At 37.7% G+C, this 72,089-nt stretch overlaps 2 protein-coding genes and 1 long non-coding RNA gene across 3 annotated transcripts; 1 reads left to right on the top strand and 2 right to left on the bottom strand.

The window, feature by feature from the left end:
- Nucleotides 1-13,544: 13,544 nt before the first annotated feature.
- On the bottom strand, nt 13,545-15,429 carry LOC135783581 (uncharacterized). The gene is made up of 4 exons (XR_010545693.1): nt 15,095-15,429; nt 14,711-14,759; nt 14,303-14,361; nt 13,545-14,033 (listed from the first exon to the last, which is right to left on the bottom strand). It is a non-coding gene; the product is annotated as an uncharacterized lncRNA (long non-coding RNA).
- Nucleotides 15,430-19,487: 4,058 nt separating this feature from the next.
- Nucleotides 19,488-21,305, bottom strand: LOC135736246 (general transcription factor II-I repeat domain-containing protein 2-like). Its single transcript, XM_073813354.1, is given in 1 exon segment — nt 19,488-21,305. A coding segment is annotated over 1 exon segment (1,818 nt).
- A 7,371-nt stretch (nt 21,306-28,676) lies between these two features.
- slc12a10.1 (solute carrier family 12 member 10, tandem duplicate 1) lies at nt 28,677-71,443 on the top strand. Its single transcript, XM_065255008.2, has 26 exons — nt 28,677-29,061; nt 29,150-29,293; nt 29,379-29,454; nt 29,765-29,860; nt 30,192-30,331; nt 30,442-30,552; nt 39,106-39,217; nt 40,141-40,271; nt 40,486-40,570; nt 42,471-42,628; nt 45,256-45,363; nt 45,454-45,577; nt 54,588-54,689; nt 54,937-55,092; nt 55,196-55,295; nt 55,372-55,483; nt 55,872-56,006; nt 56,480-56,586; nt 56,678-56,760; nt 60,494-60,559; nt 60,676-60,780; nt 60,896-61,007; nt 68,325-68,411; nt 70,512-70,647; nt 71,003-71,070; nt 71,271-71,443. The coding sequence occupies exons 1-26, from the start codon at nt 28,705-28,707 to the stop codon at nt 71,407-71,409; spliced, it is 3,150 nt and encodes a 1,049-aa protein (XP_065111080.2). The 5' UTR covers nt 28,677-28,704; the 3' UTR covers nt 71,410-71,443.
- The last annotated feature ends 646 nt before the right edge of the window (nt 71,444-72,089 follow it).

The following is a 72,089-nucleotide window of genomic DNA, read 5'->3' as shown; positions in this document are numbered from 1 at the left end:
TAAGCCACGCTTAAAAAAAAACGCCCTTTCCCAGAGAACGCATCATATGACGTAACGACAGGTAAACACAGGCGCTCCCGCTATCGTCTCAGTGTGGGTTATGTAGTCTGAGAGGCGAAGACAGAGAATAGAGATTGTCGTTAATTTGAGTTGTCACAATGGTGAATTCTTGTGTTTGTTTTGGATGCAACAACTCCAACTTGTCTGGCAATCGGGTCCACCGATTTCCAAACAAGAAACACAAAGATTTCCGTGTGTGGATACAATTTCGCTGCCTCCTCCGTGACGAGACACACGGTGGTATGTGAAAAGCACTTCACACCGGACAGCTACAACCAAGGAGATCTTATGGAATTTCGCATGGGATTTCAATGAAAAGAGTGGGTTAGGTTGGCAAATGGAGCTGTGCCATCGGTGCATGCAAGTCCACCTGCAAAATCTGGCGGGAGCAGAGAATCTGCGCCTCGAAAACGGGAGCTTTGCACAGTAAGTCAAATGTATTTTTCTTGACGTTATAATGGATTAGTCTTTGCATGACTTTGAGAATTTAATGTTAGCACCATTAAGGCACGAAAGCCCGCCTTAGCTTACTCTTGTTAAACCCCGTGAGGCTGCAAATGAGCCTCGTTTGACATTTATTTTATTGAGCTAGTAAGACAACTTTCCAGACTGCGACCTTTTTACAGGAATGTGGGAGTTAAAATTGTATGTGGTTGCATTCGCATATTACTACTCGGCCAAATACACGCATTTAACTTGTTTTAGCGCCCGACAAAGACTTATTTGATCGATGAATAATGTAGATGAACTGCTGCGCATGTGACAGGGCGCGAAAGAATGAGACACAGGTCGCGCGCGCACTTTTCACCGTCTCCAAACCGCATCCAAGTAATTTACAATATTAGTTTTCTTAGTTATATCTGAGTTGCCTTGGTTTTCTTTGACTAATTGAAGCTGGTATCAACTCCACTGGCCAGTCCTGAACAAAGTGATGATGAATGTTCATTTTCTGATATCATCATCCATTCTGGTGATATGTCATGGAGTCCAGGAGAGATGTTGAGTGAGCCCTCTGAGGAGGAACCAGAAGAGCTGGAATCTCTCAGTGCCCCAAAGTAAAAACCTTTTTATTAATGGAAAATGTTTCTGATTGTGTATCAAAAAATGTCATAGTCAGAATTGATGTGTGTTTTCCTTTTCTTGTTTTCAGTGCTGCTGACAAGTTCATTGTTTGCCAGAGGCAGTTGCTGTCCTTGTTCACGGTTTGCCCTGTATGCTGTGGGGAAACCAAGGGACACATAATGCACCCGGAAGGAACATTTATAAAAGTCAAGCAGGTAAAGTCTTATTTGTCAACTGTCTATGTATGAGGAGCTGAATTATAGTCTGTAAATGCACAGTATGTATATTAATTATGTGTGTCTTAACTATACAGTTTTTTTACTGGCTCATCTTAAAGCTGCTTGAGTATTGAATCTTCTCTCATCTTTCAGGCCTGCAGAACTTGTGGTTATGAGCGTTACTGGCAAAACCAAGAGAAGGTGCATCGAAACATGCCTGCCTGCAACCTTTTACTCAGTGGTGCCCAGTGCCGCTGCTAGCCATTTTGGTGCCCTAAGCATAATTCCTTTAAAATGCCCCCAGTTAAACTTTTTATTACCAAACATATAACTTAATAGCAGAAAGTAAAATCTTCACAGCTTTAGTCAACAAACACTATACATTTGAAAGTGGAAACTTTTATAGAATAGCAAAATAGAAAAAAATTACCAAACTTAAATAGAATAGCAAAATAAAAAAATATCAATATAATCCAGACAATTATATAATAATCCAGTTTTTCCCAAGTACAATGTCAATTTAAATAAATTACATTAAATAAACATCAATAAGTAAACAAGAATGCTCAATATTCTTAAATAAAACAAAGATTTAGAGAACTAAGTGTCACAGTAATGTTTGCTGCATATCATATGGTGACATGTTATATTTTTATATATTTAACAGTCAGGAATTGTTAGCCTACCATGTGCACTGACTGCTGCTAGCGTTAATTTATACTGAGAAAGTATTAACCACCATCACGTCAAAATAAACCACAAAATAAACTACTGCTCAATATCTAAAGAAACGTAGTAAAGAAAAGTAGGGGTGGGCCGATCCATTGGATCGGATATCGGGTCGATCCGGGCCTTTTTTGCTGGATCGGGTATCGGAAAAACAGGGCCGATCCAAATCCGATACTGTGCGTTACTTGTGGTTGTTACTGTCATGCTACAGAAAAGTCAAACTATTATAAAAGCACCATAAATGTTATTATACACTATATTCAAAATCTTCCTAATATATTCAACAGCCTTATGCCAAAAACAAATTCACATATGAAGATATTTAAGGTCACAAAAACTGAATGGTTTGGTCCTCGCCGAGTTAATACACTGGAGTAGCGTGAATTAAATATGTCATACACACACACACAAAAGCCGTATTTTAAACATCTGATTAAAGTCTTTCATGTTGTGACAGTTTGTGCAATTAAGTAAAAATGTACTTAAACTATTTATTTGCTCAGTCGTATGTCCACTCAAAAACAATTATTAAATATTTAAGAACACTTACATTCTTTTAACTTGTATCTCATTTTTTTAAAAATTCACTTGACATGATATTCTCCTGATTTTGTGCAACATGTTTTGTGGGTATATGTGTGCGTATATAAATTTTTGTGTTTATACACACACCATTCTAAATGAATCAAGAAAAATACTAGTATTGGATCGGGATCGGTATCGGTCGATACTCAGAATACAGGTATCGAAATCGTATCGGTAATAGAAAAAGTGGATCGGCCCAGCCCTAAAAGAAAGTAACAGCTGCCGTCAGTTATTTGTAAAATGCATATGCATAGGTAATGTTTTACAGTAAAATCTCAATTTAGCTTGCACTGAAGTTATAAATTATAACAACATAGTCTGCTAACATTAATGTCAGCACAGCAAGTTCGAGGCGCATTACGATTAGCAGCAGCTGCAGCCCATGCACATTTCCCTTTATTAAGGAATGATTAAACATGATGGACTTACCTGCAAGTGATGCACGGGCATCATCCCGCAGTTTCATCTTTTTTCCGATCATGACTTCTGCTGTCTTTTCGGGGCAATTTCCAATAGTTTACTGTCTGGCCGTTTCTCAATCCGAAGGCTGCCTGCAGCCTACGCGAGGTCGCATATGCAGGCTGCATACGTCATCAAGCCTGGTTTATTTCAGTTAACTGAACATTACATAAGCAAGTCATAAGCATATTACAACAATTTACGATTAACTAAGAATAATAGTCAATTTTATCATCGTTAATATTACGAAATAAGAACGTTTTGATGACGTATGCAGCCTGGAAATGCGACCTCTGGAGGCTGCAGCCTTCGGATTGAGAAACGGTCTCTGTCAAATTTCGTCAGGCGCCCGCGCGATCAACCTGCACGGACCATCAAAGGCTGGGGGGCATACTTTCTAAACTAGAGCAATTCAATTATCTCGTTCCCCCTTTTTTGTAACATATACATGGATAAAAACTGACTAATAATATTTCTATAGGCTAATGAAATTCTATCAGCATTATAATTTTTTTTCATTAGGCTATAATTTTGGTGCCCTCTCAGCACCTGGTGCCCTACGCACAGCGCGTGATGCGCGTTATGGGAGCGGCGGGGCTGGTGGTGCCATCCACTTCTCAGGTTGCATGGCTACTCAGACAATCAGTATGCTGAAGCTGTTTGGACTGCAGTCAGGGGCGGACTGGCCATCGGGAATTTCGGGAGCAATCCTGAACGGCCGGTCCATTTCAGGCCATTTTTTTTTTACGATGCGCTACTGTACCGGCCTAACCGGCCGCTCAGCTACAGCAAAACGCTGTCTGTGTGTTTGTGTGTGTGTTTCAGGCCGGGCCAAACCAATACTTCCAATCTTGAGGGAGAATAAGAGCGGCCCCTCCCAACTTGGACTGATCCTCGTTTTTCCTGACATCCGATTGGCTCAAAGGCGCCGATCAAAAGAGTTAACTTTTGGTCAAGTTTGGTTTTGTGTGTGAATTTAATATAGACAGATGGTAAAAATTGCGAAAACAAGTAAAGAAGAGAAAGAAATTGGTGCGGCCGAAAAAATTAAAATGTTGGCACAAGAGGCAGCTAAATGCGCCAAATTAACAGACCTTTTTCGCAGTCAAAATGGTGCTTTGGCAGGAGATGCAATGAGGAAGGACCAGCAGCATGGACAGGACAGGTGCACGATTAATGATGCATTTATTATACACTGAAATCATTTATATTTGCATTTAAATATAGGCATATATAAGGGACAATGTAGAGTGAGGCGGTTGTTATAGCGAATACAAGCCCGACAGGCTGATCAGGACCCCACGCAAAGCTTAAAACAGCCTGACGGGGTTGTATTCGCTTTAAGAACCGCCTCGCTTTACATTATCCCGCTTATTACATTGCTACCTACCAAATAAATCAATAATTTGAAACAAAATATGTAGTGCTGAAAAGGGGCTTAGCTACATAATGTCTAGACCCTTTTACAGCCCACTTGGTCAAATAGCCTGCGCGTGCATTTTGGCAACAGAAGTGGTGTTGTTCCCAAGTGGTTCTGACATGTTAGCAACTCAGAAAGTTTATCAAAACGGTTTCCCAGCATCAAAATGTCTGGTTGTTGCGTTTGGTTGCACTAATAATATACTAATACCTATATATCTATCTGGTCACTTTATATTTGGCCATCTGCTAACGTCTTCTATCCACTTCACTATAGTACATGGATCTGGTAGCTGTGTTGAAAAAGTTGATAAAGTCAACTTTTTAAAATAACTTTCGGTAACAATTTATTTTACGACCCGCAAAGTACCGCGTAATTAAACCAAATTTAAAGTGTACCTATTTGTAACAACAGGGTACCTCTACAGTACGTACTTGTAGGTATAAGGGAATAATATTTAAATTTTGGGGTAATAAGGGGGTAAGAATATGAAGAATTATAAATTATTTATACTCTAAGTATTTTATAACAACAAGTACCTATTGTAATATTACGTGGTATGTATGACTTAGTCAAGTCTATGGGGAAATTATGTTTTATTTATTTTTTTATTGTGAATTTTTCATATTGACTACTGAACATCACTTTTATTTTAGTAGCCTATATTACTTGCTTTTATTAATAAAAGTCCAGCTGATTTAATGTGGTTATCTTTTTTTAAGGTAAGTACAATAAAAATAGCAACTTATTCCCTATTTACACAAGTATTTTAGCCAAATATAATTTATGCAATGGCAAACCAAAATGAAACAACAGCAGATATCAGCTCCCGCTAAAGCAAAAGACGACTACATGCGTAGGCTACTGCGCAGGTGTAGAGCGCGTGGCCGTCTGCAGGAGGTTTGCTGGAACGCGATCCTGAGGAGAAATTTCTTTAAGAGGTTTTAAAAACGCTCTACACTGTGGAGTACGACTGCGAGTGATGTTAGCAGGATCCACATGCTGGATAAGGTGACTGGTTTTGTTGATACATGACTAACGCATTTCGAACAATGTTTTTTCAAGAAAGTTGCCAGCTAACGGTAGCAGGTTAGCCTAAATTTATTAACGTAACTGGCTCAGAAAACTCTGTTTCTGTCAAGGCACAGTGAAGAAACATTTACTGAAGGCTTTTATTTATGTTTTTTATATGTAATGCAGAACAGAATTTGTGAGACGACATCAACTCATCATCCGAGTGGACAAGAACACCAACAGAGGAAGCCAAGCCGCAAAAACGATGAAAAATTGTCATGACTTTTTATTTTAAATAAAAGTTATGTGATAATAAACATTAAGTGTTGGCTTAATTATAGTGTTTTAAAGATGTTTTGAAATAAGTTGTTTTAAAATAAAAATAACAATATTCTGTATGTTTATGGAATTTACCCTATAACATTTATAACAAGAGGTGAACAAAGCACCACTTTAATTTACAGCCCGCAAATATGAGAGTTACCTGGTACATACACAGAACAATCGGGGAATAAGTCCCACTTTAATTTACAGCACGCAAATATAAGAGTTACTTGGTACATACACAGAACAAGCGGGGAATAAGCCCCACAATTTACAGCCTGCAAATATAAGAGTTACCTGGTAACTCATATATACAGATCAAAGAGGTACAAGTTGCTATTATTTTTATTGTGTGTTATATTTTATTTGCCGACGTGGCTTGTAGACATCAACTGTAGGCTATACAAAACACTTCATCAGGTAAGTAGCAAATATGAAAAAAAAAAAACATATTACACATAGACCATATTACCCATAGACGTAAGTCATACATACCACGTAATATTACAATAGGTACCCTGTAGTTATGAAATACTTAGAGAATAATTTTCCATATATTCTTACTCCCTTATTACCCCAAACTTAAAATATTGTTCCCTTATAACTACAAGTACGTACTGTAGAGGTACTTGTCAGGAAAAACTTCGGAGTCAAGTGCAAGTTAACAAAGTTTATTGAGAAAAAATAGAGAATTAGGGAGCTGGAGTGCAAAGTCACTGGTAAGATCCACACACGGCATACACCCTCGACTCACTCTGGATGTAATCACTACTGTGGGAATGAAGCACGCCCAACAGTAGGGGAGAGTGAGTCTGCACCACAAGATAGTCCAGAACAGATCTGAAGAGAGAGCCACCCACGCACTCCGTCGAGAACACCAGCACAGTCACCACACGCAACAGAGGGATGAATCACGCCGCCCTGAAGGTGGATGACCGGCGGAGATGGAAGGTGGTAAATCCAATGTTCCCAGACAGAGTAATCCACTGTGGAATCCTGATGTAGATGAAGCCACCCGGAAGTAACTGGTAACCGCCTAATAACGAAGCGAACCAGCTGTTCCGAGAGACAAACAGTCAATAGAGTCAATGTAATCCACAATGGTGAAATAGTATAATCCACTCACGGGTGATGATGCAAGCCGAGGGGAAACAGAGACAGCTGGTGTACCACCTAATAACGAAGCGAACCAGCTGTTCCGAGAGACAAACAAAGTCAATAAGTTCCAGTAATCCACAAGCGAGCGGTCCGGGCGAAGACGAGCCTCTGGATGCCGTAATCCAAACCTGGGGTAACTAGAGAAGGAAACAAGGAAGCGTCCGACAAGACAAGGCAGAGTAGCAAGACTGTGATCAAACAAATGAGCGCGCAACAAAAGACAGGACTACGTGCAATATAAAGGAAAAGGTAAACGAGACACCACAGGTGAACAATTACCGAAACAAGAGGGCGGAGTTAGTGAACACACGAGGAACCGGCACCACAGGTAAACAAACACACACACACATACCCCACACACAGCCATCGATCACCCAGCAGTCATGACAGTACTCTGTTGTTACAAATAGGTACGCTGTAAATTCGGTTTAATTACGCGGTACTTTGCGGGTCGTAAAATAAAGTGTTACCTAACTTTCTCTGTCTGTGTTGCTTCACTGCTGATTCTTGCCATACTTCCACTGCCAACATGCATATGCATAGGTTGCCACGTCAGCATTGTGTACAAACAGTAAAATGGTCTAAGGAATCCCTGTATGTCTGTATATTAGCTGTTAAGGTCAGTGATGGAGAGGGACAGGTTGATGATGATCCCTGCAGTCATATTGATGAGGAGGAGGAGCAGGAGGAAGGAAAGCAGAGCAATTGGAGGAGGAGAATGGAACCAATACAAAAACAGTGATAGGTACAGGGGCAGTGTGCAGGGCTGGGTAGGCAATCATATTTCCCTGCTGGAAAAACCAGCATAGACCAGCATAATTCCCATTCTCTATTTCAGCAGGGTAGGCATATCAACCAATCAAAGCTTTATTAAGGACACACACAAATAGAAAAATACAGCACAATATTACATATTTATATATAGGATAAAATGCAATAGTTCCACATACTAGATAATAACCTGACTGAAGCACAGATTGAATTAAAAAAGGAATTATTCTTAGTCATATTTATTACTTATGTTCTTCTCATGCATATGTAGCTGTACAATCAGTAAGCAGAGCAGGATCCAGCAGAGGGGAAGCTAAGCCAGGGAGAGTTGTAAGTGAGTACACACACACACACACACACACACACACACACACACACACACACACACACACACACACACACACACACACACACACACACACACACACACACACACACACAGTAATATTTAAATAAAAAATGATAGTGTTATTACAGACATTGATATTTACTACGCAAATTATTAGTCCAAAGTGCATCCACTCTATGATGTTTTTTTAATACCAAGGAAGTGCAAATCATGCCTTTGTTTGTACTTTGACATAATAATTTTCATTTACATCTGTAGGAGATGCTAGGATGGACAGTCCAGGGTTCTGTGCACAATATTGCACGTACTCCTCCATGGACAACGAGACCAAAAAAATAATCTGCATGGTCAACATTGATAAACGGGAAACGCAGAGGAACTCGGTGATAATGGAAAAGGAAGGCTTTATTCCCAGCTTTGAAACTCTCTGTCATGAGCTCCAGGTTTCAGAATTTTGCACAGATGCACATGCCCAAATATCTGCCCTCTTCAGTAAGTATTACTAGCTTATTCCAGTAATAATACTATCTTATACTAGCTTATTCAGTAACTATTATTAGCCTATTCCATAAACCATGCATGAAGTATCTTTTTATTTTATTTCATCCAATAGACAAAGGGAAATACAAAGATAGTGGCGTCATGCACACACTGGACATATGGCATGGTGCGAAATGCTTAGGCAAAAAAATGTATACGGTTAGTGTAAAACTTAGTATGTCATTAAATGTCAATCTATACAAATAGACAATGGCTTCATTCCCTGAAATTCCACACAACTTCAGTTTATTTTGTACTTTGTCCAGGCAGGGCAGCAGAAGGACTGTACTATTTTACAGAGCTGGAACAAGGACATATGCAACCACTTTTGGTATTGCTGCAAGGTAGCAGACACCTATGAGGATTTCTTTGTAAGTATTTTTTTATATCCATATTCGTATACATGTTTTATGTAGATGGTTTGTTTGAAGTAATACAATCAGTACTTATATTCTCAATACATTACACTCATTACTGTTCTGGTTTCATTTACAAATATCACTAAATTTTTTTAAATGTTTTGCTACAGGACAAATGGGTAGGACTCCTGCACCATGTTACAGGAGAACATGCGTGGGCCCTTGGAGCATGTGACCATGGTCCCTTGCTGGAGCAGAGAGACAAGGAGTGGTTTGAAAAAGGTTCTAAGGCACATCAGACTCTGACGCGCATTATTCTGGATACACGATGGCTGAAAAATGTGCACAAGTTCTTACCTTTCAGGTTTGTGCAATTGTAGACAATGCTTACTTTTACCTATGCAGATAGTACAGTGAGAATTGACTGCATTACTGTGTCCTGAAATCCCATATGAATAATGCTGAAAAACGTTCCTTTCCCTCATTTATGTCAACCGGTCCACTTCTAAACTGGAGTCGTTCCATAATCACATACTTATGTATGCTAGCAAGCACTTCAGTTTTTCCCCTCCTGTATACGCAGCAAGCACCATGCTTGCTGGCCTGGACTACAATCACCACGTTAACAGACCAGTTAGGAGAAAAGCTGATGGCTCCATACAGTATGTTGTATAACTGACTTCTAAATGAATTAAATTATTTTGCAGTTGTGGATGAATATGAACAGCAAACAAAACAGTGTTTAAATACTACATACCTTAGCCCTGCAAGTAAAGAAACATCTGCTCAAGCTTTTCTTGATTAAAATTCACATGTACCCTTACCTTTCTGTATTATGCAGTTTCGAAATTAAAAAAAATGTTTTTGCTAAACTTAATTTTGTCTGCATTGTATTTAGTGAGTGATAATTTCTAATTTCTAATACAATGTTTCTTGTTTTGCAGGTATGGAAAGGTTTACAACAAAAGGTCAAGAAGGTGGAGGTTATACACGCTGAAGGAGGAGAAAGACTACAGCTACATTGCCGATTTGCAGGGTGCTATCCTTATGAAAAGGTTATCGAGTTCTGAGGGAGTACAACAGAGAAGACCCCCAAAGCCAGGTGATCCACGTCTGCTCGGTGTTCTGAGTGGTGTCCCAGCCCCATCTACACAAGAGATGTTGCAAACACAGATGAGCAGAGGGACAGGTAAGCTTACTTATTTAGTTTGGATGTCATGAAGTGTTTCATGAAATCCAAACATTTGTATGATAGCATATTGTTTAGCCAGTTGTATAATGGTGTCACATATGTCGGCAACATGTCTGTCTTTGAAATGTGTATTTATTTACTCATATGTATAGTAATTATTACATTTCTTCCTAAAGGGCAATCGCTTCAAAACCAGTAGATCGAAACAGCACACATGGACAACTTGGTCAATCGTCCAACCTTCTAGATCTACATTCCTGCAGAGTTCAACTGAAAGTTGAATCCAACTTACATAACTGCATACCTGGTTTAGCGTGTGTATATTAGTGTGTGTGTGTGTGTGTGTGTGTGTGTGTGTGTGTGTGTGTGTGTGTGTGTGTGTGTGTGTGTGTGTATATTAGTGTGTGTGTGTGTGTGTGTGTGTGTGTGTGTGTGTGTGTGTGTGTGTGTGTGTGTGTGTGTGTGTGTGATATACTCTATTTTTCTATTTAGAAGTGCAAGATTCTTTATAATAAATCAACATTGATAAATACATTTTGGAATTATCTTTCTGCGTGTAAATACATATTGTTTTCTTTGATATGTGACAATAACTAAACTGTACTTCATTACAATAACTTACAAGTAAACAACAAAATTATTCTTTATTAAAATAACATCCAATTATACATACAATAATATGGTAAAGTGAATTTGATTCATTACAATAAATCAACATTGGTTAACATTTATTGTATTTTTGTTATTATCTTTATGCATGTACATGCCTATAGTTTTCATTGATATGTGAGAATAACAAAACTGCTTCATTACAATAACTTACAAGTAAACAATGAAAGTCTTCTTTGGTACAATAACTTACAAGTAAAAAATAATATGGAAAAGTGCACTTGTATTAGGAAATAAAAGTAATTTTTGAAACTATGTATTACACAAGAATTTCTGTAGGGTTTTCAATAATAACAAATAACACTAACTTAGCCTTACAGTCTTTGAGGGACATAACCCTTGTACTGTCCATGGGGATCAGGGAAACGATCTCTTATTTTCCAAACGAAGCAGCTAGGAATGACTACCCTTTGGCCCTCACCCAGTGACCCGTATTGCCACACAACAAACTGACGGTAAGCAGAATAACGGAACTGTCTATTGCTCTCCCAGACAAGTCTCCAAATTCTGATGACTCTGTTCTAAACTTAGTCTTTGAATTCTGGTCTTCGAAGCAAAACATCAAAACATTTAGATATTTTTAATGATTTTTTTTTATAAATGAATCTGGGTCCACTGTGCATGACAAGTAAAATGTATATATAATAAAACAATAATTGTACACGCTCTAAGATAGTTACTGTTGACGTTTTATACACACCTGCTCATCTGCTATTCGTCTACTTTGGAGATTTTGAACTCTTCGTGCGTCGTCCTGTGTGATGGATAACCGTCCTTCTATCTTTCTCTGACCGCCCCGTTGTCTGCAGCCCCTGCCTCTGCCCCTTCGCGATATCGGACCCCTAGTACGGACACCCCGGCCTCTGTTCGCCGGTATGCTCACGTCAGACGACGTGCTTGGCTCTTCGTCGGAGCTATGAAATGTTTCGTCTAAACCCTGCCATGCAAACGAAAATGTTCGTCATCTAGTTATGCTTTTAAACGGTAGTTTATGTTCGTTATTGTAGTAATGTTTTTTTAGTAATGTGTTTGTAAGTTTTCTTACACGTGAATAAGCCATGGCACATTCGTATTCAAACAGCGTCTGGTCTGTGTGCGCGTTCATGTGTTTGGAGGAGGCGTGACTTTGGATGATGATTTGAGTTGAGGGTGGGGTCGTGAAATCGGTGCTAACATGTAGTGATGTTACGTCTGACACCGAAGCTTCGATGCTTGCACTCAAAAAAATATTTAGGCCTAATTCATAAGATTTATGTATTTTGATTACATGTAACATTTCCATCCATTTGGATTACATACTTCTAATCTAAAAAAAACAAATAAACTTTATATGATAGATATTTTTTAGATATATGTAAATGAAACCAGTAAAATTTATGTAATAGTTTTACTTAATCCAATGTGTTTTAAATGCATTAAAAAAATTGAATATGTATTCTTTATTAATAAACCCAATTCACTTAAAATGCATTACATTTAAATATCTTACTAATAAACCATTTATACATTTATATATTCCTCCTCCATTCACCCTAAATCACAATATGCTATAATAAAAAAACAGAATAGCCAGACCACTTGGTTTTACATTTTATCAATTTATTTAATACTTCAAGGCATTACTCATAAGACAGCAAAAAAAGAGCAGCTAACAACTAGCATGACAGCCATGGCTTATACACCTCGTATTGTGTGCAAAAATAAATAAATAAGTGTGTTTCAGACATTTCAGCCACAATCAACCTCATTCCACAAATAAGTGCAAACATTTTGAGCAAACAGGCTGCAGAAATACAAAAAAACCCTGTAAAACTCGAGGTAGACATAAATCAGTGACAACAACATTACTTTAACATTTTCAGAAATCTGTGACATGATGTAATAATAATAATTTAGAATGATTGGGTGGTAAGAAAAAAAAATGGCACATGGCTTAGTGTTTTGAGTGGCTGTGTGCCATTAACAATTTTCATGCATCTCTAATTACATGTTAGATATACATCAATTACATTTTTCAAAAACTTTTAACTTTTAAAATTGTTAAAGCAATATTCCAATTTAATAAAACAAAAATCCCGATAATTTTCTAACCCCATATGTTTATGTTTTTCTTTGTTCAGTCAAGAAGAAATAAAGTTTGAGTTAAAGATTCCAGGATTTTTCTCAATTTAAGACTTTATTCGACCTCAAGTTTACGGTTTCAATGCAGATTTAAAAGGGCTCTAAATTATCCCAAATAAGGCATAAGGGTCTTATCTAGCTAAACGATTGTCATTTTCAAAAATAAAAATAAAAGAGGACTTTTAAATCACAACGTTTTGCACTAGCTGTGTGACACACTAGCATGACATAACTGAAACTACCGTTCCAGTGTTTACAAGCGAGGAGAAAGAGGAGCGTTCAGATGTTGTTGAATGTGAAATGATACTAATTAATGTCTTTGGGTCCGTTTATTATTTAAAATGGTCAACAAATGTGCGTTTCACATTTGTGATGTGTAAACATTTATTACGTAGTACACAATGTCGCACTGTGTGTCACATGGATAATGCAAGACAAGTTGTTGTGTTTTAAAAGTTTTCTTGCCAAATATGATAATCTTTTGGATAGATTAAACCCTTATGCCTCGGTTGGGATCGTTTAGAGCCCTTTAAAGCTGCTTTGAAACATAACTGTTGAGGTCCAATAAGGTCTATTAAATTAAGAAAAATCCTGGAATGTTTTTCTCAAAAAACATAATTTCTTCCCGACTGAACAAAAAAGACAAGCATCTTGGATGACAGACAGTTAATTATCAGTATTTTTGTTTAATGAAAGTGCAATATTCCTTTAATGTTAAAAAGTTCACTTGTAAATGTACAAAAATGTACCCACTTTGAGGGGGATGCATCAGCGTGTCTGTCAGGTATTCACTGAAGCATCTTTCAGTGATTGCTTGGTTGTATCAAGTCCAGTTCCATTAGGATTTTTTGAAAGGTCAAAGGTGCACCTGAGGTTCTTCTGGTAGTTCAGTTTAAGTGCATAAATGAGTCCAAAAAGTAATTTCACACCCATGTGTGACACCAAGTAGGTTTTCCAAAACTTCCACTGTCTGTGCAATTCCCAACTCACCAATTTCACAATTCTGGAGAAGAACAACAAAAAATCAGTCCCAAATTTTCAAAAATGTGCAGGCAAATTGTTTTACAAACTCTGATATTTAAAATATGTAGACTGATTAAAATGTGTAAAATAATAGAACATTAGTCACAAAACCATCAAAAGACCTGAAAACAGATAATCACCTTGTTTAAACATCTAGTTATCCATAAGATATTTATATACACACACATACCCATACACATACATATAAATAGATAGATATAAAAATAGAGTAGGTTGACATACACTTACCACATATTCTTTAATGTGTCTCTCCATGCCTTCTTTGAGGTAGATACAGATGTCTTCAACTAGAACAAGACAAAAAAAACCCACAATATTTAATGATTTTCTTTAACAATATTTTATGTAGATAATAGTTTTTATAGAGACAGATAAAGATTTTGTAAGACGAAGAGTATGTATTTTTCTGTTTCAGAAATATTGTGTCCCAGCATGTGTGTTCACTAACGGTGAAATGTTTGGAATGAAGTCTCTTATGCTTATCATGACTGCATTTATTGGGAAAAAAACACCTGTTTCCAATATTGACAATAAATCATCATATTAAAATGATTTCTAAATGATCATGTGACACTGCAATGATGAAAATCCAGCTTTGCATCAGAAATCAATATCTTTGTAGCATAACTTACATACCCTGTCTAGCAGGTTGTCCCACCGTATAGACGATGAAATGATGCTGTATCTGTAAAAAAAAAGTTTTAGTTAGACACACAATGCACTCAACAACATAGTATAATTGTAACATTCTTTTGTTAATAAAGTCACAGAGATTATATGATTATTTTATTCTGATAAGTCTTCAGTAGCCTATGACTTTATTTATTTCTTAGGTTTCAAACATTAAACCACAAAAAATAACCAATAAAAGCAACAGACACTGCAGGGTAACTTATTCCAACAGACCATCTGTGTAGTGAGGTGTATTTTACTCTGAAACATGCAACGCGTCACACATGTAATTAAACAACAGACAATTATATTTTAGATAATCACATCAAACTTGTTAACTTTACTCACCTACAATTTGGCGATCGTAAACTAGTGAGATGACGATCCAGTCCAATGCAAAATGGCGAAGTCCATGTGCTGTAGCGTCTGTTTTTGATTTTGGCGCCACCTCCTGACTGGAGTGTGAATAGACGTCATTTCCGCTTCTGCTAAAGTCAGTTTCCTGACACTTGTATGTAAATCAATCTCATAGAATTTATCCGGTTTGTTTCACGGCTAGATTTATGTAATTCATATTCATACATTTTAACTGATTAAATCTAATAGTTTTTAAATTGAAAAGATTTATATATATTCTAATAAATCGGATTACATATATTTTAAAAAACGAGTATTTAAATAAAATCTAAATGATCCAAATACTTAAAAGTAAATATTGCCAGGAATCGTTTTTTTGAGTGTGCTTCGGACTCGAAAAGTCCTCGCAATGAACCACTGTTACGGAGCTTGTATCGTTACGTCACTGGTCACGTGAAATACGATGTCTGAAGCAAACACACTGGTTCATTTCTCTAGTAAACCACACGACATGCTTTGGCAGCCCAATCCGGCGTTGACAGGTTTGAAACTTGGCGGCTTTATTTTTCACGCAAGTGAAGCCAAACCATAGAAAAGCTTTCTAAAAAATTTTGTGTACTCCAGCATCATCTGTTTCATGCGAGAGAATATTCTCCAAAGCTGGTGAATTTGTAAAAAAAAAAATCGCCCACATCACCAAATGTATAGCCTAACGTTAGGCTATATTATAAAATTATTAAAAATATAAATTGTATGTATTATAATTAATATAAAATTATATTTCTGAATAAAAACCACAACATTCAATGAATACTCCACATTATCCAAGCCCTGTCCAGTTGCCCTCTGCCACATTATAAATACATTTTTAAATGCATAAATGCCCAGTTAGTAAGTTGTAGAGTGCTGTATCCTACAGCTAAATATTCACACACAAACACATCTCAGGCTCAATGTTTTATTGAGGGTTTGAAACATGAACACAATGTCAAAGCTCTGACAGCCAAAATGGGGCGGGTACATTAGCCTACTCGCATTGTCAGCTTTGTTGCATTACATTTACTTCACCAGCAGATGGTGGTGTGCATTTTCTGTTTGAATGAAGCGTCGAGTAATGAACCATTTTCGGCACAATTGTATCAGAAAGCAAGAATGCTTCGAAACGCTTCATTTGGCCATCACTACTAACATGCTAAAGTTAGCATTGTATCAAATCAGTTACCCTACCTTTAAGTTTAACACACGACCCTCTGTGTCCGGTGTACTGCCCAGACTGACTTAAATAACCTAGGCCCTGCTCACTAATTGATGAGCCCTACCAAATTCAGGGATCACTGTTGCAACATTTTACATGCATAAACATAAGAGGCACAGTAGACAGTAAATTAAAGTACAATCTTTAACTACCCAAAATTAAAATGTACTGCTATAAACAGCATCAAACAAGCATTGTCCATAAACCCAGACAAAAGGCAGTATTCATTTTCCCCTTCACAACAAAATGGTTTGACCCAAATGAATAAATATGCAAGACAGTTGTCCCGCCCTCCCTAAGGCGGAGTCACAAAACCAGGAAGTAGTGAGTATGCCACATGCTATACAATAGTCACTGTTTATATACTCTGTTTGAAATAAATTGTGTTTTAACTCCAAATAGCTTCAGTGTATTTCATTATACATTATTGGGAACTATTGCAGGTACTCAGCTTAGCATTAATCAATAATATGTGCACCTATTAATGAACAACACATAGCATATGTGCTCAGATAGAATTTAAGATAAGCACATAAAACACAACCCAGAGAACTAGTGATGGCCAAACGAGGCTTTCTGAACCACTGAGGCTTTACAGCCCATTGGTTCGCCAAAAGGTTCATTTACCCGAAGCCTCATGAAACAATGTGCTCTTTAGTGACACCTGCTGTGCAAAGCAATGAATCGCACACAAATCTATTCATTTTGAGCAACCAAATTGTCATGGTGTGGGCTTTTGAATAAAGTATATTAAATAAATTATTTTACTCTGCTTGTGTTGCGTGTTAACCTATATACACACAACTCACACATACACAACTTTGTGTTCAACTATTCAGTAGTTCTTTGGGTTAGTGATAACAGTGAATGCACCAAATGAGTGTAAAGAAATTATTGTGAGTGCACTGCATAGTTCCCATGCTGGTTTGATGCTGTTTTTTTCAGCAGGGTGATGAGACCTCCTGCAGCGGACTTCGAGTTGCGCTGCAAGAACGACAGGCTGATGAGGGTGAGTCGAGAAATCATTGAAAGGGTTTGCTTTCAAAACGCTCTCGCGGTTGATGTCATCCGCTTGTCGGTTCCTATGTTATAGAATGAAGTCGATCACACGTGTAAATTATCCTTATTAGTGATGTACCAATGTTCAGATATACTCTACTGAAAATATTTAAAATTATCTTTAATGAGCATCATTATAGCCTGTTGATTTCTGGTGTTTTGTCTGAATGCTAGGGTATGGCTACTGCCATACCCTGCAATACGCAAATGCCGCCCCTGTTTAAGGTCAATATGAAAAAAATATTTGCTTATCACAGTTAGGGATATTTTTGGTATATTAAATGTCTACCAAATTCTGGTTAAATTTAGTGTTAGTTTATATTTCAGTTCAGTTCTTTATTTTGACTGAGGTGCCATGTAGGATGATAAAAAGGAATAAAGGACCAAAGGATTAAAGTGTTGTTATGGAAACGTCAGATGAGGAATGAAAGACCTTAGCTAACTTTGGCCAAGACGATAATAAACGTAAATTGCAAGCAAATGTTGGGAATGTCCTCAGAAATTACGCAAGCTAACATTATGCAGGGGACAAAATGCGGATTTTAACATATGTTAATTTTGTCAAATTTCACTTCCCACAAAAGTGCATTTAACACAATCACACGCAACAGTGCTTTTAGTTCTACTTGCAACTCCCTGTTTGTCAAGTGTTGAAAATCACAGTATTTTTTTCAAGAATCTGTTTATTTACTTCACTACATTCTAAACCATTTTGTATCCATCATGTTTCATTTAAGCTGTAATTTAATACTTAATTACATTAAACAATACTGAAATACTTTTACCTAAAGAAAAAGTAATAAAAATTGTACTTGAGAATTTAAAATAAAGTTCTAAATGTTTAATGCACTTAAGTATTAAGAGTCATTAGCAACTTGTATTTACTACATGTAGTGGAGTGTAAATCAGAAACTAGTAAAGTAAATGTTTGCCAAAGAAAAACACTGATAAAGTACATATACTTTACAGCAGGGGTGTCAAACTCATTTACAGAAGGGGCCGAAACATAAAACACAGCATAAGTAGCGGGCCAAACAGGATGAACATTTATAAAACTGACTATTTTTTAATCAAAGATATGAATTTAAACAGCCAGAACACTGTACATTTTCTCAATACAATATTAATATTAAAATAATAATAAAAATACTAATATCATTTAGTTTCTCTGAAACAATACATTTAGGCAAGTTGAGAACAATTCAGCTATGAAGAAGCTGGTAATTTTGCAAAAACTGTATTATGATGTCAGAAAAGTGCAAAAAGCAACAAACATGTTAATTTAAAGTAAACAGCCAGAATACTGTAATTAACCTCAATGAAATATTACAATGCATATTTTATCATTTTTTAACAATACATTCCAACAAGTTAAGAACATCTCTTAGGTATGAAAATGATGGTAACATTTTACAAAAAATAAACTATTGTCATTTTAGGAAAAAGTGCAAAACATCAAATATATTAAAAGTAAACAGCCAAAATACTGTAATTTACCTCAATGAAATATTACAATGCATATTTTATCATTTTTTAACAATACATTCCAACAAGTTATGGACATCTCTTATGTATGAAAATGATTGTAACATTTTACAAAAAATAAACTATTGTCATTTTAGGAAAAAGTGCAAAACATCAAATATATTAAAAGTAAACAGCCAAAATACTGTAATTTACCTCAATGAAATATTACAATGCATATTTTATCATTTTTTAACAATACATTCCAACAAGTTAAGAACATCTCCTAGGTATAAAAATGATGGTAAAATTTTTACAAAAAATAAACTCTTGTCATTTCAGAAAAAGTGCAAAAACATCAAATATCTGAATTTAAAGTAAACAGCCAGGATACTGTAGGTTTAATAAAGTCTCAATAAAATATAAAAATAATAATAAATAAAAAGAGTAAAATCGTTTGTTTTTTTCTCTAAAATAATACATTTTAGCAAGTTGACAACATTTCATCTATAAACAAGCTAGTGAAGTCTTGCAAAACACAAACTGTATTTTAGAAAATAGTGCAAAAAACAACAAACACCAAAACCATATATTTGGTTTTCTCTCTTATGCCATTTTGTCCTTGTGGGATGTTTGGCATCTTTTTTTTGCCACAAGTTTAGTCATGTTTGGTGTTAGTTTCTGAGCTGTGGAAACTCTCAAGGTGGAGTGGAGGTGTTCATCACTGAGACGACTTCTGTGTGCTGTTTTGTTCATCTTCATCAGAGAAAAAAGTTGCTCACAAAGGTATGTACTACCAAACATGCAGAGCATTCGAGCGGCATGTAGGCGAAGTTGAGGCATTGTTTCAGGGATGAATTGGGGAAACTTTGTGGGCCCCACAGAATCATACTTTGCCTTGAGCTTGCTATTACACTGGAGTTCTACCAGCTCCATCTGAATGTTTACAGGTCCTTTTTCGACATCAACTGCAAATGGATTACTAAACAGTTGTAAATTACATTTCTGCAATTTAAAGTCGCCAAAGCGTTGTGTGAACTCAATGCGAAGTGTGCTCAGTTTATCAACAAAATGTGCTGTGGGGAACACAGCAGTGGAGTGTTTGTTTGTGACTGTTTGGCAACATGGAAAGTGACACAAGTTTCCTTGCTGCATCTGAATCTCCCACAGGCGCAGCTTGGTTTGAAAAGATTTCACTGCATCATACATGTCTGTGACCACACGGTCCCGCCCCTGCAGCTGGAGGTTTAGTGCAGTAAGATGCTTAGTCAAGTCACACAGAAATGCCAACTCATGCAACCACTTCACATCCTGGATAAAGGTGGAGTCTCTTCCTTTACTTTTCATGAACTGACAGATTTCCTCACGTAACTCAAAAAATCTGTTAAGCACTTTTTCTCGACTTAGCCATCGCACCTCTGTGTGATAGGGCACATCACCAAGTTCAGAATTAATTTCTTGCAGAAAAGACTGAAACTGCCGGTGATTTAAACCTTTGGCTCTTATAAAGTTAACAGTCTGTGTCACAACACTCATTACATTCTCCATTTTAAGGGCTTTACCACACAGTGCTTCTTGGTGTATAATGCAGTGATAAACTGTCAGCTCACCTGTGCAGTTCTCTCTCTTCATCTTCTCCCGCATCCTTCCCACTAATCCACACTTTTCCCCACACATTGTGGGTGCCCCATCAGTCGTCAGTCCCGTAAGTTTGTCCCAGGGCAATTTCATGTCATTTACACACTTAGAAACTTCCTCAAATATGTCTTTCCCTGTGGTTGTTCCATGCATTGACTTTATACCCAAAAGTTCCTCTGTAACGCATAAACTGGAGTCCACTCCACGGATAAAGATTGCCAGCTGTGCAGTGTCTGTCAAGTCCGTACTTTCTTCCACAGCAAGGGAATATGCAATGAAGTCTTTTCCTCATTCAATCAACTGTTCTTGTAAATCAGTGGCAAGTTCACACATCCGATCAGCAACGGTATTTCTGCTTAGGCTTACATTTAAAAATGCTTGCTTTTTGTCTGGACACAAGACGTCGCACACTTTAATCATGCAGCGCTTCAAAAACTCTCCTTCGGTAAATGGCCGGGCTGATTTAGCGATCTCTTCCGCCACTATAAAACTCGCTTTCACAACAGCTTCACTTTGTGATTTTGCTTTTCTAAACATAGTCTGCTGTGACACCAGACTCTTTTTAAGCTCTTCTACTTTCTGTAGCTTCTGCTTTGTGTCCATGTTTTTGTACTTGTCCTGATGTTTTGTCTCATAGTGCCGTGTTAAGTTATATTCTTTGAATACTGCCACATTACCTCCGCAAACGAGGCACACAGGTTTACCTTCAATCTCAACAAACATATACTCTGTCTCCCACCGGTTTTGAAAGCCCCTGTTTTCAAAGTCCACTTTTCGTTTGGCCATTTCTTTGGCACAGAACCATGCATTTATTTGCTTACCGCTGACGAGTAGACGCAAGGAGGAGAGGTTGGCGCTTGCGATCTGTTGCTTGGTGATTAGAGGTCATGAACCATGGTAGCGGTTGCACTGCATTATGGGATTTGTAGTATTAGCGCTATGTGCCGCCGGGCCATTAGTAGCGGTTGCACTGCATTATGGGATTTGTAGTTTTAGCGCTATGTGCTGGCGGGCCATTAGCAATGCACATATGAAATTAACTCGCGGGCCACATATAATTTTAGCGCGGGCCGGAAGTGGCCCGCGGGCCTTGAGTTTGACATGTCTGCTTTACAGGTTAAAATCAGTACATGATGTGTTTGTGGGGGGGGTGAAGAGGTCTGCATGGTGTTGCATGAATTCGAGCAGACAAAGAATTCAGTAGTCAACATCGTACTGCAACAATGACCGCACCAAACAAAGTTTAAACAACCAACATTTATTGAATTCCAATCATATAGTACCTCTTAACCTATAGGCAGTTTCAGGCCAAAACTATTTAAGGCTAGATTAAACTAGAAAAATGCCTTAACCAAGGAACTGCAAAAGTGTGCTTGCTCTGTTGTGGTCACTAACGTGATTTGTGAAATGTAAAATTTTAGAATGTTTTTTTATCTTATGCATCCTCACATTGGAGTCCCAAGTTTATGTACAAAGTTTGGTTTCAATACGTGAGCATTCCTGCGACATACACACACACACACACACACACACACACACACACACACACACACACACACACAAATGTATACAGTCTTGTAACCAGGGGTGTTTCCAGCATTGAAGGACATCCGGGGCTTAGCCCAGACCATTTTATGTAAATACAGCAGTGGGGAACCTTCAGGGCCTTCTACGCCTTCAGAGAAGGCCTAAAAAAATTTATAAAAAGATTTTTTTATAATAATAATACAAATAAATAATATAGTATTCAATAAAAATATGTTTTTAAATTTTTAAATTTCTATTTAATTCAATTTAATACAATACATGTAATATATTTTCTCTCATCTGTGTTCTAACGTAAAGCTTACTGTCAGGTTCATGTCATGAAAACATCTAATCCAATCAGAATCGTCTGTCTCTATTAAGGCCCGGTTATCTGGCTCATTCATTGGTTAGGACTTCATGAATCCCAGGGAAGGCCAAGCTATGTGTTTTGGTGTGGAGAGTGACGGGCAAATCGACCAATCACGTTTTGATTTCAAGTGGGCGGGTAAAAAACAAAGCATTGTAAGCCTTCATGAAGTCCTAAGCATGCAACAAACTGGATGCGAGCTGCCGTAAAACACCAAAGACGAAGATCATAGACCGTTAATATTAATACAGTCTAATGGCCCGAATCTCTGCGGTGAGAGTGGTTGAGGTAAATGGCGGAAAACGTGATTGACGTTGTGGCTAGCTTGATAGGGCTGAGGTAAAAACGAAATTACTTAAGCGCGTACTCGTGAAGAGCACAGCCGGGAGAAGCGCGTGCATATGACGCGAACACGAGAAAAATAATGGGTTTAATTATACTTTTACTTCCTGACAGTTTCACTTGTTACGTGAGGATAGTAATGACTGACAGACGACGCCGAATAACATACAATATAATTTCCTAACTAAATCTGAGAGAATGCGAAAACATTCAAATATTTTTTTCCCCCGCTATAACCGATGGGCAGGGCGGAGATACATTTTGGTAGCACTCGGGGCTTGGGCTAGAGATTTTGCGAGCCCTGGATATCTTATAACAACAGTTATAAGCCACAAGGAGGTGCACTGAGAACGCAGGGTGCTATATTTCCCCTTATGAAAAAGATTAACAAGGTATCCTACAGCTAAATATATATTTCCAAAAAATAAAAAATAAATTAAAGAACATAATTTAAGCTTGTTAAATGCAAATTTACAGAGCCCCTGTCATTACAGAGCAGCAGAGTCTGTATTTGTGTTTATCAGTTAGATTAAAGTAATTTTAAACTTTAAAACTGCATTTAAAGGCAGACAATGCCCATTCTGTAATTTAACTTTGCGTGCTCAGAATTTTTACACGTTCACTGTATGATTTAACGAAATACGAATAGCCTAGTATTATGGATGGAGAGGCATTTCCACTTCATTGCATATTTTGAAGGCCCAGCTGAAGTACCCACGGTTCGCCACTGAAATACAGGGATCACTAGCCTAGATCACCAGCTCTAGCTAGCCTAGAACCAATTATAATGGCTGTGCTGCACATGTTCAGTGTTTTCACACACTAGTTTTGTACATAGTATACCAAAAATTCTTCTTTAGTACTTAAGATAATCTTAAAAACATAGGTGTCCTTATCTGTGTTTTTTTGAGATGTCATGAATATGAACAGAAATGCATTTAACATAAGTAAACTTGTACTAATCTTTCATACAAAGGTGGGTTCAAATTTATTTCAAGTGGTACCTAAATAAATTTTTAAATTACATTTTAGCATATTTCATATGAACAAAAAAATGTAGGCTACATTACGTACAACATTAGTACATGAATATAGAGCACTTTAAGTAGATTATGGAATTGTACTTTTTAACTTAAGCTTACTCTACACATACAGTATTGCAGAACATTTAATGATGAAAGGGCAATAATAATGAAATGCATCTCTATTACATTAATTTCAGGAAGCCTCTAGTTCCTTCCTACACCTTCTGGTTGCAAAGCTTTGGGAGTTTTTGACTGAATCAATAATAATTTAGCACGGATTTGGCTTTATTCCCCAATATTAGCTCTCAGTGTCTTTGATCAAAGGCAATGTGATTTCGTCCAGGAATTGTGAAATCAAAATGCTTAAAAATTGGTTATATTTACCGCATTCATCGGATCTTGCTCATCCAACTTCCACTCCTTTAAATCCATGTTAGTAACGAACGTGCTTGCAGCCGGATAATATAATTTATCCAGAAACAACTTCGCATTTCTTTATGATTGTCTGTTAGGATGCATAAATGTGTGTGTGCGACTTCACGAGGCAATGCAAGAAATGACAAGTGGATAAGATCAGAGCGATTTGAAATCAGCCTCCTCCGCAAGATTTCTTGCGGTACTCTTAAAAAACTTGAAGCAGCTGAACTCGACAGAACTGCCCCGCATATGCCTGTGCCTCGTCTATTAATTGTATGTAGCAGGACAATTCATCTCTTACTTCTCACTGTGAGAAATAGCTACAAGGTGTGGTGTGTGAACTGACTGAAATGAGCCCAGGTCATTATTCGAGGCTTGACTCAAAACATTCAAATCGGCTGCAACGCCCCTGCTTGTAACAACTGTTTCTCTAAAATTTACGATAAAAGAAAATATTTCACTCAGTGATTGACAGCATAATGCAATTGATTGTGTTCCCGTTCAACAGTAGCTATGCATACGATTTAGATATATAGATTTCTTATCTGAAGATTATGTAAATGGCATACGCAGTCTTCTGGCAAACTGTGTTTTTAAATGTGTCATAAATTTCTCAAAGTCATGACTGTTTAAATACACTTGGCATCACATGCATGAGTTAAGGTAAAGTGACACTTTTTCGCGTCAATTCACAATCATTTAAACCATGCACCTGTCATAGAGCCGACGCCAAACGATCGCTTTCGCTTGCCTACGCGTCTTTACAAACTAATACGTTTACAATGTATTACATTGATGAAAAAGGGAATTAAACTTGTCATGCCATATATCACTGAAATAAAAGAAAGGGTTTACCGTTAGATGCATGAATCATATCATTCCTACCTGTATGTAAAACTGCACGTTCTCCAGAGAGCTCGCGTTGATTCAAGCGTTCAGAATATAACATCCATTTGCAGTTTTGTGCACAAACATATATGAGAAATATTAATATTCCATCGGATTTAGTATCAAATAATACTCAATATATATCGTTTTCCAATAATCACAGTCAGTTTCTGTCTAGTCACGTGTGAAGGCCGTTTGAACGTAAAGGCTGCCTTCTAGTGGTGAAGGCGCATTGCATTTTTTTCTTATTTACATAGGGTTCAATTGGATATTTTAAAGTAAAAATAACATAATATAGACATGTTACTGCAATGTTTTTTTATCTTGGGCATCTTCACATTGGAGTCCCGAGTTCATATAAAAAATTGGTTTAGATTTGTTAAAAGAGTTCCTGAGATATGAACTACTTCCTGTTTGGCGACTACGCCACAGGTATCTTTTGGGCTGTGATGGGCAAACGCTTCCAAAAATCCTTCTAGTAACTTTTGTGAGGCTTGGTCCAAGGATCGTGTTTGTCCAGTTTTCGTGAACTTCTGACAAAATTTATGACCTGAGAATCTTTTTTAAGGTTTTCTGTTCAATCCAATATGGCGGAAAAACGACATGGATTTGTGACATCAGGTTTTCAAGCAACTTAGACCGGCACTGCCCGAACATTTTAAAGTTTGAACGGTGTCTCTGTGTCAAACGGCCTAGTCACAGGAGCTGGCCAGAAATTAGGTCGGAATAATAATAATAAGAAAACTTATGAAGAACAATAAGTGTGCTTTTGCAAGCACACTTAATGAACTAAATTCAAGAAAAAATTGCTTACCCCATTGGCAGATTTTTTGCTTGTTTTACTCACAAAATAACTTAAATTTGATATTTTTTTATATTTTTTCAAATCTTTAGATATTTTTACTAAAAACAAGACACACATACTAAGAATTTTTTTCTTGAAAATATGACTTTCATACTTAGTATTTTTGTCCTGTTTTCAGTAGAAATATCTAAAAATTCTTAAATCAAGATGTTTTTTCTTGATTAGCAAAATGACGTAAGAAAATAAGTCTCGTTTTTAGATAAAAATATACAATTTAAGTGGATTTGTGCTTAAATCAAGCAAAAAATCTGCCAATGGGGTAAAAAAAATTTGCTTAAATGAACTGTTCAAGAAAAAAATAAATCTTATTTTTATATTTTTTTCTCACCCCATTGTCAGATATTTTTGCTTGTTTTAATCACAAATTCACTTAAATTTTATATTTTTTGTTTAAAAACTAGACTTATTTTCTTGGGTCGTTTTGCTCATCAAGAAAAAGCATTTTAATTTAAGAATTTTTAGATATTTCTACTGAAAACAAGACAAAAATACTAAGTTAGAAAGTAATTTTTGCAGTGTAAGTCGCACACGTATTGTTTGATTTTTCAGAACATTTTAACCAAATGCTTTCAAAAAGTGGTGGGGACAAAATCAGCCATTTCAAAAAGTGGTGGGGACATGTCCCCAGCGTCCCCAGTGTAAATGACACCTATGCTTTGAAGGCTATTTAAAGGAGGTTAATTGTGTAACAACTTGCCCTGTATGCAAACACAGGGGAAAGCAATAAAACTCTTCCTAGAAATAATCACTGAAATAGCTTCAAAGCCTATTTAACAGGATGTGCAACACATATAGAAATGGATGTCAGTAAACTATGTAAGTAAACATGAAGTAACAATTTACAGTATGTCTACAGCATTCATAAATCTTAGGATATACATTTTAAAAACCCAAAGTTGTATGTTAACAAACAATAAACAAATGTGTTTCTATTAAATAACAAAACAAAAGACTAAGGAATGCTGTTAAAATATATCGCTCATTGTTAGTTCATGCTGATGCATTAACTTTTGTTAATGAATGAGACATTGTAAAATGTTACCGAAATTCTACCTCCTCTGTTTCATTAAGTAACTGTGGGCATAGCAAAAAGCTAAAATAACACTGATGTCCAAGTTTTAATAAAGCCCTTTTAACACAAATTATAATAATAATAATTCTACAAAACATTAATTTTGGATTGTAAATTCAATGTTCTTTTTAATTCTAGGAAAAGTTTATTTGAGGTAACCTTGATTGAACCTTAGTCAGTTAATAATAATAAGAGTTTATGAAACTCTAGTTTAAAGGTGTGTAAAGCTGTTTTGTGGTTTTATAACCATGCAAGGAGGAAGACATCCTATCATCTTGTTCCTTTAAAGTTTTCTTGAAACCGTGCAGTCATGAATTAATTTTTTAAAAGATCATAAAAACTTGGTTTAGGACCCTGGCCTCTATGTGCAAAGTTTTACAATACTTGCAAAAGGTTTTGGGACTATATATATATATATATATATATATATATATATATATATATATATATATATATATATATATATATATATATATATATATATATATATATTTATGAAAAACAAGTATATAATTAAAAACAACTTTTACATGTCTTCAGTCATTTACTGTGATACTTATTTCTAAGACAATGTTTGAACCTGCCTGTAAAAACAAAGCTTGTATTTTTTTATGATTTCACAGTAAATGATTGACCAGAACCAATTGACACATACCTATATCAAGATGATCAAGGAGGGGGAGCACACATAACATCTTCTATGTCATCTTTTCGCAGAAATCTTTCTTCCTTGAGGTTCAGAAAAAGTAGCTCAGTCCTTGTGTATGGGAGGAGTTGAAGTGTAGTTTGTGGTATAAATGAATGCAAAGAGAAAAACAAGCATCCAGATTGGGAATAAATGTATTTTAAAATCTTTCTTTTTGTTTACTTTTAGTGTCTCTTTTTTTAAACTCTGTAAGTTTCAGATGTCAAGAAGACCATCTAATTTACATTCCAAGTGCATACATTAAGTAAGTATTTTTATCTAAACATTAAGGGGTAAACTTTATAATACAGTTGTGAACAAATGTCTGACATTTAACATTTCTTTTAAACTACAGAAAAATACTTAAAAATCAATATTATCAGATATAAATTGATCTATAACAATTGCATGACTTATTCTTAGTAGCAGACATATGTTGCATTACTTTAAGCTGGTATGGACTTAATTTTGTTTTTAAGCCGAATCCGTTTTATCTTTTGATTTTTATAAAAATGTGACCTAGTCTGTGAAGACCCAGCTAAAGTAATTTTTAGTGATTTACAACAAAAAATAATGCTACTTAATGTTAAGATCATTCTGCGACAATATAATGTAATATTACTTAGTAAGGCCATGTCAAAATCCTAATCTCATAATTAAATTGTCTTGGTTTCACAGACAGGGTCACAAATATTCTTATGTGTGTGTATATAATTCCACAGATTTTTCCGAAAACCTTAAGCGGAAAAAAACAAAAAATTGTCTGGCTCTTCTGATAAAGGAACTCACTATATTAAAGCAGTAAGCCATTATTTATAGCTGTGCTTCATTTCTTGTGCTGTTTATTTTTTCAAGTTTTTTCTTTGTTTATGGTAAGATGGTTTTGCTGTTTTTGAGTAGGGATAGACTAACCATAAGGTGCAGGGTTTGAAACTTTTGTTAAAGAATTATCTTTCTTCACAGAGAAAGTTGTTATCAAGATCTTTACGACGTGAAAATGGGTCAACGCTTCTCCAAACACAGACTGACAGCCGTAGACAGCCCTCCATCACGTTGCTTTTCAGTAAGTGAAGAAGTGCCACCCTACTTCTCATCTTACAGCTCCACCACTGAGTCAGGTATCATCATGGATTCGCCAGGTGATAGGACACGAAGGACATCGGAAGTTAAGGACTCAAGCCCAGACAGCAGGCGGCCTTCGGAAGTTAAGGACTCAAGGCAAGACAGTAGACGACCTTCCATATACAGCACTATGGATGCTATGCCACACTTTGAGTTTTATGCCAATGCCACTGCCACAGGCCGCATCAGGCGCAGTAGGCCATCACTGGAAACTCTTCGTAAGGCTTTGGACGTAAGCTATTTTTGAGAACATAATTTTGGATGACTTAATATGTACTTGCATTGTTGTTTAATATGTACCTATTAATTACTTGGTTTAGAATGAAGAATCGGCCGGTAACATTAGTGACTCAGGTACAGGCAGTCTTGCAGTGATGAAAAAAATTGAAAATGGTTCAGAGGAAAATGGTCCAGTAGAAAAGACCCATCAACCTGTGCGTTTTGGATGGGTCACCGGGGTTATGGTGAGACACATGGTCAAACAAGTATACCACGACAACTGCAGAACAACATGCAAATATGATAACATATATTGTTTCTGTATTTCAGATTCGCTGTATGTTGAATATTTGGGGAGTCATTTTGTTTCTACGCTTGTCCTGGATCACATCTCAAGCTGGAATCAGTAAGTAAAAACATTTTGAAAATGTATATAACCGTCTTATAAAGTGGTTAGTTTTTTTGTAATGTTTTTTCACTTGTTTACTATAGTGAGAAAAGATTGTCTTTGCCAAGCAAATTTTATGTGCTAAGTTCATGTCGCTAAAGAAATAATCATATTTAACCATTCAAAGTTACAAACTGCTCTAACGAGTGCCCCTATCTTGCATGTTAACAATCAATAGTTCTTCATCTCTGTGCTTATTCATCATTGTGGCGTATATTTCACCATATATATACTAACATTATGCACTATTATTTTAATTTCCTTTTAGTTCTTACATGGGTAATCATTCTCATGTCAGTCCTTGTAACCTCAGTAACTGCATTGTCCATATCTGCCATTTCTACCAATGGTAGAGTCTCCTCTGGTGAGTCACTTGGCAAAAGAATGTCATTGAGCCAACCATTTCTCTTGATTATGATAACTAGTTACATTCACTTAGGCATTACTATTACAATTGCTCTTCCGTGGAAAGTGGTTTTATTCAACATTTAACCTTAAGATTTCAGATTTAATAATTTCTTACAAGTATTCAACCACCCAGAGTAACACACAGCAACTGCAGAGCAATATACCACACAAAACACCTAAGCAACTTCTCATCAACACCCTAGCTTACAGTAAATTTAAGTTACATTTTCCTCAGAAAATATAAAACTGAATTTTCTTTCTTTTACAATTCCCCCTTTACCCATTAGGGGGTGCATACTTTATGATCTCTCGCACCCTGGGTCCGGAGTTGGGAGGTCCAATTGGTGTTGTTTTTTCTTTCGCCAATGCCCTTGGGTGTGCACTTAACACAGTTGGCTTTTCAGAGACTGTCAGAGATCTTCTAATTGTAAGAATGATAAACATGAGCAGTATTTTATTGTTTTATTTATTGCTTTGTTGAATTGCATTATTTCATTATTTTGTCTTTGCATCTCTTTGTAAAATGTGATGCTACAGGAGTATAAAGCCCAAATGGTGGATCCAGTCAACGATGTCAGAATCATAGGTTCCATTACAGTCACAGTGCTTCTTCTCATCTCAATGGCTGGGATGGAATGGGAGTCTAAGGTATTTTTGAAAAAACATACGTTCTACAAATACAGTGACAAGGAAACACTTTATATCACAATGCCTGCTAGGCTGTTTTCACATACAGTATGTTGGTGCGCACCGTGGTGCGGCCTCGGAGCGCACCAAAATACATTGTATAATTTTTCAGTTAGTGCGGTCCGTGTTCACATTTTTTTTTTACTGTACTCGAAATGCCGTATCGTACACCATGTGACAGCGGTCAGCGCTCTCATTGGTCTCTGACAGCTCTTACAGTCTCATGACCACCCCCACGTTTCCACAACAACCAGCCTGACAGGGAGAGCACAGCTATCAAGATGTGGAGATAAATGATGCACGTCTTTGCAAAGTTTTTTTGCTTTAACGCAAAATTGCGTAGCTGTTCTATTAAAGCCTTTCTCACGGAGCCCTTTGCTAAAAAGCTCGTAATGTCACTATTTGTGTGTGGAGGACAGCTATGCATTTATAAAATCATTAGCTCAAATGTAAAGGAGACAGTCTCTGACGGAGACGAATCTCTGCAACGGACCAGGATTGGCTTGTTTGTTGTTAACCCACAATATAACACCCGGCTCACGTTACGACGGAAGCTCAGTGGCTCAATCATGTGGAGAAGTTCCTGTATTTGGTTCGACCCGAGGTCCAGCAGTGTTCACACCACAGGTAGGTTGCCCCAGAGTTCGGCGACAACCGCTCCGAGACCACCTGTTTAGAGCGATCTCGGAGCGGCCGTTTAGTGTCCACCCGAGTATGGCTGTCAGTGTATATGTGAAAACACCCTTAGACACGTTATATTGTATGAATATGTTGGTAATTAATAGCTTAAAGTCCCTATTAAATCAAAACTGGCCACAATCAACGACCTGATCAACTCTATGCAAAGGAGATGTCTTGCACTGCTTGAGCCAAATGATTTCTAATGGATCCCCAAATACAATAAAACTGCACATTTTAGAGTGGCCTTTTAATGTGGCCAACCTAAGGGACACCTGTGCAATAATCATGCTGTATAATCAGTATCTTGATATGCCACACCTGTGAGGTGGATGGATTATCGAAGCAAAAGAGAAGTGCTTACTAACACAGATGTAGACAGATTTGTGTACAATATTTGAGTGAAGTATCATCATCACTTCCCCTCTCGATCAAACTTCTGAAGTCAGGAGTAATGATGTTACTGTGCCCGAGCTGGAAGTGCTCTTCCGCCAATACAATATATTTATATTTTTTTATATGCTTAGAAAATTGCCACATTTTATTTTGTGCCACCATTAGGGATGTTCATATCAGTTAATTGTCCCGACCGACAACCGCAGCTTATTAACCGAACATTAACCATTAAATTATAAGATTTTAATATTAAATTGTCATTGAGAATTGTCAAATTGTGACAGATCAACAACAGAACCCCCAGATAGCAGACAAACAGTGACTCAACATTGAAATGATGTTGATCCATCAACCAAATTATCATCTAGACCTATTAGCGAGTCAGTTTCTGATCAATTGTCATGAGAAAAAAAACAAAGGGCTATGTGAGGACCTTTGGTTGGACATTGTGGATGCCCACAAGAAAGGGAAAGACAACAGCAACAAAAGTTTTCAAGTATTAGTGGCCATTGTGCAAAGGACGTGGCCACTTTAAAAGGATGTGGTAGGAAGCCAAAAGTGTCCCCTGCACTGGCAAGTTAGTACAATAAAATGTCATACGTAACAGATTTTTCTATTCCGTGGAATGTAAATAAGTGGGCATGGCCATCTCTGCACTCCCGCATCTTAGACTGAGTGTGATAGAGAATTGGAAATAATCCACTTATAACAAACGAGCATGTTATTTCTGTTATTTAAAAATTAGCGCCAGTGAATCCACCACTGGTCTCTCTTCTCCTTCCCAAACTTTCTGTGCCGGTGCAGAGGTCTTTTGCGTGCACAGGTCTCTCAAAGCATGCAAGGAAAACAATTCCGCACATAACGCTGTATATTGTTGTAAAGTTTTCTGAACCTTAAGCAAGCTAAAAGAAAACTTGTGTTTATATTAGTGATGCGTGCACTGCTGGAGCGATGTAGTTTGATGTGCCATTTGGTCACAGGACAAACAACTTTTATCAGAATGACAAAAAAAAAGACACACAACAGTTAAGGTGCAAGTCAAAGAAAGTAAAGAGCGACAAGACCACTTCAAAAACAGATTTCATGAACATTACCTCATAGCATCTTTATATTTATAATCTCCATTAGTGCTGCCGCGAATAGTCGACGTAGTCGACGTAATCGACGATGAAAATTTGTCGACGGCAATTTTTTTAGTCGAGGAGTCGCATATTTATTTTTTTCCGTCTCAAACGGCCCACTGTAATTCTGTCTCATGTCTCAAATGGCTCAATGTAATTCACCTCCACACCAGTCTGTGCGCTGTGCGCGCCCTGCTGGTTAATCTGCTACGCTATCATCTTTCTTCCCTCTCCCCTGCCTTCACTGCTTTAATTTTGAAAAATTGGCGGTGGCAGGTGAGTCTATGGAATTATGAGTCGGAAAGCTTCCGAAGTATGCAAGTATTTTAAGCCAAGTTGTGATAAAAGAGTGGTCTGTTACACCGTGCCAAACGTCGCTGGCTTATCACGGGAGCACAACGACAATGCACGAGCATCTCAAACGAAAACACTCGGGAGTTATTGACGATACACCCACAGAGAATAGGACAACGTAAGTAACTGTTATATGATTATTAATGAAATGGCGAGCTAGTCAGTACTGTTTTATTAACTCTTTTGAGAAGTACAATGACTCTGTCTTTGGATGTTAAAGGCTATGTTTGCACGGAATCAACACTGGACGCAACAAATAGATCATGATTCCCATTTACATTTTTATTTTACTATTTTAAACGGCTCAATTCATTGTTGCGCGTCTCTCTCTATCTCTCTCTCTCTCTCTCTCTCTCTCTCTCACACTCATGTTGCTTGCAGCGCCTCGACCGCGCGCGCCTCTCTCTTACGTGACAGTGAAAAGGTGGCAGTGTTTTTAATGTACTTTCTTTTTTTGCGTAAACGTCAACATTCACAGATGTCTCTGACAAAGACAACTGATCGAGTTAACATGACTTGAAGAAAGATTAGCAGTAGTGTGAGTCTGTGTGCGAGCTTTCTCCCTCCCTATGATGCTGTATGCCGTGTTCTGTAGTCTATGTAACAACAACAGTGTATTCTCTTATATTTCTGAATTTGCACCGAATTGTCTGCGCTATATCACTCGCATTTAAAATCAAGAAATGGCTCAAAACACAACAACAATTATGAGAAGAGCAACAGCAGTAAAGCTACAATGTATATGTATGGTGATTTTTGCATATCTAAATTAGGATTTTAGCAGCAGTTAAAGAAACAGCTGGTTGGATAAAAACGAGGTGATGGGTCATGTTTAGTCACTATTTTATAGGCTACAACAGAACAGATAATATGTAAAATAGCATTCAGTTGTGTTAAAATGCAATATAAGATTAAAGAGTAGAAGTGAAACATTTCATATTTCTGTTAAGCATCTACTTTGCACTGGAAGTTTTTATTATTATTTATATTGTTTACATTGTAATTTTTTATTTGGTAACATTTAAGTTATTCATATTGTTTATGACACCGGTGGGTTCAAAATAAAATGGACACAATGAAATAACAAACACTTGAGTTTTTTTTTATTAGTCGTTTAGAATAGTCGACTATTCGAAAAATTAGCCGAAAAATTAGTCGTTAGAAAATTAGTCGTTAGTGGCAGCACTAATCTCCATATTTTAAGAACTCATATACAGGTATTTTCCCTGTCCGGTTTGTGCATATTCATACTTGTTTGTTTTACATGCCTATTTTTAATGTAATGTATGCATATTTATACAACAGTTCTTTATGGTTCTCGAATCTGATTGGCTAAGAGCTATGCGATATTCTACTGATAACGGCACAGAGGTGTAAAAAGTACTCAAAAATTTTCCTTAAGTGAAAGTACAAGTACTGAGTGTAAATTTTACTCAATTAAAAGTAAAAGTATCTGGCCAGAATCATACTTGAGTAAAAGTAAAAAGTACCACATTAAAATTGTACTTGAGTATTAAAAAAGTAAAAGTAACCGGAAAAAGGAAAACGAGAGATTCATGTTTAAGCTTTCTCTAAAAACATGAAGTGAATGAACCACATCCAAGGTTTTATCATTTACAACTGTTTGTTTTTAATTGTATTTCATTATCAAACTATAAGACTACTACATAATTTCCAACATGATCTCACAAAGTTCAGTGGTATAGTCACAGAAATTTTTGCTCATTTATTCGTGTCATTGTCACGGATCTCCGCATTTTTCCCTGTCTGTCCCACGGACTTTCTTTTACGTGTCAGTTTCACGTATTGATTACTCAATTGTTTTTCCTATTTTTAAACCATTTTCACGTGGGTTTGGGGTTAGATTTGGGGTTTGTGTTAGGATGTCACTTTAACTATTGGTTTATAAAAAAAATTCCCATACTTTTAAACAATTGTCGCCTGACGTTAGGGTTAGGAGTTGGGTTTGGATGTTATTTTACGTTACAGAAAGTTCTAAACCCAAACCCACGGGAAGATGGTAAGAAAATAGGAAAAACAATTGAGTAACCAATACGTGAAACTGACACGGAAAAGAAAGTCTGTGGTACACACACAGAAAAATGCAGAGATCCGTGACAATGAATTTTAGTATGCAACATGCTACTCAAAATTGTAAAACCTCAAACTTAAATAAAATTTCAAGCTCTATCCAGCCGATGCAGGATAAGGTGTATTAGACATGTTTCACACTGTAAATATCCGATAGGAAACCAATCACATTAAGAACGGTGGGCGGCTAAAAACCACATGAAATCTGTTTTTCTAATCCGTTTCAGGCTACATCCAGAGGTGGTTTGAAATCCATTTCAGTCTTACCGTCCTGATCGCATTTGTGTAGCTTTTCGGTTACGTCATGCTGTCACGTCACATAAAACACGTCAGACATTGAGGCAGATTGTCATGCCAGCGCGATGTCATTGCCATAGAAACAGTGCAGATAATCCGGAAAACGGCTACAGGATGAACAGATCAGATCTGAACAGTTGTGAAACACAATGTGTACAGTGAGTCTGTCAAATTAGATATGCACCAAAATTTAGACTGACAGTGTGAACAAGGTATTAGTCTTGATAGAGAGGCAGCAAACAGCAGGAAACGTGGCACACTTCATGTGTTGTCGATTTCAAAGAAGCAAAAAATCTTCATCATTAGATGAACTGTTGGCCAATTCCTCAGTGTGGTCCAAAGGCTCCAGAATAAATAACATTTCAATTAAACTGACCATCAGCGCAATTCATTGGTTTGACAGAGCAAGCAAAAATAGATCTCTAAAATAGAAGTACTTTTTGACTGTAAATAAAATTGTAAGGAGTAAAAAGTACTTTTTTTCTTTAAAAAATGTAATTAAGTAAAAGTAAAAGTACTGATTTTTAATTGTACTCAAGTAAAGTAAAAATCCCCAAAAATAATACTTAAGTACAGTAATCAAGTAAAATTACTCAAGTACTTTACACCTCTGTAAACGGCACAGTAACCGTTTCACCTTTCGTATCATTCCGCCACCTAGTGAATGGAGGTCCTTTAAACAGGCTCATCTCCGAATGGAAAAACTGCACGCACATGGACACACACAGGGTGCGATTTGCCGGGGGGGATGCGTGGGATTTCCCCCTTTCTGGTCAATGTATCCCTGCCTCTGCTTAATTATTTTTATCCCCGGTGGGGATAAATTTATCCCCCCCTCAAAGTGATCAGTGCTACTACACTTGTGGCGAGACGGATCACAAAACTTATCACTGATCCGTGGTTTGATTAAAGTCAATTTTGTTTTAAAATGCGCTGCTTTGGCTGGCTCTGATACAGCTGCCGCGCAGCCTCTCTGTATTCACCACTCTGCATGCAGACTTGCTCAATGTCCCGCCCACGGCGCTATCTGATTGGTTACAGACCCGGTTACACCTCACGAGTAGCCTATCAACACATGCGAGATGGTTATGGAGCTGTGTGTCGAAACGGTGTAAGGCAGCATATTCATCCGCTTATTATTAAAGCGGGAATAAACATCACAATCTGATTATCTGTTTATGATGACAAGCAGAGTTAGTGTCCCAGTCACACCACTGAGAATGGCCGAAGTTACACGCAGATGAGGCGTTTAGCGAGGCGAGGGCGCGTCCAGTTTGCGCAAATGAGGCTAAGTGACTATACATAATGCATCTGTCTTTTCTATCATTTCACTGTAGCTCCGCATTGCGGTGTAAAGTTAATATTATTACTTTAAAAGCAGCAGTAAAACTGTTTCTACTGTAATGGTTTAGCTTTGCAATCAAGACATTGTTCATATTTATATTTAAGTTGACACTACATTGTGCCATACAGTTTTGCCATTCAAGATTTAATTCTTACGCGTTTTTCGTTGTGCATGATCACAGTTCATATGTGTGGGGAAAGATAAGCTATTAGAATAAAAATATTGCGTTAGGCTGCTTCATGAGTTAATAAGAAAAAATATTTTACAATTCCTGCAAATGCAGTGATGAGTTCATGTTCTCATTATTTATTTTTATGAATTAAAATGTTTTGAAATGTGCTGTGGACAGAGACGCATTATGTCAAGAATTATAAAAAATCGTCAATAAGCTCATAATTTGCGCTAAAATAGTCTAAATGTTAAGTTTTAAAACCATTTTAAAAAGCTGGTTATATTTTGATGTTTCTGCGCAAGTTCAGCAGACAGTGAGGTTCGGGTTGTTCCGATCAGAGCTCGTGAGCGGAGAGCGCATTTCTGAATATTAGAAATATTTTAATTAGAAATATATAAAAAAAATAATAATAATATTATAATGGATTTTTGTTAGGTCAGACAATGATTACCAAATTTCTCTCTCATATTGCTCTTCTTAACCACTGAAAACAGTCAAAAAAGTAAAAACTAGTGGTGGGTACAAAATAACTCATGACGAAATATGGTGGGTGCCCACCGTCGCCGAAATCGACGCCTATGAAAACATCCCCCCCTCTGTTTTTTTCACAAATCGCACCCTGGACACACACAGAGGCGCTTTTTTGTACACTCTCCGTGTGTCTAGTTCACTAGCTCGTAAATCAGTCTGTGAATCCCAATCGGAAGTGATTATTCCGTCAGAGATCAGCGCTCTTGGATGTTACGTTAAACTTAATGGGAGTAATGTCTTGTCACATCGTGTGGACGATTAACACTTGGAAAGAGGAATGTAAACGCTAATTTTTTCTGGAGCGATCTCTCTTCTCAGAACGTGAAAACACCGTGGAACTGCAGGTAAGCACCGCAGCTTTTAAATGTGAACATTGATCATTTATTTTATCGTGACATGACTATTAAAACATGTTATGAGATATCGCCACTGATATGTTTATAAGCAGCATGTAAAAACATCTCTCTGACACTTCAGTTTTATATAGTACTGACAAGAACAAGGTCTAATAATAATCGAGTGCTCGTATCGCGTTAAGATTAAATGGGAAAGCAATAGTAACATTATATAAGTATAATTTTATTAACTTTTACCTCGCGCCAAAACAATAACAACACAAAAGACACTAAATATGAATAAGAAAACAAGTAATAGTTTCATCATGACACCAAATACTGCTGATTTGATCTCATTTTTGACCATCAAACACAGACAGGGCCAACATCAGAGCCAGGGAATCCCTGTCAGAGATGTAGCCCAGAGAGGGCGGTGGTCAGCAAGGCGAGTGAACACTGACGTCCGCTCATGCTCTGGTTCTCATACGCAACGAATCTCACTAAGCAAACGTTCAAACAGGCGCTATCTTTACTAATGGACTGCAGATTTGAATATAATACATATATATTCTTGACTAAACTAATCTTAAAACTACACTTTGTGACCAAGAAACGGTCAGATAAAGAAACGGCTATTCCATCCATTGAGTTATTATGAAATTCAAAGCAGCCGAAAGTGTTACCTGTCATTCTGGCCGCTCTCAAATCCGTGGCGGAAGAAAGTAGTTCCCAAACAAAGAGGCTTTTAAAATAACCCCGTTGTTGTTTTCTAGTTTTCTTTTTTCAAAAGTGTGCCGTCGAACTGTTGTATGAAAGCAATATTGCTCTCGGAGTCGTGTGATATAGCTCTATATCATCATGGCTGTGATTGCCTCCGGCACTCGGCCTCATGCCTCTGGCCTAATCACAGCCGTGATGATATAGAGCTATATCACACTCCTACTCGAGCGATATTGCTTAAATATAAAAAACTGATTTAAAAACAAGATTCTGTCTATCAAGCCTTCTATCTAACAAATCTTTTGTTATCTTTAGTGCATTTTCACGTTAACACTAACTTGAACTTAATACATTTGAAAAACTGTGATGAGCATTTAGTTTAAAGCAATTTTAAAAAACCTGTAACTTCCTTTGATGTTTAAACAATGTTAACATTTTTATTTATAAAGTTTATCCTTTCCTTCTGTCTGATAGACTCAGATCCTGTTTTTCATGGTGATTATGGTGTCATTCATCAACTATTTTGTTGGCACTGTTATTCCAGCGACTCCAAAGAAACAGTCAATTGGTTTCTTCAGTTACCAGAGTGAGTGTAAACACTTAGATGTGTCACATAACTGTTAACATGTTTATGTACATTCCAGTATGTGTATGTGCATTCCAGTAATATTCCATAATGAGTAGATTAATGAGCTGAATTAATAAAAATATTAATGCATAGTGTAAAAACTGCTACGAGACTTGTGAGTTTTAAGATCCATATGCGGCTTATTAGTAGTACAATCCAAAAACATACATCCAACAAGAAAGGCATAAGGCAATACACAGTAAATCCATCCAGAACATAGGTGGACAAGGGAAACACGAGTACAAGGTATCTCAAAAAAACAGGCAGACAGTAAAACCAGAAACCATAAAAATATAACAAGACTTTGCAGTGAGTGAAGGGCTAGTAGTGTATAATTAAGGTAAAGAATTAGTATACGGTTAACAGGTGTGACAGTGATTAGTTCAGAGTGGTGAATCATGGGAATTGAAGTCCTGAGGGCAAAGGCAGCAGATACACTGAAGACCAACAGAGGGAAAAACAACGAATATCATAACACAGTGGTTCTCAACTCCAGTCCTCGGGACCCACTGCTCTGCATATTGTGCATGTCTCTCTTATTTAACACACCTGATTCAGATCATAAGCTCGTTAGGATAGATTCCATGAACTGAACTGAGTGTGTTAGATATGAGAGACATCCAAAATGTGCAGAGCAGTGGGTCCCAAGGACTGGAGTTGAGAACCACTGTCATAACACATAGGTTTTTAAAATACCTACGTTTGTTTAATTGGTTTTAAAAATGTTTTACCTTACATATGTTGATCAATTAGAATCATACCAATTTGATTGTTAAAAGATAATGGCAGAATTTTTTGTTAAAGTTTTAATTTACCCGACCCACAAACAGTATTAAGTTTCACTCTGAAACCACCTTGGTTAACAACTTTGTTTATGCCAGGTGATATTTTCTTGGAGAACCTGTTTCCAGACTGGAGAGGACCAGACAGCGGCTTCTTCCAAATGTTTGCTATCTTCTTTCCATCTGCCATTGGAATTCTTGCTGGAGCCAATATTTCAGGAGATCTAAAGGTAATACATGTATGCATTAAGTGCAAGATGAATAACTTTATTGTTAACCTCAGTGTTGTATGTCGTTGTGGATAAAATTATCTTCTTATAGCCTTAAAGTAAATTTAATGTAGTGACTTTAATGTAGTGTCCTTAATAATTTGTAGTAAATATATGGCTTTACCTACAGTAAAAAAACAACAATGGGTTAACACTTTTTTTATTGAATTTTTAGGAGCCAGAGACTGCGATACCAAGAGGAACATTAATGGCTATATTCAGTACCACCATAAGCTATTTACTCATATCCTCAACTGTGGGTGTGTATTTAAAACAACCATTCGATTGATAAGATTAATTTTTTTCTATTTTTGATTATTCATTAAAGCAGTAAAACCTAGCAGTTTGTTACAGTTATGTTTATTACACGCTAAAAAAATTGCTGGTCTGTTTCTACAGTTGGTTGGTTAAAATATGGACAAACCCAACTGTTGGGTTTAAATTTCCCTATGCTGGGTTATTCAACCCAAAATGTTAGGTTGTTTCAGCTCATGGTCTGTGTTGGGGAGTAACTAGTTGCAATTAACTGCGTTATGTAATTAAATTAAAACATAAATGTAACTGCAATCAGTTATTGAGAATAACGCTTAGGTTACTCACATAACCCTGGTTCCCTGAAATAACGGAAACGAGAATTGCGTCAGTTGCTGACACCATGGGGGAAACTCCTGTTTACTCCACGATTGAAGCCTGTTGGTTAACGTCTGTAAAATGTACAGACCTATGGCGTTCGAGCCCGCGAAAAGGGCGGGACTATGCCCTATAATAGTCAGAAAAGAGCGCCATGAACAGCTGATCGTCTGATGTATGTCAGACGTATCTGTCATTCAGGTCCTTGGACAGTTCCAGAGCGCTGCGCCTCGGGCACCGTTCGCATCTGAGAAATGACAGGCTTGTGATTTAAATAGAATGGCCGGCCGTAGAAGCATGTTCGCTGTTATCGCAGCCACATAGATATTAGCGTAGGGGGCCAGAGTTGCCGAGCACGAGCCTCTGTAGTGAGGAGAAAAGTGTTCTACACCACAATTTGCGGGGTTTAGACTTTTCGCCGTCACCAGATAGGGACAGATCAGACTTTGCATAAGGACTCCTCGTGTAAGGGGCTGCTCGTGTCATCGTGTCATAAGACATGTAGGTCGTGTATTTCGGATGCAGTCTCCACACGCCCGTCGTAATGGGGGAATATGTCTTCACCGTGGTGGTTTAAGCAAGAGATGAGTATCACTCTGATTGAACATAGCTTAAAAAGCGATGTAATGAGCTTATAAAGGAGATGACTGGTCAGCTTGTACAGGGGGCGAGATCTCAGCCTGGCTCATGAATAATGAACCCACCGTAGTTTGCCCGACCGCATTAATCATGGATAACATGGTTGAGAGTGCTGTAGTGGTAAAATCACCCCCTTAAATGGACTGCATGTACAGTACGAGGTGATTGATATGAGACAATCGAGCGTTCCATGCGCCGAAGGCTGATTGCCATCGCAAGGCGTGTCCAACCCACCGCAGATGCTAGGCGAGCTTGTATCGATAGCACTTCATGCAGCCATGTGTAACTTAAAGCTTTAGCGTCCCGGCCGTCAGCTCGGGGCAGGACCTTTTCTTAGTCAAACTGAAGTGGTCTTATTAACAGAATCTCACGATATTCAGCTTTCTTGGGACTCGTTAGGGAGGTATGTGAGCCATGTCAGTCCAGCCGAGGCGCGACTTAACCCTTTCTCTCCCAGACAGTCTGTTCTCTGTCGATGCAGCTATGCTGTGAGTGAGACCAGAGCTGGCCATTCAGGCGGGGACCATAGCGGCTCACAGAGCAGAGCAGTATGTCTTGGTGGTTTGATGTCAGACTTATCCCATCATGCAGAGAGTAGGGATGCACCGATACCACTTTTTTGGAATACGAGTACGAGTACTTGCATTTCAGTACTTGCCGATAACGAGTACTTAATAAAAAACATGATTTAAATTTACAAGTAACAGCTTTAGTTATATAATTTAACAAAAAAAAACAAGGGACTAGTTTTCCAGTTTGTTGTAAACTCTGCCTCTTTGGACAACACAAGAGGCATTAATGGAAACCAATATAATTTCTGTGATGTTTTCAATTGTTTCTCCTTGTGTTTCCCTGTATTTTACCTAATTGAATCTCCTCATCATTTCATAGGAGCGTGTATGGTGCGTGACGCATCTGGTAACATGAATGACAGTTTGGCACTGAACTTTACTGAAGTATGTGATGGTCTGGGATGCAGTTTGGGCTGGAACTTTACAGAATGTGAGCAAAATCATGACTGCTCCTATGGCCTGGCCAACAACTTCCAGGTGGGGATCTTTAATTTTAGTCGCAGTTACAGATTTGGCCTTTAAAAATGCATGTAATACAGGAAGAAGAATCGTGCAAGCACTTCTGGCACTCTCCGGGATTCTGCAGAATGAGGATTAAGGCCCAATCCCATTTCTCTGTCTTACCCCTTCCCCTTCCCCTACCACTTCGTCTTACCCCTAGCCCTTGTCCCTCGAAACCAAGTGTTAAGCGCTAGGGGTGAAAACATACCCCTATGAAATGAGACACCACTTGGTTACGGTTATGTCATCATACATCGTCGTTAGCTGGCTGCAACATCACCAGACGCGACAAGTGTGTAAAGCACGTACCGATGTCTCCAAAGCAAGTAGTGTTATGCACTGATATCAAACGAAATTCGCTGCTAATGGAATTTAATTAAAACTGTATACAAGCATGGAGTCCATTAATGGCTAGTTAGAGAAATACGGGAATGTTGTGCAAATCAGCAACGTAACGTTAGCGTAGCAAACTAGCGAAATTTAAAAACATTTAAATTAAGAACATAATTCAAATATATATGTACAGGACTGTGTAGAGCACAAAATAAGACGTTAGTAACTTTTAAATCAATTATGAAGCCGAAAATACTACATTAATGAGACTCTCTGTACGATCTGGCCGCCATTGTTGCCGGTTGCACAGTGTATTCTGGGTACCCCTTGGTTTCAAGTAAGCTCACGAAAATTCTTGGTTTTAAGGGGTATCTACCACTTACCCTTAGCCCTACCCCTTGATCAAAACGAGAATTGGGATAGCCCTTACTCTCACGTGAACGTGCAAAACTAAGGGGTAGGGGTAAGGGGAAGGGTAAGACAGAGAAATGGGATTGGCCCTAACTCTCTTGGCGCAGGAAATACCAAACCTGTAGATGGCAGTCGTGTTTCATGTAGTCTATACTGGCGACAATATGTGTGATCAACTTCATGCTGCGCATACTGTATAATACTGAAGTAACATGACACCACAGGGATTCTCAGTGCTCTCACAGTACTTTGATGTCATACTTATGCATTATTTTTGGCAAACGTTTGGTTGGCGATGTTTTCTTTTTGGCAGTGACATAAACAGTCACATATTCTTCATCGACATATGAAATCCAACTCCAACGTGCATTATTTGTCTAGGACTAGGACTAAGCGGATTTTAAAGGGGGTGGGTTCAATGGTATTTCATGCATATTTCATGCATTCTGATTTATTAACACAGTTTAAGAGTTGGTTTCCTCATGCTAAACAAATGCAAAGTGTCACAGAGTTACATGTTACAGAGTATGTCTGTGCCAAATGCACACAGGAAAGCAAGAACCGAGAACCCTAGAAGTCAAAGGCATCACTTCACCCGACAGCTTTGTTTTATTTCAAGACTCAACAATGGCACGGAAGAAGTGTGTTTTGGGATGTAAGGAGAAGAAAGCCAGCATTATAGAAACAATGGGTATAGTTTGTTTATTGGGGGTTTCAGCAGAGTTTTGCATGTGTGTTTGTTTAACACTGGCTTTTATTAAAAAGTCCCAACCGAGTTGCATGCTGTAAGTAAGACTTATGCTGGAAATAGGCGCGTAATGTAAATGGCACAAACAAAGTTATCTAGTGTTGTATAAAGTGTTCCATGACTCGGGACTCGCTCCTCCCACTGCTCGTAACTCCTCCTTCCAAATTTTGTTGTACGTTATTGGAAAGAATCTGTGAAGCTAATCTGTCTTTTATAAATCGAATAAAAATTAAAGACACGTCAGATATATTAAGGATGTAATACTACTCTGTAGGTACTCCAGATTAACATCAGATATGCAGAAACAGCGTGTGTTATGGAAGCTTTAAGCAATGAAGACATTTAAAGAGACCGAGAGCATTTGCCAATATCATTAACTAATTTGTCTTATTTTACATTTTGTTTCTTTTTGCATCTGAATGCTCATTAATAGTTTTACCATGGTTGTAATGCGCTTTTCTTCATTACTGTATTTTTTATATTTTCACGCAGGATTTTTTGTGATTTTCACAAAAGTTAAACAAAACGCCTTCCAAGAAAATTTTCTTCTATATATTATAAACATATAAATATATCAAATGATAGAACAGACCCTCTGCTTTCAAACAAACAAACAAAACGGGAAAAAACATTTAATCCTATCTTCATTTGTTCTCTTTTTATGGAATTTTGTTAGAGATCAGATTCAGAACGATAATCAAAACATTTTAAAATTAATTAAATTCCGTCTTGCCTCTGTTTTTTATAAATTGGGTAAGAATTTATAAAATGTGTAATTCCCTGATTCCCTGATAGAGCTGGTGGAGCAAGCACGCAGACACAGCACGTAGGAACAGTGTCGAAATTAATATTAATGAAAATTTGTTAGACTTTTTTTAATTAAAAAAATTATAGAAGGGAAAGACACCAAATTAATATTTTTTTTTTTTGTGAAAAAAAGGCAAGGTCATTTGCACACTTGGCATTTTATTTAACATTTTATTTTAAATGTATATGTATTTTATATTTTAAATTGAGCAATGCTAATTTTTGTATTATAAATACTGTACTGGATATTAATTCCCTTGGTTTTACAAACAAATCTTGGTTTGTTTTCTATTAAACTTCCTAGGTACTGATCCAAGTCTCTGGGTTTGGACCACTGATCTATGCTGGCATATTCGCAGCCACTTTGTCATCTGCCCTTGCATTCCTAGTCTCCGCTCCCAAAATTTTCCAGGTTAAATGCTACACCCTAATATTGGCTAACATGTAACTTATTGTGTCCAATTAAATTAAAAAATAATAATTTTATTTCTATTTGATCCAGTGTCTCTGTAAGGACAATATCTACCCGTACATTGGCTTCTTTGCAAAGGGATATGGAAAAAACAATGAGCCATTACGTGCCTATGTTCTGTGTTACTTCATTGCTCTGTGCTTCATTTTGATTGGTAAGTCACAGAAGTTAATACTTGATAGTTGATGTTACATATTTACAGTATATCTATAAAAAAGTTCTTTTTGAAGTCGTCAAACTTTCTACTTACAATAAATACCATACTCTGAGAAATATTTTAAGTAAATTTTTGCATAGGGGCAAAATTCGTTGTACAATCATTTTTAAATTTCCCGTGTGTAATTCAAACCCCTAATGGCTTTGTTTGTTCTCTGGAGCAAAAAACACATAATGGTCGATTTGGGTTTTCTGGTTTAAATTTGAGTGGACTATGAACGCCTTTTCAGGCTTCAAAGGATGCACAGTATTTTAACTTTGGCTGTCCTGAAGGCATCCCAGATATAGGGTAAATACCGGAATCATGAAGTTACACTGTTCCAAAACTGTAAAACCCAAACGTGTGTGCAGCGCATTTAAAAAAAGGGAAGTTGCCTGAACCAATACTACTTTGCAAGTACAGTCTGGTGCTTACATTTACATTTAAGCATTTAGCAGACACTTTTGTCCAAAGCGACTTAGAAAGATTAGGAAACGATAAACAATAAAAGCAATGTGTCATAGGGAGGCAATGGTACAAAAGGTATATTACAAGATACAAGTTTTTACTATTTCTAAACAATTCCTGTTTGAGAGAAAATAAATACTTAGTTTAGGTATTTAAGATATAACGTCTCCCTCTGTAATAGATTCTTCACAGTTTGGTTTAGGGGGAATAAGGATAAGTCACTGGCCGGCGCACTGAATCCCTTACAAGAACCAGAGTCCCGGCCAGTGAGCGTCATCAAAAACGGGTTGAGTAATGCTGAATTCAGACTGCACGATTTTAGCCCTGATTTTGACTCCCTGACAGGTTTTGAGAAATCGCAGACAAATGCCTGAAATCACAGGCAAAACGATGCTCAGGATAATCAAGGCACGCAAGTGACAATCACACAGTGTGGATTATAAAAGACGCATTTTGAAAGAATCACAGACAAGTCGCCGACATCTGTAAGATATTTGGCATGCTAAATATCTGGACCTCTCGGTGATTCAAAATCATGCTGTGTGAAATGTGTTTCGACTGACAATAACATCGGCGATGACCTACAGCCAATGAGAGAGCATCATACAGGACAGCTGGAAGTTCGGGGAGGAGTCTCTCCAAACATTTCCTCCTTCATAATCTTTATTTCTTCTTCTTTCTGCTGCAAATGAGCGCACATGCAATTTGTATGGCAGGCTTGTTGTGGGCTACCATTTTTAATAATAATTCCAGTCTCACGTGAGAACTCCGGTCTATCCTTCGCATCACTTCTCGCATGTGTTTGGTTGTGAGACGCAGTTTGCGGACCGGGACAAAGTTGTCCATGATTCTTCCGGTAAAGTCATGCAGTATGAAAACGCCTGTCACCAATCCATCATGCAGTCTGAAACAGCAGCGACTGAAGACAAGACACGGGAGGCACATGACCCAATAAAAGGCCATGAACCTCCACATACAGTAGAGAATGGGACTGCCAGAACCCTGCCATCATGACTAGATATAAATACAAAACAAGACTCCTTGGCAGGATCCTGACAATAGATAAATACAAATAGACAAATTCTTTTAAGACACTTAACAAAATCATGTCAAATCTCACCCTTAAAGAAAAAAAGATCTCAGTCACCATTGACCCTCAGGTTATTCCAAACCTGCAGTAATTCAACATAATTTAAATGACCTTCTTATATCCTTACAATTCAAGCATTAACAAAATGCCACAAATAACTCGATGTAGAAACCAGAAATTAAGCTCTGTTTTTTTGCACAGGCCTACTGAAGTGTTAATGGTGCCACATGGTGATCAACAGTAAAAATGACACATTTAATCTCTTTGCAAAAGGAAAAACCACCAACAATCAAAAATGCATGATAATAAGGTGTCATGGCTTTGCAATCAAAAAATGTTGCTATAATGGAAATCATTGGTGCAAAAACAGCCACTAACAATAAATGAGGAAGAAAAAAAAATCTGATGCTGCACAAAAACTAAAAATTCATCACAGCCAATGTTTTTTCTAATCTTTGAAATGCCCAATGACTGTGAAAAGGGTTTAAAAATCCAGTCCAAAATCACTTTTTATATTGAAAATAAGTAATTTTGTGTTTTTTCCCAAATAAGTAACATCACTTATGAACTTGGCAATTAAAGAGTTAGAATCATGGAATTTTTGTTGGTAATTTTGATCAGTACTGAGGTTGATTAACAGATATATTTAAAAAAAAAATTGAAAAAATATTAATCTGATAAATTTTTAAAACAGTTTCATTTAGTGACATTTTTTGCCACAAACAACATGAAAGGGCAGTGAATTTGAACAATGCACAAGGGTTAACGTTGATAAGAGATGCTAAAAACTTGCTAATCAGGAAGCTATTTGGAATCTTACCTTTATGTGTTTTAAAGACACTCATAAATATTTAAAAAGTTTACTTACTCATAGTTGTGTGATCCATTTTCAGCTTTTAAACATACAAATCCACTATTATATTGTTAAACACAGCACGCTCCAGAGTAAACAAACAAACAAAAAACATTATCTAGGCAAATTGGTGACACCTGCACCTGTGGATGAATTGTTTGTGTGCATGCACATGTATGTGTGCGTATGTGTGTGTTAATGCATTAATCCTTGTTCCTAGTGCATCATGGGGAATGTAGAGGACAGTAATTTACCAGATAATATTAAAGTTATTTCCCTTAATTGGTGCAAAGAGTAATTTACTGTAGTTTATTATTAGTGCAGCATAACTGCACCTCATATCACAGTAAAATACCTTTCACCGATGTTAAAGCTAAATACTGCCAATTTTACAGTTATTTACCCAGAAATCTACAGCAAGGTTTAACAGTGTAGGAAATGACCCATAGTTTTATATTTGCACAGTGGTGGAAAGAGTACTGAAAATCCTACTCATGTAAAAGTACAATTACTTACCAAAAAAATGTATGTAAGTAGAGTAAAAGTACCTGTCCTAAATACCACTCAAAGTATGAGTAAGAATTAGGTAATTTAAAAGTACTCAAGAGTAGTGAGTGTTGAGTATAATGCTGTGACTATTATTCCACCTTATACCATGCAAATTAAAATGTAGCTTTATATCAATGTTATTCTCTTTTATGGTAATTCTAACGAAAAAAAAACTTATACAAGTATAAAAAGCATAAAAAGAAGATAAAAAACAAACAAAACTTAAAGCAACACCAAAGAGTTTTTTTTACCTTAAAATAACGTTTCCAAAAAAAGTTTCAGTGGTTCATCCACTCAAAACAGGGTGAATGGCACTTTCACATTTGCTTTGCAGCCCTCTATCGGCCAAAACCGCACTAAAGAAGTTTCCAACCGTAGGGTAGTGGTCCTGTAGTTCGAGTGAAAACTACAAAAACTTGCTTTACGGCAGACCTACAATCCAATCAGAGCCAGCTATGCTGCAGTATTTACGACAGTGGTAATGAACAATTACGCTTCTAACCTGTAGGGGGAGCAAAGAGCAATAAGTCTTTAGTGTTGCTTTAAGCTTACTTAAGATAGTCAGTAATGAAAGAATAATAATAAACAATAGTATATGTATGTATATCTCATATCATTTATAATCTCTTATTAAAGGTAGAAAAGTAATTAAGTCAAGAGCAGAGCATGTGAGCGAAGCAGAATGGTGTGACGCTCTGCTAAATATTCTGCGCTACTGTTCAAGTGCTCCACTCAGTCGCTCACCGCCCAAGCAAGCGCTCTGTTAACTTTCCGCTCACGCTCGCAAATAAACCAATTCCCGCTCAGATCCCGCTATGACTTAAAAAAAAATTTAGTAAGCCTAATTGTTTTTTTTTTGGATAATTGCATTTAATTAAAATATTAGCTGATGAATCGCAGTTATGTTTCTGAACGACATTCTTGCAGCTTAATTAGTTTTTATCCAATCAAATGTATTAAATTAAAGTGATTAAATTAAATGAATTAATTTAAATGTATTAAGATCCTTGGCAAACCTATCAAAAAATGCAAAAACTGAACACTCAGTTATTAACACTCCAGATAATAAAATATAAGAGTTTTGATTTATTTTGGATGCTTTTAGTCACCAACATGATTCTCACAGTTACATTTGTGTTATGCCTTAGTTTGGACGAGTTTATTATTATTCTGTAATATGGAAAAAATAAAAATAAAGAAAGAGTGAGTGTCCCAAAACTTTTGGCCGGTAGTGTACAGTTGTGTGTTTGCTATTAGACCTAGTTTTAGTGATACGGAGCTCTGGATATAATTCAAATTAACAATTTGTTTCCACGACATCAACATGTTTTACTAATTCACAATTTTAAGTAAAAATAAATGTAATAAGTAATTACGAAATATCAACGAGAATTCGTGGAAACGAATTCTTAATTTATGGCCATACTTTAGACTAAATAAGAAAATGAATTGTTAATCTGTGTCCGCTTCACATTTCCAGTTTGAATCTTAGCTTACCCTCATGTTCTCTCCACACTCCCTTTCAATTTCTTCTCCCTGATCATTCTTAACTTTTATTTTAACTTTACATTTTTATATAAGGCTGGCGACTGCATTAAAACAATATTTGAACTCCATAACTTATTGCTAGCCGTTTTTCACAGATTCTCGAATTCTAGCAAATTACCAAAGGGCATTCTGGGATGAGCGAGGGGTGCTGAGCGTAGTGAGCGAGTGGAGCGAAATTTTCGTAAATGCGCTCTGCACTCTGATGAAATATTACCAATGGTCAAGAGCAGTGAGAGATTTTCAATGCTGTTTGATTAACAAGCCCTTTATACGGAAATTAAACAGCTGAAAGAGAAAACGCATATTTGGATTCGAACTGTGGTCTTAAAAGGTATGGAAGAGGATTAGGGCCACTGGTGAAAAAATATTAGAATTCTGACTTTATTTTCAGAATTCTGAGATTAAAGTCAGAATTCAGATATTTTTTTCACCAGTGGCCTTAATCCTCTTCCATACCTTTATAACCACAGTTCGGATCCAAACATGTGTTTTCTCTTTCAGCTGTTTAATTTCTCTTAAGCCCTAAATGGTCATGTTTATGAGTAGGGCTGCAACAACGAATCGATTAAATCGATAAAAATCGATTACTAAAAGTGTTGGCAACGAATTTCATAATCGATTTGTTGTGTCGGGTGACGCATAGACGTGTAATTAAAAAAAGGAAAAACTTCAGTTAAGCGTGGAGCGGAGTGAACACACTCACATTGCGCCCCAAACCGCCTAATTCCATACTATATAGTAGGCAAAGAGTACGATAAGTAGTGCTTTTCGCCTACTATATAGTATGGAAGTATTCGGTTTGGGACGGAGCATCGGTCTCTCTCGCGCACTGTTGCTTGCAGAGTTCGGAGAAAAGACAGGGCGGCGGAGAAAAGATAAAAAAACAGCAAAGGTAGAGGAAAACCACATGTCAGTGTTTTACTCCTCCAAAACGTAAACGCGTCACCTGGAAGTTATAGCCGGCAAAGAGGTAAACAAACAAAGACGACACGCTTATGCTTTATGGAGCGACGACAGCGAGTAAAAAAAGTATCTAGAACGAATAAAAAACTCCAATGATATTAAACAAAGAAATAAAACGTTGAGAGAGAGTTGTATGAACGCTTTTCCCCGTCATGGACCTGTATGTTAAATCATCGCGCCGTCACTCTCCTGCTGTTCTGTCCCGCGCGCTCCAGCTCATGCTGAGCAAGGAGACGCGCGTGCCCGGCCCAACATACAGTAAGTGCCGCCTTTTGTTGCATAAACATCGTCTTACATTTTTAAGGCGAAGTAATGAATGGTGTATTTGCATTATGCGCGGGAGTAGAAGACGCATCTTCCGTTTTCACAAGACGCATTTATGTGGCCAAATGAAAATGGAACAGTTTTAACAAACGAGATAGCTATCCGATCAGAGAAAACACATGAAGTCAAATATAAGGTACAAAGCTGTCACTGGGGCAGTACCCTTCATAAAAGGTCCTAATATGTACCATTTAGGTACAAATATGTATCTTTGAACTGCCAATATGTACTTTTGAAGTACTAATATGCACTTTTTGGTAAAGGTGTACCTTTTTGAAAGGGTACTGTCCAGTGACAACTTTTGTACTTTTATTTCTGAGAGTGTACTCATATACTATCTTTTTGATCCCATCAAGAGAGGCTTCTTGATGGGTAATGCATCATAAAAAAGTCCATATATTTGGCAGTTGTAAAGCATACATGTGTATTTTTTTGTGTTAGTCCATTTTTTTTTTATATAATTATTGTAACAGCTCAGGTGTGTTCAAGGAGCAACAAGTTTGTGCAATTTCTAAAGATTTTAGTTCTGTTTTGAATAAGGGGTTGGAAATTAATGCTTTTCTTGTTTTTTGTTTTTTTTTTATCTGATTAATCGAACAAATAATCGACAGATTAATCGATTATTAAAATAATCGTTAGTTGCAGCCCTATTTATGAGGATACTTGCAAAGACAGAAATTTTGACCTATATGTGTTTTTAAGGCCAAAAAATCAGCAAAAATGTGACCCGTCACGGAAACCAGTGACACAAGTCGGCAGCACAAGTTTTGTACCGTATATTTAAAAGCGTACATTTTGCGGCTGAAATCGGCTTGTTTTTCCGGAGATTCTAGCGTGCAGCGGGGGGCGTCAATGTCTGGGTGTATATTTACATACTGTAAAAGCGGCTTGTGTTTTCGCCCCAGCCCCTAAAGGGAACAGCGTGACTACTAAATAAGGATAGTTCGCCCAAAACTGAAAATAATGTAATTAACGACTTACCCTTATGTCGTTCTAAACTCTGAAGACCTCCGTTCATCTTCGGAACACAGTTTAAGATATTTTAACGTTAGAATTAGTCCAAGAGCTTTATGTCCCCTTCATTGAAAATCTATGTACGCTTTCCATGTCCATCAAGGTAATAAAAACATCATCAAAGTAGTCCATGTGACATCAGTGGGTCAGTAAGAATGTGTTGAAGCATCGAAAATACAGTTTGGTCCAAAAATAGCAAGAATTACAACTTTATTCAGCATTGCCTTCTCTTCCGGCTCCAGCGTGAAGTCATGTGACTGTAGTGACGCAGCTGCCCTGTTCCTCAGACATGTTTGCTAAGTTTTTTTTTTCAGACTTATAGCGTCAACTCCCCAGACTGTAAATGAAGCTCGGGCGCACAAAACAAAAGAAAAATAAAAGAAGCTGGGGCGGAACAAATGACAGTCAGCCGCATCGTACGTCAGCCGCGTCACTGACTTTATGGGGCGCCGCAGTCGGATGACGTCAAAGACTTGAAGCGCAGCATGAAGTCAAACTCATATAAGTTACACAGAGATCGTTGAATTCTTTATATAATTTGCTACATGTTTTGTCTATCAATATTTTCCATGAAGTCATTGGCTGATGGAGGAACGAGTGAGCGATTGGTAACATCTCTTAAGGACTTCACGTTTTCGACGGTGCTGTTTTTGCATTATCTATTATACTACCTCCATATTTTAAATACAAACTTTGAAGGCGGGTTCATGTCTTAAACGGAACGTAAATACCGGAGTGTAATCTGATATACCCTTACATGTTACGATGTAAATAGTCCTCAGATTGTATATTATATTGTATTCCCAGAAGTTCATGCGAAATCTGATGTAAACAATAGACTATATATATATATATATATCTATATTTCACGGATTATACGCATTTGTGGACAAAAATCATTGGATGATTCAGACATCTGAAACAGACTGGATCAGACTTGTGATCCCCATAAAGGTAAAAGTCCTGTTTATTTTTGCATGTTCTGTAACATCTTCTGTAATAAAATACTACATATGATGCTAGAACACCTGTATCTCAAAACGGCTTTACAGGGTGTGTGGCTTAGCTTAATGAGATGTAAATGAGCCCTATTGTCTCTCCAGCCAGGGAAAGTGTTAACTTTTTTCTTTCTCAAATTTCTCAGCATTCTCTTTCTTGAATGCGTTACATTCAAATGGCCACAACTTCTCCAAATCTTATCAGATTTCCATGTGTAACACATTGTTGGAAAGCTTAGAAACTTTCAGAATCTGTGAATAACTCAAAATGCCTCAGATCCAACTTGTGTCACTACTTTCCGTGACTGGTCACAAATGTTCACGAGCTCAATGAGCAGAGGATACGCGAGGTGCGCGCTCCTCTCACACAGAAAAAGCATGCGCACACAGCACTGTTGTGTTTCAATCGGGTTTCAATAGCTTAAAATCAGTTGTTTAAAACTGCGTGCTTAAATACTTGTACAAATGTTACGTTTTCATGGCCACGCGCACAGCAAAGTGACGTGGGCGCGGAACCGAGACAATAGTCCAAAATCTCTACCGGTTGACAAATCACTAGACAGGAATCACTGAACTGATAATTCTCTTTAGCCAATCATCACTGCATCTTTATTACCATTTGAATGACACTGTTTTCATACAAATGTCATGGTTGAACTATAGTTACTGTGGTGATCATATTAAAATTTGTTGTTAAATTTGGTTACCTTAATTTTAATACAAATAAAAATGAAAAACAATTTTTACTATAGTTATCTTAGAGAATAATATTCTATTAAAAAAAATATATATATTAAGCCTATTTATAAGATTTATGTTTTTTATTGCTTGTAAAATTTCAATCTATTTGGATTACATACTTTTTACCTAAACAAACTAATAAACTTTATGTGATCAATATGGGTCAATTATATGAAACCAGTATGAATAAAATTTCTGTAGTAATATTATCAAACCCAATGTGTTTTAAATTATTAAGATACTGTAATTCTGTCAGATGTTGTTGTTTTGTTGAAAATGTTTCATTTTGGTTATCATTATGGTGAACAGTGTTTCCTTTGGTTGGGCTACTGACCTTGAATTTTATACCAACCGTTACTTTTTATGGGATTTATTCTATTAGATTATGTATTTTTTTTATGTTGTTTTTCTTCCCTGCAGCTGAATTGAACACCATTGCTCCTCTTATCTCCAACTTTTTCCTATGTTCTTATGCTCTTATCAACTTCAGCTGTTTCCACGCGTCTATTACCAACTCCCCTGGTGAGTATAAAAGAAAATTAATGTATAGGGGTGTCAACAATTCCTAGAGGACCAAAGACCTGCAGACTTTAGTTACAATCCTTACTGTAAAATTTTTTATCAATATGTCATATCAACATATGTTTTTATGTTGTGTTACAATACAAGTATATATACTGAATAAATGTATTGATTTATAACTATTAGGACATATTACATTTTAAAAGGACCTTTACTTGTATTTATTGGTAAATGTTGTACATTTTAGGATGGAGGCCATTGTTTCGGTATTACAGTCCCTGGATAGCTTTGTTTGGGGCTGTTATATCTGTCATACTCATGTTCTTGCTTACCTGGTGGGCAGCTCTCCTCACATTTGGTATAATCATCTTTTTGTTTGGCTATGTGGCCTACAAGAAACCAGGTAATCAACATTGTGTTGATCTATTAAGCCTTAAAATTACACAATCAGGATTGCTCTGAAACACTGGGTGTTCTTGTAATGATCACTGTATTTTTTTATCAAGAGGTAAACTGGGGTTCTTCTATCCAGGCAAGTACCTACAACATGGCGCTATCCTACACATTATCTCTTGCAGGAGTGGAAGACCATGTCAAAAATTATAGGTAATTTAGGAAATGGTTTAAGTTTTTGCAGATATGCACATTATGCTAATCTAATCTTCTTATATTCTTTCATTAGGCCTCAGTGTCTGGTTCTGACTGGTGCTCCAATTATGCGTCCAGCGTTGGTCGACTTTGTTGGATCTTTCACTAAGAATGTCAGTCTGATGATCTGTGGAGACATTCTATTGGTGAGGACAAACTGTTGTAACTCTTTACCCAACATTGACGAGTTATCGTATCGATTAAGAGAAAACGCTTCCCTGCCAATGATGAGTTTTTACGGCAATCCTTATTTACACTATTATCCACTAGGTGGGCTCTTATAAACCTTTTCTTACACATCTTATAAAACAGTAAAGCATCTATGGTTTTAAAAGCACTAAATACCCTATGTTTTTTATTATTACTCTGAATCTGATCTCTAATAAAAGTCCTGAACAAAAATGCAATCATCTCAGCTTTTTGTTCAAAATTTGGTGTTTTTAAAGTACATCAGTTCACCTCTTCAGGGCGAGTAGGGTAAGTTTTTTTTTTTTAATCTTAACAGAATATCTATCTTTTTGTCTCTTCTTCAAGGGGGATGAAAAATCTGTTATGTCCCAACATAATACAACGGTTATGGTAAAATGGCTCAATCAGAGGAAAGTTCGAGCCTTCTACACAGCCCTCAAGGCATCTAGTTTGAGAGAAGGAACACAGCATCTTTTGCAGGTTTTAATTTAAGTCAGGATTATATGATTGATGTTTAGTTGTTTCCCTTTCGAGGGAATTTCAATGTTGTGTCATAAAATTACACTTTTGTAACTAAGTAAAAGTGAAAAGTACTAGATTTTTATGTATGCTTTAGAATTTAGTGAAGTATGTTTTTCAAAGTAAACCACTGATAAAGTGATCAATTTAAAACTTTACACTTCTGCTGTCATGTGGTTGGAAGCAAAATACACACACTCCAGATGATAAAGGGTAAATTTACATATATAGGGATGCAATATATTCAATAGGTTTACCACTGCTTTCAGATTTAAATCAATCCATGTTTGTAATTGTAATTAAATTACACTGATTTAAGTTATTGCTAAATTAAAAATTAAACTTGTTTTCTTAGTTATACCTGAGGTAACTCTCTATTTGTCATTTAAAACATTATTTGTATACATATTACATATTGTAATTTCTCTTTAAAGACCTCTGGCTTGGGAAAGTTGAAGCCTAATATAGTTGTGATGGGTTTCAAAACAAACTGGCAAGAAGCAACGCCTCATGGCATAGATGACTATATCAATACCATATAGTAAGTGAAAACCCCTCAAACATCTTAAATATCAATTAGACATTAAGCCATACAAATTCAGCTAATATGATCTGTTAATTTGTGGTCTTAGTGATTCTTTTGACTCAAATCATGGAGTCTGTGTTCTTCGCATGATGGGCGGCCTGGACATTAGCGATGAATTACAGACTGAGGGTATGTCATTTTTGTGTATATTTTGTGTATTTGTATTGGCTTTTGGGATTGCTACTTTAATATTGTATTATTGTTAGAAATATATTATTATTTTCAAGGATATTATTATTCAAGGAAAGAAAGTGTTTCAGGAAACACAAAGCCAGGTCCAGCTGCACAGCTGCAATCATAAACCAAATAAACAGGGGATAATGGAACTTACCATAAATGGAAAGAACGTAAATAACAATGCCACTATAGCTAATGAATTAAATTCGTATTGTGTGCAATCAGTAGAAGAAGTAACACAACTATTATTCAATTGGTTTGACTTCTGCAGACTCTTTTAATATTAAAGAAGTACCGGGGACAAAAAATTTGGAAAATATTAATAAATTGCCAAATGCCAAATCAAATGATCTCTATATGATTAATAGTTGCTTTTTAAAAAAATATATAACTGTGTTAGTTAAACCACTTACACATCTTGTTAATCTTTCTATAAGAACTGGTACATTTCCTTTAGGATGAAAAAAGCAGTAATTGTGCCAGTATTTAAATCAGGAAGTCAGGATTCAATGTGTAATTATCGTCCCATATCTATTTTACCCATTTTATCAAAAGTAATTGAGAAAGTTGTAGCAGCACAATTGGTTGATTACTTGGAAGCCAATCAGTTCCTCCACCCACAGAAGTTTGGTTTTAGAGCAGGCTATTCAACTGAAATCGCAAACTGCTGTTTTGTTGAAAATGTGAAAAAATCCCTGGACAGAGGTGATGTGGTGGGAGCTGTTTTCCTTGACCTTAAAAAGGCTTTTGATACAATCAACCATATCTTACTTTTAACTAAAATGTCATCTTTTAATTTTTCTACTGAGGCAGTACATTGGATTGCATCCTATCTTCAGGCTAGAGTACAGTGTGTTAAAGTTGACCATGAAAAATCCTCATTCTTGAACATCAAAAAGGGCATTCCCCTAGGGCTCCATACTTTGTCCATTGCTGTTCAGTCTTTTTATTAATGATCTACCGTTAAACTGTTCAGGTGCTAGCTTCCAGCTCTATGCAGATGATGCAGTTCTTAATACTCCCGCTAAGTCACCAGAGTTGGCTGCTGATGTACTCTCTGCGTGTATGGCTGATGTTGGACAGTGGCTCAATCAAAATCAATTGGTGCTAAATTTTTCAAAGACAGTCTCTATGTGTTTCTCTATTAAGAAACTTGATCTAAATAAAAGATTTAAAATTACTTTACAAAATTTAATTAGCGCTGTCTCACCGTCACATTGTCCACTACGTGAGCACGAGATGTCCCGACTGCATGGAATACAGCAGCAAATAGCATAAAATACGCATCCATTAGATAACTGCAGAACAGTGTAAATAATCAAAAAATAACTCTCTGTGGTCATTAAAATCCCAGGATGTCTTTCGAAAAAGAGTAGGGGTGTGCCCGGCATCCTGGCTAAACTTGCCCATTGGCCTACTAATCATCCCCTCATACTAATTGGCTATATTACTTGGTCTCCTCTCCACTAATAAGCTGGTGTGTGGTGAGCGTTCTGGCGCAATATGGCTGCCGTCGCATCATCCAGGTGAATGCTGCACATTGGGGAGATTCCCCCATTCATATGTAAAGCGCTTTGAGTGCTGCAGAAAAGCGCTATATAAATGTAATGAATTATTATTATTATTATAATAAAATATTTTCCTTAATAAGTGTGCATTTTTTCATCAAATGTCAAAGTGTGGAAATACAGCCATTAAGCTTCCGGATAATTGTTTTTCTCTGTTATCGTTATCATAGTCCTAATTATGGTGCAAATCTGTCTGGTAAAAGTAAATTACTTTTTATGTTTTTAAATTTAAATGATTTGTTTTTATATGTATGCTCTTTGTAGAGCAGAGGAGAACGCTCATGCTGCTGGAGAACAGTACACGTATATCAGACACGTGCACGAAAGGAGCAGAAAACACATATCTATTTTAAGATACCTCTCATTTATGCTGAGATTTTGGCAAGGTGTACGATATAATTGCTGTAAAAATATGTAAATGCTGCTGTGACTCCAGTGTGTAATGCTGGCGGATTACGACAATGGCTTGCGTTTATTGCATTCATTTAGCTTACGAGCTAGCAATTGGATGCCAGTCTTATTAATATGCGGATCAGCATTCAGGAGGTGTTTTGCATTGATTTATGGTTAAAAATGGGCGTGTAAAGGGGGGGATATGGGCAGATTCACATACACATATTTGCAGGTGATCTGTGATTTATAAAAGGAACACTGTGTGCTGGTGTGCGTTGGTTTTATAAATCTGAATGTTTTTGCTGTACGCTATTTCTGGCTTTTGTGCATACTTTTAGTACTTAGTTTGCAGCACTTTGACCTCAGGTGCAGTAATATTGACAGAAGTTTGAGCGAGAGGGGGAGTTGTCACGAGTGATGATTTTACTACGTGCCAAGGTTGAAGTGCTGCAAGCTAAGTGCTCTTCTGCCATACAGTATAGTTCTCATTTTTATCTGCCTAAAAAAATCACGTTTTATTTTGTGACACCATACTTACTCGTGTAACCACTCATTTAACTCTTTCGCCGCCATTGACGAGTTATCTCGTCAATTAAGAGAACGAGAAACAAAACACGAGAATAAAACAACGGTCAGGTAACACAGGAACATCCAATACAAGAAACAGGAACAGACATGAAAGTAGCGACAATGACAATGATCCAGTGGTGAGCAAACAGAAAACAGGAGTATATATACACAAAGACTTAATGACAAACAGGTGTGATGAGGCAGGTAATTAATCAATGTATGTCAGGGTGACAACAATCAGTACAGAGACAAGACATGACACGGATTAACCGTGACATTACCCCCCCTTTAAGGAGTGGCTCCCAGACACTCCAACATAAGTAAACACAAGTCTGGGAGGGAGAATCTGGGGGAAGGACGGAGGGCTTGGCGATGAAGGTGGAGCCGGCGGAAGCCGGGGCGAAGCCGGCAGGGCAGGGAGTCCCTCCCACTGAGTCGCCCTCCCAGACTTTGTTTTGTTGTGTCTGGAAGCCACTTTTTAAGGGGGGGGGGGGTAATGTCACGGTTGATCCGTGTCATGTCTTGTTTCTGTTCTGATTGTCGTCACCTGGACTCTTGTTAATTAATTACCTGCCTCATCACACCTGTGTATCCAAATCTATCCACTGTTTAAATGTTTTGTTTTTTCCATACATGTTAAAATGAATGTCGAAATTTTCTATTGTTAATTGTGGTTGTCCAGTGTTTGTCACAAGATGGCGCCAAACGGTAATCTTTGTTGGCGCGGAGGGATTTTAAACATACAAGTAGTACCGGCTATGCGTTATTACTTTGGAGCAGTTATTATTTGAAAAGAACGAACCTGCAAATGTCTCAACTGACCAATCAGAATCAAGCATTCCAGAGAGCCGTGTAATAAATGCTGTATAACCACCACTTCCTTGTTTGTCCACTCATGTTGCAATAGTTCCTACAACCGGAAACAGAGGATAGCGCAGCTGTGGAGTCAATAAACGTGGGGGACAATTACAAGGGAGACAAGGGATGAGCCTTTATTTATTATTTTAAATAATAATAACACATCCTTTGGAACTTTTGGGATAATTTTAATACACAATTTCTGTTAATGTTTCTAGTGTAGCGTTAGTGTAGTGATCCCCAACAGTGCTGTATGTATGAAAAGTCCAACTAATGCTTTCACTGGTATCTGACAGTAAACCTGACTTTTGAGATGGGTGAAGCCATTGAAGCTGAACAGCAAAATTCATATGCCACCTCAGGTAAGTAAACTGAATAGATCAGTTCTTAACTCCTGCATCTTTTCTTAGTACTTTGTCCTGTTTGAATTCTGTAACGTGTCACTTGATTGTTCCCTCTTCTAATTCTGTACTTTTAGACATTTATGACACAAAAAATACTGCAAACGAACAGATCAAAACAGTGTTCCAAACCATACAGGGAAAGAATAATATTGATGTGTACTGGATCTCTGATGATGGAGGTCAGACATGAACTGTAATCATTACATGAAATTTCACAATCTTTGATTTGATCTACGACTTTATGATATGAATGATTTGACAACTTTATAGTCAACTCTTTTTTTTCTCTCTCAGGTTTAACTCTTTTAGTACCCTACCTGTTGACAAGAAGGAAACGCTGGAGACAAAGCAAAGTCAGAGTGTTCATTATTGGAAAACAGCAAACAATGGAAGAAGATCGCAAAGAGTGAGTTCACATTTAAGAGACAGTGAACTGAAAAAAGTTAATTATTAGTTGGATAAAAAACACTTGAGTGAAGTAAATTTAAAGTAACATAAAATCATTAGTGTTATCTGATTGCTCTAGATCATTAAAATTACTGCTAGATTCAAGAATTAGAATGAACTTTAAAGGAATAGTTCACCCAAAAATAAATTTTTTGTCATTTAATCATCTTCATGTTGTTATAAACCTGTATGAGTTTCTTATTCTATTGAACACAAAAAAACATATTTTGAGAAATAATGGCAACTACTAGGGGTGTGACGGATCACAAAACTCACGATCAGATCATATTACGTTTTTTGTGGCACGGATCGGATAATTTTTCAGATCATCAAAAAAGTGGCGGGAAAAATCTAATAACAATAAAAAAATTTAAGAATGCTTAGGTTACTCACGTAACCCCGGTTCCCTGAAATAACGGGAACGAAGCATTGCGTCAGTTAGCTGACGCTATGGGGGAAACTCCTGTTTACTCCGTGACTGAAGCCTATTGGTTAACGTCTGTACAAAGTACAGACCAATGACATTTGAACCCGCGCGCGGGATGCACACGTCCTTATATAAGCGCGGTTCAATCGTCAGGAGCTCATTATTATTCGACTAAAGTGCGCAGCCGAATAACACTCGCTGCATAGACGTTTGTAGCATGGCAAGAGACGCAATGCTTCGTTCCCGTTATTTCAGGGAACCGGGGTTACGTGAGTAACCTAAGCGTTCCCTTTCAATACGGTTCACTTCGCATTGCGTCAGTTAGCTGACGCTATGGGGGAACGTAATCCCATCACGCCGTGCATACACAACGTACTGAAGTGCCTTACCGGAGAGAAACTACGTGTGGCCCTATACCCGGCATATTCACAGGTTAAAAGCAAATGTGTAGGCACCATATAAAATGTTGACGCGCACACGGTGGGGTTTTAAACGCACCGGGGGCACATAACATAGCACAAGACGGCGAGGTACCGAGCGCGCCGCGGGTGTGCAGGATAAGTAAATTCAGAGTCACGTTGGTGAGCTCGCTGAGTGCACCGTGGTGTACACATAAAATGCATGAGCGTGCATGATTGAGCCGAGAGAACCTGCGCTTGTAGGGCAGGGACGTCTAAGCTCTACAATCTGACAACGTAGACGGCGAAGACCTGCCGGCCGCGTAGCAGATATCAAATATAGATATACGTAGTGAGTGATCTGCGAAGCTCACGAACGGCCGATCTGACTATAATATGTGGCAGAACGGTTCGTAGCGTGGGATTATACAGATATCACAATAGTGTGAACCCAGGTGCGCCCTCGAGCGCATCGGGATGCATATAAGAAGTATTGTAGTGCACAGATTGGTGAGCTTTCCAAGCGCGCCGTAAATGTGTATTGACTATAAATTGCACGGGCACAGGTGAACGCTTGAATACATCGTGAATCAGAGTGTTATAATGCACAGGCCGGCAAGATTCTCGAGCGCGCCGTCATGTGTTCTGATAATAAAGTGTGCGCACACGGGTGAACCCTTCAGTGCACCGTGAAGGCATATAGATAAATCAGTGCACAGAACGCGCCGTGAATGTGTACAGATATGATTGATGAATGTAACGAGAAATGACAGGCTTATGAATAAAGTGAATGGCCAGCCGTAAAAGCATGGTTCGCCGTTACCGCCGCCGTCCGCATCTGAGAGATGACAGGCTTGTGAATTAAATGAATGGTCGGTCGTAAAAGCGTGGTTCGCGGTTATCACGGCCACATAGATATAGGTAGGGGAGAGAGCCGCCGTGCACGAGCATCTGTAGTGAGGAGAAAAGTGTTCCACCCACGATTTGCGGGGGTTTATACTTTTCAATGTCACTAGACAGAATGGATCAGACTTTGCATAAGGACGCCTCGCGAAAGGGGTCCTAGCAGCTCGTGTCAGCGTGTCATAAGGCACGTAATGTAGGTCGTGTCCCACGGATGCCATCTCCGCACGCCTATCGTAATGGGTTAATATTTCTGCATCTTGGTAGTTTTTGCATGAGATGCGTATCACTCTGATTGAACATAGCTTTTAAAGCAATGCAATGAGTTTATAAAGGAGATGACTCGTCAGCTTGTACAGGGGGCGAGATCTCAGTCTGGTTCGGTAAATAATGAAACCACCGTAGTTTGCCCGACCGCATTATCACAATAACACGGTCGAGAGTGCTGCAGTGCTAAATCATCCCCTTAATGTACCATATTTACAGTTCAAGGTGATTGATATGAGACAAACGGGCGTTCCACGCGCCGAAGGCTGATTGCCGTCGTAAAGCGTGTTCAACCCATAGCAGATGCTGGCGATCTCGTAATGGTAGCACTAGGGCTGCACGATAAATCGCATGTGTTTGTCACGCGCATCACGTCAGTAATGGCGGTTCCTTGATTAGTATTAAATCGCCATCAGCTGTTTTCAGATGGAGCAGCTTTAACTGCACATAGCCGTAGTTCCCTGACAATCGGGGCAATTTCGCATTAATTATCGCAGACGTATCGCCTGCGATATGTATGCGATATGGCCCAAATTGTCAGGGAACTACGGCTCTGTGCAGTTAATGTCGCGCCATCTGAAAACAGCTGATGGCGATTTAATACTAATCAAGGAACCGGCATTACTGACGTGATGCGCGTGGTATCGCATGTGATTTATCGTGCATCCCTAGGTAGCACTTTATGCAGCCGTGTATAACTCAAGCATAAGCTTCCCGGCCGTCAGCTCGGAGCGGGACCTTTGCTTAGTCAAACTGAAGTGGACTTATGAACAGAATGCCACGACATCAGCTTTCTGAGGCTCGTTAGAGGGGTACGTGAGCCCGTCTTGAAACGAGATGCCGCGCGTCTGACTGTGCGCGCGCTTTGAGCTTTGAAACTTATTGTGGCGGGTAGCAAGCTCACTTGAGGTTGATATTACCCTTAATATCTCCGAGTATTGGAGCGGAGGTGTGAGCGTCTTCGGATCCGCTAATATAAATCAGCTATATGGCCGAAAAACGTCATAAACCGCTTGGCTGTAAGCCTTTGAGTGGCCGTCCGGAGAGGGCGCGTTTCAAACGCTTGGAGCCATGCAAAAGTCTGAGGCTGTCGTCTCTCTAGGAAGAGAGAATAACAGCCGTAAGACCGTGCTCGTTTGCGCCATCAGCATCGTAGCGGAGAAACTGAGGTGGGCTGCAAGCGAATTTGGCAGAAAGGTGTTAGAGACACCGTACAGTCGTGGTGTGTCAATACACAGTATATGGCCAAACCGGGGTTTTTTCGGCAGCGTCGATAGAATTATGGACAGCGGGCCGTGTGTGCGTATTACTGATTGCTTGTCAGTAAGGCGATAAAGTGTTTAGAGACACCGTACAACCGTGGGTGTCAATACACAGTATAGTAAGCACGGAAATTACTCTTTTTAGAGGAATTCAATACCGTTTGCCACTATAGTGAGGTCGCATAACCGACAGTATTACACAGTATGTTTGGATAAACAGCACACAGAAAACATTTCAGGGCAGTCCAGCCGAGGCGCGACTTAACCCCTTTTCTCCCAGACAGTTTCGTTCTCTGTTGATGCAGCTGTGCTCGCAGAGCAGAGCAGTATGTCTAGGTGGTTTAATGTCAGACTGAACCCATCGCAGAGAGGAAGTCTGGCGTGAGGCCCGCGGTTTTGCCGTTTATTAAGAGGGCAGAAAACCGGGTATATAAGATTGTACCAATATTCAGCGCACTAATATAGGACGGGACTGAATAAAGGGAGGTATTCGGCCTCAGTATATTATAAACAAATTCGTTCTGCCTCTGATTCCGTCTAAACCAGAGAGAAATGACCGGGCAGACGAATAGTGAGCTCTCCGAAGTGAGACAGGCTCAGGCCAGTAAAGCTCTATAATAAGTGTTTTAGCGCTCCAATAGAGGCGTGTCCGCCTTATCGAGCAGACGAATGAGATCGTGCCGCTCCAGAAGGGGAGGGGCATGAAGCTCTGTATAGATGAATAGTGAGCCGGTAGCTCTTATAATGAGTGTTCTTGGTGCTCCAATAGCGGCGAATCCGCCCTATCGAGCAGACGAATGAGATCGCGCCGCTCCAGGAGGGGAGGGGCATGAAGCTCTGTAATCGTTGAACACTAGACAGCTGCATTTAGAGGCAGGGAGCCGTAATACCGCATGCTAACTAAGCCGTTAAGAGACCTCACCACTGTGGGGAAAGGAGCGAGGGACTCCGCGAGCGTGGAGCATGAGTGGCTGTGCTATGACAGAGAACAGGGGCAGATCGCCCGTGTTTGCTTGTCGTATGCATCTATCCAGTTCTACGGTTCCCTGCTTGTTCATCTCAACAAGAGAGGAACGGCAAAGGGGAGCAGCAACACAGACAGAACAGCCATGCGTCGTATGAACGGTATCACCTGATGCACTCGGGGGATTAATATATGTGCCAGAGATCTCGCCACTGAATGTGAGAGGAGCGAAGGGACTCTGTAAGCATGAACGGTTGCGGTGTGACAGAACACAGGGGGGGTTAGTCCGTGTGTGCTTGTCTATGCATCCATCTAGTCTCATGGCTCGCCGTGTGTTCATCCCGGCGAGAGAGGAACAGCAGGGGGAGCACGAAACATGGATAAGACAACCAAAGCATATAAGCGCGGTCCCGGCGTGGGAGGTGCCAGACCGGTAACGCGCTCAGAGGAAATTCATAGCAGAGAGGCTCACCGAGACGCTGTGCTGGACGCTATTACAACAGCGCCTGCTCTTTTAGCTTATAGCTTTATATTAAAAATATTGATCTTACCGGGCGGCCGCAGGGGAGACCTCGTCAAGCATGTGTCCGCTGCACAGGGCTCGTACCACGGCAAGCGAAGGCTATCTTCGGGTCTCGGGCGGAAAGCGGCAGGGGAAGACGCTAGACCTGGACTCTGCTATCTTCGGTTCTCAGCCGGAAAACGGCAGGGGAAGACGCTAGGCCTGGACTACGCTGCAGGGCTTTTTTCGACGGCGAGGTAAGGCTTCTTCTTCTTCTTCGGAGCAGCGAGAGGTTCGCGCTGAAGGAGAAAATAATGAGCTCCTGACGATTGAATCGAGCTTATATAAGGACGTGTGCATCCCGCGCACGGGTTCAAACGTCATTGGTCTGTACTTTGTACAAACGTTAACCAATAGGCTTCAGACACGGAGTAAACAGGAGTTTCCCCCATAGTGTCAGCTAACTGATGCAATGCGAAGTGAACCGTATTGAAAGGGAACAGAGGATTATATGTGTGCCTGCTTTTTGAAACATGTCTCTTTGTGTATGCACCTTTGAGTTTACTTAGAGACAATAGATTTTCCCCCATCTAGTAGTGAAATTGTATTTTGCATTCAAACGAATAGTGCTCTCTAGCACCTCGCTTTTCCAAATGTTGCAACTACGTTAGCGGCTATGTAATCACTGATTTCCGTGTCCGTTTCAGCTGGTTCATGTGTTCTGAACGAAAACGCGTTGCAGTAGGCCAGTGCTTTTGGTAAATAAAGAGAAGAAAGTATGAGACACATTAGCATAACTCTCTCTAAAATTTGCATATCAAGAGTTCTTTGAACGTCATAGGGATGATCACGTCTGATTGTAGTTGGACCGGACACATTCAACCACATGTGTGTCTGTGCGTACAGAAAACTGCTCACTTTAGCGCCTTTTTGTGCTTAAATAGCTTAAACACGTGCAAATAATAAACTTTCCCTATTTAAATTTGTGTATTAATCCGCAAATCGCATGCAAGCCGAAGTGTGGGTCGTGATCCGTACGGATCAGCTGTGATCCGGTACACCAGTAGTAACATTTGCTATTATGATGTAGGGAGACTTTAAAAAACTCATACAGGTAGAACCACATGAGGTTAGTAAATTATGACATTTTCAGGCTTTTTAAAGGGTACTGCCCCAGTGACATATCATACCTGTCAACCCTCCCGTTGTTGCCGGGATTCTCCCGTATTTTACCATTCTTTTCCACTCTTATCCCGTTTAAATACTTTCCCATATTTCTCCCGTACTTTAACTCTATCTATAAAAAAATGCCTCTGGACGTATTTCATGTTTGTTACATTCACCTCCGGTAAAGCAGGGGGCAGTATCTCTGTAACACATCACTCAAACTACACCCGCAAATGAAACAAGAACAAAAGCTATCCGAGGATAGGTGGAGGAAGACGAGCTGTGCGAAAAGCTAACGCGCATTTAGCCTACATTTCTGCCTGCATACACAAACTCTTGGATGTGCTGGCTTATGCGTGTGTGCATTTCTTTGCGTGTAAGAAAACACTGCTGTTTGTGCTTTAATACTTAACTCAGAAGATGTTAAGGAATGCAACATCTGTGACCTATGTGTATAACAAGTCACTTGCAGATGTAAGAGAGCCATACGAACAATGATACAAGGTATATACTGCAAAAAAACTGTATTTTTGTCAATGATCTAAGAAAATAAGTCTAGTTTTTAGACAAAAATATAAAATTTCAGTGAATTTAAACAAGCAAATAATCTGCCATTGGGGTATAAAAATTGTAAAAAGTTTCTTCACAGTTTTTTTGCTTGCTTTAAAGAGTAACTAAACCCTAAACCAACTTTTTTTAGTTAATGATCTGTAAGAATGATGCTTTATTAGTGCTGTTCATTGATTTTAGTAAGTTTTTTGACATTTAGATATAAAGTGTTTCAATACTGCAATATATGGTGTAAAAACGTCTGAGTGCTGCCCTCTTCAGGTTGAACGGTGGCTATTGCAGTTGAATTTTCCTATTGGATGTTGGGTCCAAAAAAATGACTCGTGACGTAAGCAGTTTCAAGCTCACCACGCCCTTGTTACGATCTCACCACACACTTGGTATGAGCTTAGTTCGTCCCCTCTATCTCCGTTGGGATCTGCCCACTTTTCTTGCATTTTTCAAATATTGCCAGTGGGTGGAGTCAGGCTCTGACCAGGGGTTTAGTTACTCTTTAAGCACAAATTCACTTAAATGCGTCATTTTTTGCAGTGTACCCATCCATTCCCTTGCATAGTAATGGGGGAGGGGGGGTTAGGTTCGGGAAATTTCCCTTATATTCAAATCACAATTTGTTGTGAGATATGTGACATGTGCTGATCACTTTTTGATCATTTTTTCTTGACAGCGTAGGTGACTTCTGGCCAAAATCCACAAAAAGTCAATTAGTCTTGTTGTATATTGTTATATACATGTGCAACAATGTCACTTTACTTTCTGGAGAGACATTTTGGTTTATATATAATACTGAGTGAATATATAAAACTTTTTTTGTAGAATGATGAATATGCTTCAGCGTTTCCGTTTGGATGTTCATGATGTCATCGTTATGACAGACAGCGAACAACCGCCACTTGCCAAAAAGTAAGTCACTTAAAAAATTCTAAACTTGGAACACTACATTATTTTTAGGGAATTAAATTTTTTTTTTTTTTTTTGACACTACTACACTTTAAAATGGATGTGTTAAAAACAACTGGAACAACACCAAACTACACATATCTCTGTGTTATTTTCGGAACAACAAAAGATTACTTTGAACACAAATTGTGTTATCACTTTAATTTATTTTAACACAAAATGACACATAATTTGTTAAATAGCAAAAATGTGTAAACTTTTTTTGTTAAAATGAACACATGCTTTTACAGAGTGTACTTGTGTTGAGGAAAGACATTCTTTCCTGTTGCCACAAGTTTAAATAAAGAGACCTGTATGACCACTAGTAATGGGAATTCATTGGGAATGTATTGTCATGTTGTGTCACACAGAATGAAACATTCAAATGAAGTAATATGTGTAAATGCTAACAGGCAACGATACACTTAGCTCACAAGACAATATCATGCATGAGATTGGAACTACATAAATAAAATTAGATTTTAACACTATAAGAAATCTTTAATAAGTAAATATATGACAGGACAATTTGCGTCTGTCTGTTTATTTATATTATTAAACAGTAGTCAATTCCTATATACTATAGTATTAGGAATATAGTATCCTATGCACAGATAGCACAGGTGTTTGTGATGTTGTGTGTGGATCGTCATTTTAAAATAAGTATTTGGTGCATCAAGTGAAACTGTGCATCGCACATCGTCAAAATATATGCCTGCTGAAGACACTCTGAAAGAGTTTATAATAAAAGAGACGCTCACATTCAAAAGTTACTAGCAAGACACTCTCTTAACACTCATAGAAGAACAAATATAAAATGTCTTGCTGTAAGAAGTGGCTATTTTTATATTTATAATATCATGTTACTGCATGTTGCTATAAATTCTGAATTATAAAGCAATCTTTATAATATGAGTCATTAAAAATTGAGTCAAGAAATTAAAAAACAGGAGCCACCCCTCAGGTCTGCCAAGACATTTATTTTCATTGTTTTGGTAAATGCAGAAAAATTGAAGAAACCTTATTGTATGAAGCATTTTGGATCAATTGTGTATAACCATTATATTTAATGAAAAATGTTAAATAAACAAATAATCGTTTTTTAATTAACTCAAATATTTGATATTACTAAAAATGCCGATCCTTATATGCATTCACAATCTTTAAAAGTTGAAGAAACAAAAAAGTAATGCACTGGTAAGTACGTCACATTTCAATAAAATCATTAATTTCAGTGTTTTTTGTTATGAATTAACTTTTAAGTAATAGTATATAAGTTTAGTTTTTATCATTTACAGTAACAATCACAAATTATATGTCATTTGTTGTTGTTGTTTTTTTGTGGTTATAACTACTTTGACGCGCTAAATCTCAAAATTAAATATGATCGCTGAACTGCTCCCGGGGCTTCCCAAGCAGGATCACATTTGTAATTTTGGTAACCCTTTACAATAGGGTTCATTATTTAATATATTAACTAACATGAACAAACCATGAGCAGTGCATATGTTACAGTCTTTATTAATCTTTGTTAATGTCAGTTAATAGAAATAAATCTTTTAATTGCTTGTTCATTGTTCAACGTTAACAAGATTTTAATGAAGTATTAGTAATTGTTGAAATTAACATTAACAAATGTTAATAAATGCTGTATAAGTGCAGTTCATGATGACCTGATGAATAAAAAAATAGTAATTTAATCCTATTAAATTGTTTAAAAGGAATTTTATTGGTTATAATGGAAACTTTAATGGTCTCTGTGGGTCATTTCTGGTATGTGTTGGGTTCTATTGGTGAGCGTGAGACCATTAAAACACATTACAAAAAAAGCGTTGTTGTGGTTTTAATGGTAAAAGCTAATAGTATCTTAAAGTAAACCAACAGAATTTCTGTGATGGTTTCTATTGGGGTTTTTTTCAGCAGGGGATGTAATATGGCAATATGTAATAGGCCTATGTCATGTCCACAATGAAACAAAGTTAATCGAACATGTCCCTTCCCAGTCACTGTACTTTAAATCCAAATGCTGAAAAGTTAAGATAAAAGCATTTTCATTCTCTGTAGCACAAGGCGCTTTGAGGACCTTATCACCCCCTTCACTGTAAATGAAAGACAGCTTGATGAGAGGACAGTACAACAGCAAAGGAAGGCGTGTCCATGGAAAGTTACAGACAAAGAGATAGAAGCTCTTAAACTCAAGGTGTGTGCGGGTGTATGTGTACATGGTAATTATCACGTTGTGGGGACAATTGGTCAAGAGACAAGATAGGAATACCAGTAAATCTTTGACCTTGTCGGGACATTTTGAGGTCCCCATTAGGAAAAACGCTTTAAACAGAATAATGTTTATTGAAAATCTAATGTACAATACAGTTTTCAATAATGGTTGGGGTTAGGGTTTGGGTTAGGGGAAGGGAATAGAATATACAGTTTGTACAGTATAAAAACCATTATGTCTATGGAATGTCCCCACAAAACGTGGAAACCAGAATGTGTGTGTGTACCATTAAACTTAACGTGGCAGAAGCTGTAATTTTTCCATCCTTCTTTGATAGTCGGAAAGAAAAGTGAGGCTAAATGAGATCATCAGGAAGAATTCTAAGAATGCTGCGCTGGTTCTAGTGTGAGTATTGACTGTAACACCGTAATCATTATCGGGGGAATTTTTTTTAAAACATGAACAGTTAATGTGTTATTCCTACACAAACAAAGCAAAATCTGGTACTGTTTGAGGTTAATAAATAATTAACATTTGAAATGTAAGAATTGAAATATGAAAGTAAACATGGCTGTTAATGATTAATAAATATGTTTGTTTGACAGGTCTCTCCCTGTTCCCCAGGCCGATTGTCCTAGTTCTCTTTATATGGCCTGGTTGGACACACTAAGCTGCGGTCTACACTGTCCAGTCCTTCTCATAAGAGGAAACCAGCAAAACGTCATGACATTTTACTGCCAATAAATGTCAACACCCCTAGACACTATCGCACACATATTCATTTACCTCTTGAACGTCATTGAATTTGATATAGAATATTGTTAGCTGTCTCTTTAGATAAAACGTGATCAATCAAGCCTAGTGCCATTTGCCGCCAAATGCTCTGAGCCTTTCTCAGAACTGAAATAAAGGGATAGTTCACAAAAAAAAGAAAAAAATTCTCTCTTCATTTACTCATTTTTATGTTGTTCTAAACTTGTATAAAATTCTTTGTTCCGATGAACATGAAGAAAGCTATTTTGAGTAATGTTTGAAACCATGCTGTTCATAAGTCCCATTCGCCTCCATAGTTTTCTTTTTCCTACTATGGAAGTGAATGGGGCTCATAGTTGGTTTGCTTACAGACATTACTCAAAATATATTTGTGTTAATCAGAACAAAGAGATTTATACAGGTTTGTAACAACAAGAAATTTCATTTTTGGGTGAACTATCCCTTTATCTTTTCTGTGCCAGTTTTATGACTTTTCAAGGTTAATGCTTTTGGATGTGCAAGGAAGATGCAGACGTATGGTTGAGTTCAGGGACGGACATCTGTTTAGATAATGGGGAGGGAAGTGTTTAAAACAGGGCTCCAGACTGCCACCAAATGGTGACATTTTGCCACCAAAATTTGAGAGTGTGCCACTGAATTTTATATCCAGT

This window comes from Paramisgurnus dabryanus, chromosome 2, assembly GCF_030506205.2.
Source record: "Paramisgurnus dabryanus chromosome 2, PD_genome_1.1, whole genome shotgun sequence".
Lineage (NCBI taxonomy): Eukaryota > Metazoa > Chordata > Actinopteri > Cypriniformes > Cobitidae > Paramisgurnus > Paramisgurnus dabryanus.
The sequence above is the reverse complement of the archived record's forward strand: the minus strand, read 5'-3'. Positions and strand labels throughout refer to the sequence as shown.

Excerpts from the sequence above, each read along its gene's own strand:
- slc12a10.1 (XM_065255008.2), top strand. The coding sequence starts at position 28,705 with ATGGGTCAACGCTTCTCCAAACACAGACTGACAGCCGTAGACAGCCCT. Across the intron at positions 55,484-55,871 it reads TCTGTGGAGACATTCTATTG|GGGGATGAAAAATCTGTTAT; the intron begins GTGAGGACAAAC and ends CTCTTCTTCAAG. Across the intron at positions 60,560-60,675 it reads AAATTCATATGCCACCTCAG|ACATTTATGACACAAAAAAT; the intron begins GTAAGTAAACTG and ends CTGTACTTTTAG.